The 55919-nt window shown below is 27.3% G+C and overlaps 2 protein-coding genes, 2 long non-coding RNA genes and 2 other non-coding genes across 6 annotated transcripts; 5 read left to right on the plus strand and 1 right to left on the minus strand.

The window, feature by feature from the left end:
* Positions 1 to 4654: 4654 nt before the first annotated feature.
* LOC114187040 lies at positions 4655 to 6256 on the minus strand. The gene is made up of 3 exons (XR_003605185.1): positions 6173 to 6256; positions 5995 to 6064; positions 4655 to 4876 (listed from the first exon to the last, which is right to left on the minus strand). It is a non-coding gene; the product is annotated as an uncharacterized LOC114187040 (long non-coding RNA).
* A 7217-nt stretch (positions 6257 to 13473) lies between these two features.
* LOC114189292 lies at positions 13474 to 13558 on the plus strand. Its single transcript, XR_003605598.1, has one exon. It is a non-coding gene; the product is annotated as a small nucleolar RNA SNORD25 (small nucleolar RNA).
* Positions 13559 to 13863: 305 nt separating this feature from the next.
* On the plus strand, positions 13864 to 13950 carry LOC114189329. The gene has a single exon (XR_003605633.1). It is a non-coding gene; the product is annotated as a small nucleolar RNA snoR31 (small nucleolar RNA).
* Positions 13951 to 16196: 2246 nt separating this feature from the next.
* On the plus strand, positions 16197 to 18383 carry LOC114187031. Its single transcript, XR_003605183.1, has 3 exons — positions 16197 to 16303; positions 16565 to 16673; positions 18240 to 18383. It is a non-coding gene; the product is annotated as an uncharacterized LOC114187031 (long non-coding RNA).
* Positions 18384 to 26089: 7706 nt separating this feature from the next.
* On the plus strand, positions 26090 to 28729 carry LOC114188975 (probable protein phosphatase 2C 2). The gene is made up of 4 exons (XM_028077664.1): positions 26090 to 26539; positions 27315 to 27653; positions 27855 to 28034; positions 28162 to 28729. The coding sequence occupies exons 1-4, from the start codon at positions 26174 to 26176 to the stop codon at positions 28321 to 28323; spliced, it is 1047 nt and encodes a 348-aa protein (XP_027933465.1). The 5' UTR covers positions 26090 to 26173; the 3' UTR covers positions 28324 to 28729.
* Positions 28730 to 48347: 19618 nt separating this feature from the next.
* Positions 48348 to 52477, plus strand: LOC114188511. Its single transcript, XM_028077084.1, is given in 5 exon segments — positions 48348 to 49079; positions 49171 to 49354; positions 49424 to 50524; positions 50587 to 51348; positions 51351 to 52477. Coding segments are annotated over 5 exon segments (3906 nt in total).
* The last annotated feature ends 3442 nt before the right edge of the window (positions 52478 to 55919 follow it).

Here is a 55919-nt window from a genome sequence, read left to right on the forward strand (position 1 = left end):
TATGGTAGGACACGTAAATTATTTAATATGGGAGGGTCCTACTAATTATTGAAGCTAATGAGACAAGGCAATGTTTGCCAATTAAGAGGAATTAATTATTTTAAACGAATCGCGTAATCTTCGCCTAAATAAAGTACTACATAATCGCGATATGGTCAATAAAAGAAGCTAGCACAACATATAATGAGTTCATAGTTAACAACTACTTTTTGAATACTCATAGATAATTAGTATAATATTTTTTGTTTAATGTTATATAATTTATAATTAAAACTAATTATGTAAGCACAGAAACAGAAGCAGAAGCAAAAGATACCAACGACGGCTTTGTTGGCCAAACCTCCAACAATAGAAGCTCAAAGAATCAGCACACATCATGGGAAACATGTATGTTCCTCACTAGGTGATTTTTTTCCCTTTCTTTTATTTATTTTTTTATCAATATTAATTTGTAAAATTAATATCTTAGAGCAGAATATAATAAATAGATACAGAAAGAATTTAGATTTTTTGCTGAATTTTTTTATATTGTTCCTCTATTATATTTTTATAATATATTTATTATCACTAATTTTAATATTTTAAAATATATTAAAAAAATATTTAAAATATTAAGACAATATTGTAGTTACATTCATTTAAATTTGAATTCTGCAAATGAAATTAAGATTGTAATCATATATTTATCTCCTAGATCAATCTCATTATATACTTCAATTAATTGTATAAAAGAAGTCAAGAGTGTGTGTCAGAAAAGAGATTTAAAACTCATTGTCCTTTTAATCACAATTTATCTTATATCATATATTTGTTAAAAGTCATGTCAACGATAATATTTTAGTAGTTGATATAAAACATTTTTATTATTCCTATGAAGTTATAACAACTTTTTGTTTTTCAGATAAATGATCCTTGGCTTCTAAAAAATCTGCATGAAAAATAAATGGACATGCAAAATAATCACTAAAAAAACCATTAGATGACAATTACATATAAATATAAAAAATATTAATTATTATATTAACTAAATTAGACATTATTTTATAAATTAAAAATTACTGATATTTAAAACTGTATAAAAATTATAATTTATTTGTAAATTAAAGTTTAAATTAGTTTCTAACCTTACTTTTTAAGATTTTAATGACTTACTATTATTAATTCTAAATTAGTCTTTATTTTTAAATTAAAAATTAATATAGTATTAATAAAAATAAATAGTTAAAACGACATCAAATTCTTATTTTAATTTAACTTATCATGGAAAGATATATGCTAAAAAGCAAATTAAATAGACAAATCGCAACACCTGTTTTTGTTTTCATTGAATTGGGTTGAGAAAATAAAAATGAAAAGTAAAATTGTTTTAATGTACAAAGAAATAAAATAATTGATTACTAATTATTAATTTTTATTTTAATTATTTATTTCATTGTACCTAATATATATATATATATATATATATATATATATATATATATATATTAGTTGAATCTTAAACGAATTTAAATTTTAAGTAATTTATCAGTTTTTAACATAAGAAAATTTCTTTTATTAATTTTTTCAAAACCTATTTAATAAGATTGAAATATTCTATAAAAAGATATAATTTAATAATAAATAAATAAATATATATATATATATATATATATATATATTAATTGAATCTTAAACGAATTTAAATTTTAAGTATTTTATCAGTTTTTAACATAAGAAAATTGCTTTTATTAATTTTTTTCAAAATCTATTGAATAATATTAAAATATTCTATAAAAAGATATAATTTTCTATTTCCTATTAGAGCCTAAAAAATCATTTTGCAATGGTTACAATGGATGCATAATAGGTACATTCTTAACACTTAATTCATATTAGTAAATAATAATAACAATATTGAAAATTGTTCCAATTTTTATTTACATTTTACTACATTTAAAAATAAAATTTAAATAATCAATCAATTACTTTAAAAACAAATATTTTTTTTTATTAAAAGGTTAAACTGTAATTCATTTTAAAAATAAAAAGTCAAACGAATATGCAAAAAGAATTAAAATTTCCTTATTTTATTAAAAATAATTAAAATAAATATAAGAAAAATCGTCATCTATTTTTATTATGAATAAGTAGTAAAAGTATTTTCTTACTATGAAATAGTTAAAACACACGTAACGTATGTGTATCTATTTTTTTTATGATAGTGAAAAATATAAAAATTAATAATAGTACTTTATTACTATAACTATAAAATTAATAATTATAATTATTTGTGTAGATAATTTTTTAATTAAAAAATTATTAAGTTCAAAAAAATGTTAAATGAGAAAATTTATCAAATTTTAAAAAAACATTGGAATGGTAAAATTATTAAAACAAATTTAAAAACTTTTATTTAAAATATAAACAAATATAAAAATATGGACACAAAAAACAATATCTACTTTATATATAGATTTTAGTTTAAAAAGTAAAACAAATAAAAAACTATGGACACCAAAAAAGATATATCCTCTTTATATATAAAACATATAAATAACTCGTAAAAAGTATTGTGTTATTATTTTTCTTGATAATAGAAAATAATAAAATTATACTTATAAAAATATATATAAATATTTTTTATAATTTTATTATGAATACAAATGATTTTTTATATAATAATACAAATTGTATATATATAGATATAAATATTTGAAATTTTTTATTTTTACTTTCTTTCATCCCAAAATAGATAGTTAAGTTTTTCTTTAATTCCATTGATGAACCATTGAACTAAAAAATTGAATGTTGTGTGTTACCTAAGTTATTAAAACAGTAGATGAGATGAAGTGGAAGATATTTAAGATTTGACAGGTGTATTTAGCTGAGAAGGGAAAACATTTTATCCTGATCCTTGCCAATGGATATACTCAAGTCATGAACTCTCCCTCACACCATTTTCCACACAAATGACAAAAACATGTACTTTTGCTTTGCATTTATTCCATACAAATCCCTTACTCACTCTTCAATAATGCTTCCTGCCACCCACCCTTGTCTTACTCTCTCAAGTCAGTTACCTACGTTTAAATTGTTGTACACTTGAAAGAAAAATAATCATCTATCAGGTGCCACAATACAACTTTAAATTGGAAAAGTAAAATATAGGTTAAATTATCCTTTTGGTCTCTCTATTTGTCATGAAATTTTATTTTGGTCATCGTGTTTTTTTTGTTGTCTCAATTTGGTCCTCATTTTCTTAAAAATGACTCAATTTGGTCCCCACCGTTAACTTTGACCAGACAGTGTTAAAGTCAACGCCACATGTCAATTTCTGGTCTTTTTGATTTTTTTAATATTTTTTTTTAATTTTTTAATTTTTTAATTTTTTTTATTTTTTTTTAATTTTTTTCTTTTTGACACGTGTCACTTCACAGTCGTGCCACGTGTCAAAGTGACTCAATTTGGTCCTTATATTTATTTTTAGTTTCAATTTAGTCCCAATTTTTGTAAAAATGAAGCAATATTGTCCTTTCTCAAATTGACACTAAATTTACTTTTTTATAAATCTTATGGTGATATTCTTATTAAAATTAACGTTTTTATTAAATATTTCTATAAATATTTTAAATTAACTTTAAATTCTACACAAAACATTAGACTTTGATTTTGTTTTGAACTTGAAATTTAGTTCCTAAATTTATGTGTGACAAGTTATTTGATTTTTAATCTTTACCAAGTTTGTATAATATGATACACTTGATGCCTTTATATATGATGACAAAATTGTTAATTTTTGAAATTAAGTTTGGGGTTTAACTTTGTTTAATAATAAAACTAAAAAAAAAATTATTTAAAAATATTTCTATAAATATTTAATAAAAATGTCAATTTTATTAAGAATATCATCATAAGTTGTATACAAAGATTAAATTGAGTCTCAATCTAAGGAGGGACAATATTGCTTCATTTTTACAAAAATTGGGACTAAATTGAAACTAAAAACAAATATAGGGACCAAATTGAGTCACGTTGACACGTGGCACAACGGTGAAATGACATGTGTCAAAAATAAAATAAAATTCAAAAAAAAAAATTCAAAAAATATTAAAAAAATTCAAAAAAACCAGAAATTGACACGTGGCATTGACTTTAACACTGTCTGGTCAAAGTTAACGGTGAGGACCAAATTGAGTCATTTTTAAGAAAATGAGGACCAAATTGAGACAACGAAAAACACGAGGACCAAAATGAAATTTCATGACAAATAGAGGGACCAAAAGGGTAATTTAACCTAAAATATAATTTAGAAATTGTCTGGTCTTTTTCGAAGGGATTACCGGAGAAATTCAACACTAATATGAGCTTAATCCATATATAAAAGGATTGATATCACCTATAACCCAAAATCTTAAATCGAGGAGTTTATGAATTTTCATTCTTATATAATACTTAATTTTCTCATTTTTATTTGATATGAGACTTAGACTTACGCTTGAATTTTTCAATAAAAATGAACTCCACACCCTCAAATATTACTTATCACTAAATAAATGCTCACAAATTATTTAGTATAAATATAATCATTTTTAATAGAATATTTCTAATAAATGAAGCATCACATTTATAATACAAATAGAGCACACGAAAAGAAGTTTATAGGTATCAACCATTACAATCATCCATAAATACCGGTAGGAAAGTTAAGGCACAAAACTATGTCAATAACATAATAGAATCAAAACATTTGGTAGTTGTCCAAAAGACTTGCTTACAGAGAGCAAAGAATTACAATAAAAACAATACTTCAAAAGGGCTCAACAATGAGCCTAAACCAACGTGGGCAACTAGACTGCAGCATTTCCATCTTCATTGCGATTGCCAAGGATTTTCACACCTGTCACACCAAAAAATTTGGTGATCATTGCAAAAAGGAAAGCTAAACAAGAAAACAGTCAACCAAACGGAAAGGGTAAGTTAGAGATAAAAGAAAATTTTCATCATACATATATATAAACAAGCAAAATAGACAACAAAAACAGTAAGCACCCAAAACATGTGATAGCAAACAACATGGCTCTATGACTCAATTATATAGATACATATAATGAGATCAGATTCACTTGATGTTTATACTTGTGGTGGCCTCTACTGCTCTGCAGAGTCATTGCCAATGAGTTTCATCCTACCACACACAAGGTTAGTCCATGATCATCTAAAACCATTTGAATCAGTCTATTTTATGTGAGACTAATTGATTTTTTAGAGTTTCGGGATGCAACCTTGCTTGAATCCTTACCTGATTATATACACTACAACACCACCATGAGATCTCACTGAGAGTCTGATGGAATTACATCTAACTCATACCACATTCATGTTTCTCACACCAAAACTACATGTTGTCTTGAAACATCATAATCCCATACCAATACTCAACCAACCAGCCAATTTGTGATTCATCTCATGCCAAGCACACTAATTTCAGTTCATAAAATCCATAATTAAGCATATTCACATACTCCATGCTTTAAATAAAAGTAAACCAATCAATCATGAAAACACACAAACATTCAATAATTCTACTGTCAATCTCACTTAAGCTAAAGAGCTCTCGCTCAAGCGACAAAAATCTGTCACTCAAGCTAAAAGCTCTTACCTAGGTGAGATTGCAAACAAGGAGCACTGCAAGTTTTTACGAGTTCTCGCTTAAGCGAGATCTTCTCGCCTAAATGAAATTACTTGTCGCTCAATACAGAAGCTCGTCGCCTGAGCAACAACTCCAACAGAACCAGGGGTGTGTTTCTGCTATATTCGCTCAGGTGATGGTGACTTGCTTGGACGAAAAACAGTAGGATTCTCTCCTGCTCATGCATGCAAACTAGAAAACCAACACAAATCACATCCAGGCTCATTCTTATACAATCACAAACATCAAACATGCATCTTGAACATAAAATAGAACCAAAACATACAAGATACTTCAAGAAACGTGAGAACTCTAGCTTCCCTTACTTGGACAGATACTAGTCGAACAAAACACGCTCCCACGAACGAGCATAACAGCACCAAGGACAAACCAGAGCTGAAAAACACAAATACTAGACGAAAGTGAGGTTCTAGGAAGAACCCAAGATTGAACCAGAGCAAAAGAGCTTGGAAAAGAGAAAGTAGAAGTTGGGGTTCAACTTACGTGAAAGAAAATGAGCTCAACTAGCTCAGAGAAGAATATGACTCAAGTCCTACCAGAGTTTTTGCTTTAGTAGGGGGAGAAAAGAGAGAACTACTTTTGTAAAAGGACACAAAAATGAGAGTTAGTGACTGGAAAGGGAGTCAAGAAGTAAAAGTGGGCTGCTTTTGGATATTTTACCAAACTAGTCCAACCCTCTTTAAAACAGAAAAATGGTCTTTTAATAATATTGAATAATTATTCAATTTATCCCTTTTATTTTATTTAAAAAATTATCAATAAAAATTTAGTCACTAAAAAAATCATTTAAGGAAAATTCGATTAGGACTAATGACAACGTTGTTAATGAATAAATAAAATATATGAACACTGTTTAATGTTTTTTTTCTCAACCTTAATTCCCACGGCCAACTCATCTAAATTCTTTTGAAAAAAAAAAGTATTTTGAATTCCTCATTGAAAGCAATACTCACATTAGAACTGTTTTTAATAATAAAATATTTAGTTAAAATATAAATTAAATAATTTAATGAAAAAAAATATTAAAATTAGTTGTTATCAAATAGGAGTGAAAAAAGGTTTCAATCAATATCACTCAAACATTTTCTAAATGAAAAAAAAAACACAATAATTATAATCTAATATTTATGTGTTTAACTTATGCGCCCTACAATAGTGAGGAAATTTCTTTATCTACCTGATCTTATCAATTTGTTGTCCTCAAGAAGGACATGCAGTACATTTAGATAGGGCGATGGGACACCACATTTAGATGCTGTAATTATATATATATATATATATATATATATATATATATATATATATATATATATATATATATATATATATATATATATATATATATATATATATATATATATTTATAATTATATTTAATTGTTTGTAAGATTTTTATTTAATATTTATTTATTTAATTGAGTGAAAAGAAGGAGTTAAACTTATTTAAAATGTAAAGGAAGAGAAATTATTAGATGATAAGTTAAAATGATATCACGTGGAGCCATTTGACAGCTAACAATGACATGAAGTGGTTTGTGGAGGGGACATATTTTGTTGCTTTCTTAGAACAAAGCTTGAAACAACGTGTGTGTCTGAAGGGAGTGAAAAGTAGCATGGTTGAGCAATTAATGAATAACACATGCATATACATAATTGCTTTTGCAAGAACAGCCAAAGCATGGCAAGATAAATAAACAATCATATCCCAATAACCCACAACTACATATGCTTATACCTCAATTATTTTTTTAACTTATTATCCTTCATGTCTTTGCAACTTTTTGCCATTCTAGAAGAATTATTGAATTTGTAAGTCATGAATCATGAATGAAGGTGTAATGTAAAAAGCACGTGTAAGAAAATTGTGAAATGAAAAATTTTACTTCAAGTGAAAATTGTTGGAAGTCTCACATCAACTAAGATAAGATAATTTCATAATATATAAATAGATGTAAATCTTATCTTACAAGTCAGTTTTGTGAGGTTGGACTAGACTTAAAATTTATTATTTAATATGCTATTTGAGTCATTGTTTAAAGTATATTCTAGCAAGAATTGTGTTTGTTAAACATATAGTTTCATCCTTTATCGAGCCGCTATCGGACCATCCATTAATATATAGTCTCACGCACAAGATGTATATACATCAAGGTGAGGAGATGTGTTGAAAATTCCAAATGAATTGAGATAAGACAATTTCATAATATATATATATATATATATATATATATATATATATATATATATATATATATAAAATTAAATATCTTAGAATCATTATATTATTAGCTAAAATTTTAAAATGATCTAATTAATTATATTTATAACTAAGTGTTAGAAATAATTTAAGTATAAGTCAAAGTCTCATATTAGTAGAATTTACAAAATTAAACACTATATAAGATGAAATACTTATAAATTATCTGCCTTTAAAATTTTGGGTTAAACTGGTGTCAAATTTCTCATCTGTATAATCCATATTTCTTGAGGTTCAAGATAACTGACACTATAACTAGAAGGGTTTATTAATTATTTCTTTTTTTCTTTATCTTCATTTCCGTCAAAACAGAAAAAGAAAAACTGAATATAGCTTTATAGGATATTGACAATTACTCAGGATTTATTGTTCATTGTTACTGATCTGCTTGGGTACATAATCTAACATCCTTCACCTACGAGGATATGTTTTGCATGTTAATGTTGACAAATTAAAGGTGTAATTTTTGAAGCATCAAGTGTGGCATTGTTCTTAGAATAAAGCCATGAAAGACGGTATTTGATTAGTGGAAATTAATGAGATGGTAGAAAATGGGGGAACCCAACTTGCAAAGTTTAATTGAAAACAATGTGTGGAATTTTTTGTATTATGCCAAGAAGAACTTGTCAATCTTGACATTTTCTATTCTCTTCTTTATATACCTCCTAATAGGATTGTGTCAATGATGAAACTAGTTAATATAAACAAATAGTAAAGAAGAAAGTGATTTGTATGAACACGATAAAGTTTTAACTTTCCAACTTTCTCATTGGAATCAAAGATTCTATGCCAAACCCCCAATAATGGAGCACATCAACTTCTCTTTACTTTAAACTGTTTATCACAACAAGAGACTCTCCCCATTTTCAAGGTGATATATATATATATATATATATATATATATATATATATATATATATATATATATATATATATATATATATATATATATATATATATATATATAATATTAAGAGTTTTTAAAAATAAAATAAAATAAGATGTTCATCAGTTTTAAGTTGGTCTTGGACAGTTAATTGTTTACAACCTTGTTTATCTTTTATATAAATCACAATAGTTAACGCAAAACAAGTTAATTTAAATAATCATATAATTATATTCAATATATTTTTAATGAAATTAAGATTCAATATAAATGTATATCTATTTTCATAAGGATTAAAGAATATATGAAGCATCAAATGCATATATTTAATATCCACATATAGTGCATACTTTTAAACTCCACAAAGATCGCGTACTTTGTTCTCATAAATTTAGAAAAAGAAAAAAAAACACTTTGAGAAATTAATCCTAAAATGGTAATAAGTTTATAAGACAAAGAATAAAATAATTATTTGTGTAATTTGCCAACTTAAAACTTATAAATTTAAAAGTTTAAGATTCACCATTCAAGCTATTTTTCTAAAAACTATGAAAATCCTATTCTTACGTGATGTGACAAAAGTATAATGTTTAATCATGCTAACTCGAGTTTTTTTATGGAAATTACACGACTAACACTGATACCAATTAAATATATATATATATATATATATATATATATATATATATATATATATATATATATATATATATATATATATATATATATATATATATATATATGAAGTTTTGTTTTTTAGAAAAAAAAATGAAAGTTCTTTAAGCGATTATAACATTTTAAAATAGTTTATCATCCACGTCATATAGATGTATAACTAAAATTTGTTTATTCATTTTTAAATATATTTTTAATATCATAATAGTCACTTGACAATTCATTTTCAAAGGTAAAATAGTTATCTAAAAAATTATATATAATTAAATTTGCTAGGATCGTTATATTTTATTAGTTAATTTAATAAAGTGGTCTGATTAATTATATATATATATGATTAAGAGCTTATAATTATATTATGAAAATATTAATTGTGTAAATATTCATGGTATTTTAATTTGATGACGGAGACAAATTAGAAAATATTATTTTTAAGAAAAGTAATCGTCAGAGGTTACATAAGGGGTTATGGTCTCATCTTAGAGCACATTATCTATTATTCTATTCTTTTCTTTATTTTCTATCAGAAAAAAGACCAGAAATTTAAATTTATATATTATTTTCAAATACGCTCCCGCTTTTAATTATTTAAGATATTAGGATGTATATTTATATGTAGAATTTATTACTCTTTATATTTTCATAAAATAAAAAACATTAATAAATATAAAATAACTGTAAAATTTTGTTTGAATGTCAAAAATAACATAAAACAACTATCTCACCACGTACATTGCTTGAAGAGACCGAACAACGAATACTTTAAATATCTCCTTTTAATTCCAAAAAGAAAATTCTACAAGTTTTTTTTGTGACGCAGTTTCGTCTTGACGCAATTAAATGAGTGAATTTGTTTACTAATGCATTTCGGGTAGTGGGTGAAATAATTTGGGAATTCTAATAATAGGTTAGATCATATAAAACCAAACATATAAACCATATGTTGCGTAAGAAGTTGCATTCCTTCACCATTGACAATTACATCAATTTTCAAATTAAAAAAAATTAAGTCATTGAAAACGAAATCTTTTTTTTTCTTTTTCACCTTTAATATTTTCCCTCTTTTGTCACATCTATTATTTTATTTTGTCTTTTTTAGTGTGATCATCACAAGGGGTGTCTTTACACAAATCCACTTTCAATAAAACTAAAATTAAAAAAAAGAAATTGGTTGGTTTGACAAACTCCAAAACGATCTCTCTCACATGGGTCAATAATTCCACTAGCGTGCGGCGACACGATGCAGTTGCGTGTGCAAAACCACTCACATCGACACAAAAACATTGTAAGAACTTCGATTAGATTAGAGTTTTCCCTTTCTTTGGACAATGACTTTGAACATTACAATATAACTCTATTCATGTTTATTATAAAATTATGAGATAGATAAGCCATTAGTAATATTGTGTGGTTGAACTTCAACTTCAACTTCAATTTCATCACATTTGGTCTTATGTCATTAATGAACTTTTACGCTTAAATAATTGACACTTGTGTGGATTACATTGGTTCAGTATTGTATCAATAACTTTATTAGTGAAAACGAAGCAATTACTTAGTTAATCACAATATGTCGAATCTCAATCACACTACACATCATATTTTCCCAATTAATTACTCTTTATTTGTGTTTGTGTTCTTGTTGCATGTCGTATGTCGCACCAAGATGCTAACAAAATTGTAATATGTGATTAATTATATGTATATATAACCTTAACCAATAATTGGAGACTAATGAAAAAACTCTAAAAGTAAACGCTATTCTTTTCAACATTTTTTTTCCAATTTATATAATAAAGAAAAATCAATAAATATCTCACACCTTTATTATAGCCTAGAGAAATGTGGGGATAAGAAGGTTTGAAAAGATGTTGAAACAATAATTCAACATGGGAGGTTGTGCATCAGTTCCAGAAGATACAAATTCCTGAAAAAAAGAAAAAGAAATTGTTATTTTGTAAACTTGAATTTGCACCAAGATATGGTTCACATTAATTGGTGGTGTTTTTGGAGGATAAGGTCAAAACGTTTTTTTGTTGATATTTTCGTGACAATTCACTTCAATTTCCTAATTTGAGACATTTGACCACTATTTTGGTTATGGATAATAGAGCTGAGAAGACGTTTAGAATTTTGCAAACCAAGTTAGAGAAAAAGAGATATTGGATATTCCACGTAAAATACCAAGGATACTTCTTTTGTTTTGTTCCGTTCAAACCCAACAAATTATTATTTCAAAATGTGGTTTGTGTTCTCTGCGACATCAATGGATAAACAAGAAAAGTATCTCATTCGTACTTAAACTCTAAACATAATATTTACTTAAATGATTTTAAAACAATTAGTCATCGCTTTTTTTGTTGTTGAATTTTTATCATGAATTGAAAATGCCCAATTGTTAATTTTTTATCTCCAACAATATATTTTTCCAAAAACGGGAGCTCAAATTCACGAAAAATTGGAGTTTTTTTTATCTTCAAAAAAATATAAAATATAAAACACAAAATGGATATTTGAATAAAATGGGGTTGTATGAGAAGAGTATAGGGTTGCAGAAAGTAATAGCCATTTAAGACATAACAAACTAAGTCCAATGGGAGCTTCTTCATGCACCTCCAAACATTTCTCTTCCACATGCAATGCGGTCCGAGCAAATTAATCACTACAAGTCATAAATCATAAAGTCATAAATCATAAAGAGATCAACATCTAAACTATCCTTAAACATAATACAATACAAATTAAAAATAAAAAATTACTTACATGAAAAGGAGGGGTTGCTTGTGTGGAGTGAAAGGAAACAGTGACTCAAGAGCTAGGTTAAAAATTTTGAAGATAAAAGTCCTTTAATGTGCTTTAAATAAGAGAAAAAATGTATTAATTTTTAACTAAAATGTGAGGATGGAGAAAAAATGTTGGAAGGGAGAAGTTCCCAATCCAATATATGAAGCAAACCCAACAAATACATTTTATAGAATAAAAGAAAAAGACAAAAACATTAGTTTCTTGAAAAAAAAAAACGTGGACTGAACAGAAAAGCTACGTATGTTAGACGACATTAGCCGAAGTTCACACAAGTAATACTAACTTATATTTCCTAACATTTAAATCAAGTTAATACTATTTTAGTATGAAATAAATTAGTTTAAGAGGGAAACCAATTATTGTAAAAATAAATTGTATTGGAAGTAAAATAGTTACTTTTACTTTTTATAGCTACACAAACAAACCATTAACGAGAGAAAATATGTACTAATAGCATATTTTAATATTTTTCATCTTGATTTTATTCATAGAAATTCAACACATGTAGAGATTCTATAAAAGCTCACACTTATGCTGAACTATGATGTATGATAATATTCTTATTTTTAGAAATATATTTTATTGAATATATTAACAAAAAGTTGTAATTGATTCACCACATACTTTTTATACTAATAGCACCTAACAATTGAACTGTACTTATACATACACAGAGCATTAAATAGAACAAGCACTTTAATAATAATGAATCATTATATTTAGCCTAATTTTTTTTCCACGATGGTTATACTTTTTTAAGCATAAAATTGATATTTAAATTATATTAAGAAAATAACAAAAAAATACTTGAAAAAGCAATATCAAATCCTTCATTTGGGCCGAAGTAATATTTTAGGAGTCAAAGCCCAAATTAGTTGGGCTGGTTAGACCACGTATGCGAGTTCTTTATATAAACCATAACTCGACCCTTAACCACTTCAACTCAAATTAGGGTTTTTTTCTTCTGATCCTCTGTGCTGAAATCTTTTCGTATTATTTTTGTGTATTATAAACCCTAGCTTTTGTGATTCTCTTTCTTGCCTCTCAGGAAAAACCTATTTTTTCTTCTTTGTCTGTTGTTTTGGGATCTCTGGTGCAGTTAAATTTTCAATCTTGATTTCTACATTTATTTGCAGATTGATGAAATGGGTGTTTGTTATTTTTAACTGTGACGAGTCTTACAGACCTGTAATGAGTTGCGGGTATGATCGCAACCGTTAATGAACATCTAAGGGACTGAGTTATTATGTTTGTGTTCTTTCGGAGTTTATCAATTGTTTTTGCTTGTCAACTGTGTACGATTAGGATTCTTCATGTTTAATTTGTGTGAGTTATAATGGCTTTAAATTTGATGGATGTTCTCAAAGAGTGTGGCAAGTGTTTGGAAAATTTGGAGTTGATGATTTTAGATCAATATAATTTGGCTATTGAGAATTGTGTTTTGAAAGTCTTGACATTGAATTGTTATCTATCAGAAGATCTAATTCTCTTTCTAATGTGTTCTGAATGTTACTGTGTTTGAAGTTTTGTTTGAAATATTATGTACCATGGCAGATTGTGATGAAGCAAAGTATAATCCAACACTTGATCTGAGATATCTTAGTGATTGTAAACAATTCTTTATGCTTCTGAATCTACTTGGTTTTCTACATATTTTTTCTTTTTATATTGAAAAGTTGTGTGTAGTGAATTGATTCAAGGTCTTTTTTGGGTTGGAGTGTTTAGGAGCCTAAATAAATAGAACTGAGTCTTGGTTAGAGAACCTTTGATTTATGCTTTTTTTTTCTGGTTTGCACAATTGCTTTTACATTTACTAGACCACTCTTAAAGTAGTGAATCTGATGGAGTTGTCTCTATATTTGTAGCAGCTGGATTTCCTTTCATGTTCCTTGAATCTTGAATTTTTTTTATGTCCGCACATGAAGTGAACAATTGGCAAATTAAGATTAAGTTAACATTATTTTGATTAATAACAAACTAAGGATATTTTATATATGATTTTGAATTTTTATGGTTGGAAACTAAAGTTAAAAGTAATTTGGTTTTGAAGTGATTGCAAAAAGTAAATATACATTAAAATATATTTTAATTTGAATATTTTTTTATATTTTTTAATTTTAGTGAATCTATTTTTTATATATTATTAAAACTTATAATATATTATTTAATCAAAATAACGAGAATTATTTGGAATATTAAATTAACAATAATAAAATTTTACATAAATTTAATTTTTTAAAATTTTGATATGCTGTGGATAATAATGGAAAGTTCATAATAATTACATTAATTTTAAGAGAAATGATAGGTTGACACCTACATTTGACTTGTAACTTAAGACAAATTAAATTATGAAGGTGATAAAAAAAATAGTCAAATATGGATGTCAATCAATTATTTCTCTAATTTTAATATTATAGTAAATAAAATTTGTTTATATTAGAAAATAAAAAATAATTTTATAAAATATATTAAAATAATAATTTATATGATAAAAGTAAATGATAAATAAAAATATCAAAAAATTATTACATAAATAAATAATAAATAAAAATATTACAAAATTATTATATATGTTTTATAAACATAGGCTATCGAATGGAACCAGACAATAATAATTAATCTTTAGTTAATTGTATAATAAAATGAAATATATTTTAGAGATATTAGAAAACTTTTAAAATATTAACATAATTCAATTGTTAAAAAATAATAAAATTTGTTTTAATGAAATAAAAAGTTATTTAAATAAAACAAATATAAATAATAATAAAAATGGTTAAGAAATCAGGATGAAAAAAATTTCTTTAAATAAAACAACTATTAATATAATAAATATAATTGAAAAATAATAAAAATTATTTTAACAAAATAAAAAAGATTTCTTCAAATTTTTCAAATCAAACAGACATTAATAATAGAAGAGTAAAAATTTTAAAAATGAGAATTGTTTTAGTTAAAACAAAAATTAATAATAATAAAAATAAAGTAAGGAAAAGGAAAATAAATTTTCTATAGGATTATGTTATTAAATACTTGTATTCATACTAATAAATATTTTTATGTGAAAAGAAAATATACAATAAATAAAATTATTAAAAAAGAATATAATATTCAAATGTGAAACATAAAAAATATTTAATTAATATACATCATTTGAATATAATTGCATAAAATTTATTAAATTAATTAATTGTGAATATTTTAATAATTTAAGCGGAACGAAGATATGATGTGAACGATACCATGATAAATATGAAAAAAACAGAGTATATATATATATATATATATATATATATATATATATATATATATATATATATATATATATATATATATATATATATATATATATATATATATATATATATACTCAATTGACAAAGTTAGGAATTTTCCATATTCATACTTAATTAATAACAAAATTCTCTTCAAATTACGAAGACAAATTCAAACAATACTTCTTACAAGATTTTATTTGGTATCTTTACTCACTACGTTAAATAAAATGATATTTCCAAATGAAGAATACAATTTTTTTTAATAGAAGTATTAAAATTTTTGACTTTTTTTAAATCTAAATTATATTATACAACAAAAAAATTCGTAAAAATCATAAATTTTATTTTTGACTTTTCACATTTATTAATTAATTCATTAATTAATTAATAATTATCAGTCACTTGTAAGATAATTATTTGATTTATTAAAAAAATTAAATTGTTATCGATAAACAAGGTAGTTTTGGAGACACGTACGTTAAGAGGCCAAGAGCATTAATACTGAAATTGACATTAAGTTATTTATTACACAGAAACTTCAGAAGCCCTTATTTATACCTCACAAAGTCATCACTGTAACCCTGCAGTGAATTGAATCAACAATTTCTCAGAAAAGTTAGCAATGGCTTCTTCAGGTTTCTTAGTCCTTTGTTTCATCGCTGTTTTTTGTGCTTTTGCTGTTCCTTCCTTTGGTCGTGTCATTCCCACAGGTATACATTCATATTCTATAAACCTTCTCTCTCTCTTAATGTTCTTTTTTTTTTTTTTAATAAAATGTTCATACTCTGCTAAATCAAGAGATTAAGTTCTTTCTTTCTGCGTTTAGGAAAAAGATAACATTTTTCTTAACATATATATTTTGATCGTAATCCAAAACAAAAAACAAAAACAAAAACTCAAACAGAGGGTGGTTAAACACCATTAAATTTTGTGAATTTTAATATTTTTTATTGATCCAAAAACTTATGCAGACACAGTGAAGAACATTGTATTAGTCTCAAAAATTGAGCAAACTAATCATTGGTTGGACAAGGAACCCAGAATCATGCCCCCAAGTCAACCAAGTGTCAAATTTTTCTGGTAATTCTCTACGTATTATTTTTAATCTCTTTTATTTTCTTTTCACCAAAAGTAAAATATATGTGTTAGATTTAAAAATAATTAAAAAAAAATGTTTAAAGGTAAAACTCTAAAAGGTTTATACGTAGTTTTTTTATTGAAATATTTGCTTGTTATGAAGTGACTAAATATTTAAAGGATATACTATTTATAATGTACGGATACGATACGTGTATCGGATATAATATATATGACATATATCTATACGTCGATAAATTTATTTTAAAAATAATAAGATATGATATATGATATATGCATATTGAGAAATGTAAAATAATTTTTAAAAATATAATAAATATATGATTATTATTGTGTGAATCCAAATTAAAATATGAATTAAAGTTATCAATATAAAAACTTATAAATTACTGTCATCATAAAAGTACTACTATTTCATATATTATTATGTATCTCATCAATAAATATTAGTAAAGTATTCTAAAGTGGGAGATACAGATAATATCGATATTGATATGTGATCCAAATTAAAGTACTAGTACATACTAATATTCTACTAAAAGAGAAAAAAATTTAGATATCACTTTATTCATTTCTTAACGAAAAATAATTTTTTAAATTAAATAAATACTAATATTGACTAAAATTAAAAATAGATAGTAAATAATACGTATTTTTCATCTTCTTCTCATAAGATTTTTATTTTTATTTTTATTTATGTGTGAATTTAAATGTATAAATTGGTATTTATTTTATTATTTTAATGTTTTTGTTGTTAAGTTCAATTTATTAAATATATTTTAAATTACATTGAAGAGTACGCATTAAATACCTTCTGTGTTTTTTTTATGTGATAATTGTTTGTTCAAAAAACGTTTTTTTTTTCTTCACCTATTAAGATACTCATAAACATTTAACAGTTTAAATAATCATCACAAATTTGAGAAAATAATTGAAATTTACTTCTTGTGATGATATTAATTAAATAATAGTTTCTTTAATCATTTCAAAGTTTTTAGTTGGATTTCTAAACTAAAAAATATATATATCTCAAATACGTTATTAATTTAAAAAATATATGAATTTTGTATTCAGTAACAACAGTTCTTTTAAAAAGTTTTGGTTCTTGAAATTTTTACAGATTTTAAAATCGATCTAAAAAAATTTATTTCATCTGGACTATTATGTTATTTTTTTAAATAATTTATGTTTCTTTTAGATATATATTTTATTTTATTTTTATTATTAAAGTACTAATTCTTAAAATAAAAAATGTCCGCATAAAGTTGGTTTATTCGGGCCATAGTTGCAGAGGATTGGGCTGGATAAAAGCTTAGTCCAATCCTTTTTTACCAGAAACTCTTTTCCTTCACGTAGAAATGGAAAACCAATATATTTTAAATAAAAACGTGTTTTAAAAATATAACTTCAGTGTAGACTAATTCAATTAAATATGTCTCCATTAATTCAACCCTAATTTACCAATAAAAAATATACCAGAAAAGAAGAAGAAGATTGAAAATATTATTGTGTTTTTACTTAATTTTTTTATTTGTTTTGTTTTTGCAGAAAATTCAAGGGTGATGGTAGAGGATATACATGTAGACTATTCAGGTCATCATACTCATCCATGTCCACCAGATCACTGCCGTTGAATTGTACTAAGGACAATACTGTCTTCTTATTGTCATGCAAAAAATAAGAGAATAAAATTTGGATAAGGTCTTTTTTTTTTTTTTTTATATATATTGATACATTCGTATTCCATACATAAACTAAAATATATCATTAGTCGCTCCAAACATAATCATCACATACTCATATTCATTATTTCTAAAATTTAAGACTATCCCATAAATATCTTCAACCTTCATAACTTATTTTTCAGTTATTAGAAAAATACAATTTAACGACTGAAAATTGATCGTTAAATACTTAAAATCAGTTATTAATAACCTTAATTATTAAAAAAATTAGTCATTAAATTGTATTTTTCTAATAATGTGTTCCACCTAATTGATGTATTGAATCTTCTATAGTAAAAAAAGACTTATTCTTAATGAGTAAGTTATTAAACAATTTGTAACTCCCACACAAACTTATTCCACCATTCTTCAGGACTATAATGGAAACGCAAACCCAAATAAAATAATTATTAAGCAACTCATTTACTTTAGAAATGTGAAATCATGTCATTTGACTCATTTAGTGACTCAACTTAATGAGTAACCCAACTTAATATGTGACCCAACTTAATGAGTGAAACTCGATCCATTTATTTAGTGACCCAACTTAATATGACTCATTTATTAGTAAGTCTAAAATTTTTAAATCTGGTCTAACCTACTACGGGTTGGTGGGTTAAACTCACTTAATTAAAAAAATATAATTTTTATTTTATTTTTTTTTAGTTAAAACTAAATTATAATTCTAATTAAAATCTAAATAAACTTTAATACGATACAAATACAAACCGAAATCACAAAAATACAAATTATCTGTGTGTTAGCTGAAAAAATAATCTAACCTGATCTAAATACAAAGCCAAACTTATCAAAAAAAATTTGTGTGATCCTTTATTTGCGGGTTGGTAAGCCAACCCAGCTCACCACAGTTTCAACCCGAGTGAGTCAGGTTCTTCTAGGTGAACCGAATCAAAAATCAACCCGTATAATAATTTGTAAAAAAATTTCAAACCAACCTGAACCAAACCCATGGTGGGCCGATTTGATTCGTGGGATTCTAACCTATTTTGACAGCTCTAATTTACTTTCTTTTTTTTTAACTCCATTACTTCTACAAAATTCATTATTTTTACATTATTTTTTTTACCTTTATTATATTTTAAAAATCATCTTCATTAAATCTAATGTGAGGCTTATCGTCTTTACTATGTAGATTTTTCTTATAACTTGTACGTAACTAATACAAACATTCAATTATAATTTTTTTAGATGCTTATTATATCACCTATTTATTAATACGTTACAAAAACGTAGTACTAAATTATAACAAATTATGCTACTTATTGAATTGTCTCTTATATCAATAATCATTAAAGAAATAATTGTATGGTTTGGTATTAATATGGAAATTCTTAAAAAAATAATGTTAACAAAAAAAAATATTCGTAGGTGTGTTCAAATTTTAAGATGTTACACTATAAGAAAATCATTAAACATTAACTAATTTTAAAGATAAAAAAATTATTATTCACTGTAATAACTAATTTATATATCAATTTATAAATTAATTATTTATATCTAAAATAATCTCTATTATAAATAATTATAATTGACTTGTAAATTAGAATCTAAATTGATCTCTAATATTACTATTAAAGAATTAGTCTCTAAAATGGATTAAAAATTAATATAAATATCTTGATAATTAATATTAGAAACCAATTTAGATTTTAATTCACAAATCAATTATAATTTTGTATTTATGATAAAAACTACTTCAAATATTAATAATTTATAATTTATAAATTAATATTTAAATTAGTCATTATAAATACTAATTATTATTATTTTCTCTAAAAATAGTTGATATTTAGTGATTTTCTTATAGTGTTAATTTTATATATAATGTTTGTAAGATTTTCTTATTTGAAAATGTTAATGAGAAATATAATTTTCTTTAAATTAATTTTAGTAAAATAAATTTAAAAGGTTAATAATTTTTTTTATTAACAATGTTTTATACTTACAAATCAAATTATTTATAATCTTTAATATGTTATGAAAGAAAACTGTAAAAGCTTAAAATATTTTTGCAAAATAATAATTATTAATTTTGCAGTCAAATGTCTACTTATATAAATATAAATAATAATTTTAATTTACATTATGAAATAAATTTCAAAAGTCAGAGAAATTCACATCCATGGGGCCGTGATCCCAAATATTGTTCGTTGAACTGTTCTTGCTCTAATAAACAACATGCTCGATCTGATTAAATAAATAAAAATTAGGAATCTCAATCTTTTTTATTTAATTACACGGTAAAATTTATGTGTGCGTGTGTGTTTTTGTACTGAAAACTCTAAGTAATTCATATATTAATGTCTAATTAAAAATAACTGTAAATAAAAGAAGGTATAATCATAGTAAGTTTTAGTGTGGATAAAAAGTAATTGGGAAAAAAATCATTAAAAATGATTAATCAGATTTTTTTAATGTATGTTAATTAATCATTGGTAAAGTCTTTAATGAATTTTCATAAATAGTTTTAACAAGAAATTTCTAACTTTTTAATTGATGAGAACATTTAATTACATGCTAGAAATTGTGGGTCAAGCTTTTGATTATTGTAATTTTGGTGAGAAATCCTCACATTGTGACAAATAATTTTATACATAATTTTGGTAATTTAGCTTTTGAATTTCATTGATGTGGTGGAATGGTTTTGAATGAAAGAGGGTTTATGTAAGAACAAAACTCAAGAGTAGCAATACCAACAAATTTTAGAGAATGCTTCTTCAATTATATATGCACAATCATTAAAACAATGGAGAAAATAATAAAGGAATTACTCATCTTCTTAATAGCAAGGAGCAAACTCTCATAAGAAAATATAATAGGATACTGGTTTATGATGCACAAAATGATATGTGTATTGGATACGACACATGTCCAATACGTTGATACGTTTATTTTTAAAATAATAGGATACGATACGTGATAGATACGTGATATATGAATATTGAAAAGTGTATAATAATTCTTTCTTACAAACAAATAAATATATGATTACTAATGTGTGAATCCAAATTTTCTAATTAGAGACCAATTATTTTGGTAGCCAAAACCTGATAGCTAATGTTAGTGACCAATTTAAAAACCAATTCATAATTGAAACTATTTCAATTATCAATTTAGAGACCAATTATAATTTTTTTGAACTATTTTGGTTCTCAATTTGGTCACTATACAATGACTAATTATTTTTTCACTAAAATTGGTCACTATTCAAAGATTTCATTGTATTGTACTACGACTTTATAAATTAGATATTTCATTGATAAGTATCGGTAAATAATTAAACACGATACATGTCGAACACGGATACGTGACCTAAGTTGAAGTACCGATACAACAAAGATACTGGTTAAAATCATTTAACATAAGCTATTGCAATTTTAAATTTTATTAGTCTTAAATTATTAAAAAGATTGTCATATGGAATATTAATAAACATATATATTCACGTTCAAAAAACGATTTATAATTGAAAGATAGATAAAACTAGTCATGTAAAAATTATTTTACTAAAAGTACAATTTTCTTAATGCTCAGAGTAATTGAGCCTAATGAAAATCAAAATATTTTGTTAAGAAACTGCTTTTTTGACAAAGAAGAATATCATACAGAAAAAAGAGGGTATAGATAATTAATAAGAGAGTGTGAATTGGTAAAATCAAAGTTTAAAACATAAAAACACTTCACTTTTAAATTTATAAAAAAAAAGGTGTTTTTTTGAAACAAGTTGATATAAAATTTTGAGTTTTGAAAAGAAGTTTGAAGAAAGAAGGAGTAGAAGATGAAGAACGTAGCTAAATTAATTGACCTTCTCTAGTCACATACATTAGCCCCTTCAAAACCTCTTTTCAATTCTACTAACTATTTAATTTTGATTGAGAATTCTTCTTATTCTTCATTCAAATTTAATCACAGTTCTCTATTATCTCAAATCAAATTAATTATGAGTATTTTTCATTACTGCATGATGTTATTATTACTTGTTTTTGAAGTTTTCACCAAACTATATAATATATGTGGTTCTATTTTCCACTATATGCTGCTTTCAGGTTTAGTTGTTTCATTATTTTCGCGTGCAATAATATGATATCCAAACACCACTTATTTTACTAAATTCTCACCTACCAAACAACCACTACAAATTTTAAATTACAAATGACAAAAGGAAAATTGAAGGTAAAATACTTTTTTTTTCAATTTAATTTCATAATAACTTAATTTTTTATTTAATAAATGTAATAATTAGTACACACTTCAATTGCCTAAATTATTAATAAAATTCAAAACAAAATTAATAAAATCATTTTTTTGTATTTAAACTATATAATTTTTTTATTTTACTGAAAACAAAATATTCGAATATTTATTATATTGAATTAATTATTTTCAAAAAAGACAAATAAAATTAGAAAAATAAAATAAAATAAAAGCCATACTTTACATATACAACTTCTATAAAAGTAAAAAAATAAAAATAATTTTTTTTATAGAGCACTAATTCTATAAAAAGTAGAGTTAAATCTATATTTTGAATGAGCCATGAATGAGCCAAAAAAAATTGTCTTATTGATAGACATTTGATTTGATTTGATGTGAATTCTTGATTTGAGTTGATACGATAATATTATATGTAATATGTTTTAATTTTAGTGGTTTACCTTTACATGTGTTTATGTGGTGTGTGACCTATGATCACTATACTATATACAAAAACAAATAAAAGTACAACATCATAGAATCAATGTTTAGACAAAAATATAAATTTTATTTTAAATTTTATATATATTGTGAAAGTTTATGTTGTATTTTGCTTCGATATAATCTTTGTAAAAATTCTTTTATGATTTCGTAGTATAATTGATACCATAATGTTTTAGAGTATTGCAAAAGGTTTTACTGTTAACTTACAACTTATCCATCTTAATAAATTTTCATTTAATTAAATTTAAATGAGAACTATACCAGTTTGATAAAACCATTGGAACACCACCCAATTCTTACTTTTTCTCATAACACAAATTTAAATAAAAAAAAGAGACATTTAAATATTTATGATATTCCACCTCTTACTCTAATTGAAAAGTCGCACACTGAAACAAATAAAAATAAAAAAATAAAACAATTTGTAGTTAACTAACTGTCTCATAGTATATAACAAAACATCTAATATAATTAACTTGTTAATGAAAATGATGTGAACTATGCTGAAAAGTTCGAAAATGGGTTTGGAATAACATTAAAAGCGGCTGCGTTTTTACTTACTCCACACATGCTTAAGCAAGCTCATTCCACGCAGCTATAAAGTACAAACCCCACACTTAATTCAAATATAACGATATTTTAATTACTAAATTTTAACAATTATTTTATAAATAAAATATTATTTCTTAAGTAATTTTAAAATATTAAAAAATAATAAAAAATTATTTAAAAAATATTATCTAAAATTATAAAAGAATTATCAAAATTTAGTATTAAAAAATCATTTTACTTAATATAAACACTAGTGTAAACACAGGCGCTATCGCGCCTGTGTGTACGCATTTTTTGAATTATATTAATAATTGATGATATTGTAATGTTATTAATTTAATAAACAAAATAACAAAATAAAAGTATATTTATAAAAAATAAAATAAAATGTACGGAGAAAATAAGAGAAAAATAACTGTTGATGAATAGTAAAAGAAAAAAAGAAAAAGGAGATAAGTAAATAATTTTATAAAAACTTGTAAAAGTAACCGTTAAATTTTAAAAATTTAATAAATAATTAAATTATAAAGGGTAAAGTTGGAATTATGAAATGTGGACACAAAAGAGGGAATCCCCTTTATATATAGTTATAGATGAATGACTTTTTCATAAACAATTATAACCCAGTCAAAGAAACCAACACATTAAGCAAAATCAGTGATAGAAGTGACGAATGAGTTAGCTACCTTTTAGGCTTCTCATTTCTGACGTTAACGTTCGGGAATCGATCACTGAGTTAAGAATGTTTCATACCCAAAAGCAGAATTCAAAACTTTTACGTTGGAAAATGTCCACGTCAGTGGCCGGCACAATAAAATCGGAATTGACCTTGCCAACAGGCACCAACCCCAAACAAGGCACTGCTTAAGTCAAATCTCCAATATACAAAAAATAAATAAAAAGTGCTCTATTATTAATAATAATACACATTCAACACAATTCTATAATTATGCATTCTTATCCTCTATTTTTTTATCTCGACAGAAATTGTCACTTGTTTCAGTCAACGTTTAATTGTTCACACATTTTGATGCCGGTTAATCTGCAATCATTCAGAGAGTTCTTCTTATTTTATTAACTATATTATATCTCTCGAATTTTTGACGAATTCTTGCCTTAATTTACCATCTATACTTTTTTTGGAATGTTTTTTCTTACACTGATTTTTTTTTCTTTTTAAATTTGAACAGTGACAGTTAAAATGGCAAAAGAGTTTGCTTAAATAACTCATTCCCATGAAAATAGAAAATTACTTTTGAATTATTTATTTATTTTTTAGCTGGGAAACTTTAATTAAATGGTGAATATATTATTATTATTATTATTATTTTCTTAGAAGATTAGTGTGATGGAATTAATCGCCGACTTTGACAGCAGAACATAAATAAGAAGGGGTCCATCGTAGGATGTTGTGTTGTATTGTGATGAATCAAAAAATCTAGAAAACCGGCCATACAAAATGGAACGATGGTTAAACCATTGGTGCCACCAAAAAGATGTGGTCAAAGTGTCAAACATCAAAGAACCTTTTAACATTAACATTTGACCATTCTTAATCACCATAACTCTTTTTTCTCCACAATATTTAATACATTTTATATTCAATAATTAAGATAGGGTTTAAATGTATTACCATCTTTAGCTCTTATAAAATGAGTTTTTGATTTAGGACAGTTTGTTTAAGATTAAAAAAAAGGCTTTTTTTTTTATATAGTAATTTTGTTTTAGATAATTTGAAAGTGTACTACAATATGAATTGTGCCTTTTTACAATCATGAAAATCAGTTTTTTTTCAAAGGTTGATTAGATTTCATGAAAGTATTTAGCGCAGCTTTTTGATTCTGGTCTGACAAGTTTTTTTTTTCTTTAATTTTTTATTATTTTAAAAACCTGATGCATACATCCGAAAAATTTAAAGTGATTATTCTCTAAAAATAAATTATTATTTCTTAAAGAATTTGTAATGATAAACGGGTCTAATATTTAATTATTTATTTTTCTAAAATCTAAACTTATTCATTTTCCTTAAAACTATTAGATTATTTTATATTATTTTATAGTCATTCTTCAAAAGTCTGAAGTCGTTTTTTTTATTTTTAATCTTTAATTTTATTAATTATAAGATAAATAACAAATCTCACATGGTAACAAAATAAAAAAAAAGAATTTAAAATCAAGTACTACTAAAAATATTTTTTTCTTAGTCAAACTAAAAATAAATTTAATCCTAAAAATGACCATTTAAAAGGTGTAATTACATAAGAAGAATATTAGTAATAATAGAAACAAAAGATTGAATGATGAAGAAAGTCCTCCTTTGACCCATCTTCAAGGCAGACACATACTCTTCTTTAAATACCCTCTGTCCTTTCTCTCTCTCTCTCTCCCTCATGTTAACCCAAACAAAATTCAAACACAGTTTTCTCTTAAGAACAGGAACAAGAACAAAAACAAGAATCTGCACAGTACCAACGTTGTTATCGCAACATGTCTTGTTTCGTGGCAGTTCCTAATTCCCCCGTTTTCTCTCTGTTTAACAACAACACCAACAACAATAACTCTTCTTCCATGGCAGAACCTCTCATGCTTTCTCTTCCCATTCCCTCCCCCACACCCTCTTGCTCCTCTCCACCTTCCTCTCCCCAGTTGAAGCGAAGAAGACCTGCAAAACTCGACATTCCCGTCGCTTCTCTCGCATTCACGCTCTCCACGGCGCCGGCGCCGTCTCCGGCCATGGACGCCGTCGTCGAGGTCGACGGAAGCGGGTTTTCTGTCTTCTGCAGACGAGGAAGGAGGCCCCACATGGAGGACCGTTACTCCGCTGCCGTTGATCTTCGCGGTGAACCCAAGCAGGTAACTTAGAATCAAGTTTTCTTCGATTTCTTCTAAGATTTTGGCGCGTTTGTTTGGCATTGACATTAGAATCACTTCAGAAAATCAATAACTCAGAAGAAAAATTTGGTGACGGAAATGGTTGTTTTCTCACTAAGTTTAACGTAAAAGGATTTATCGATAAAACTTTTAGAATACTATAAATGCTCAAATTAGGATGTTGGCAAATTAGTTCATAAGAATAAAAAAAAAACAATTTTTATATGTTAAAATTAATATTTTTTCATAATTAAAAATTTAAAAGTTAGAGAAAGTATATGAAATTCTTCTCTAAAATTTTTATATATAAATCAATTTTGAGCTATAAAGAAACTAATCTCAATCCTTTTTTATATATTCTTCTCTCCTAAAAGTTTTTATGATAAAAAATTCATTCAAACATAAAATATGATATTTTTTAATTAAATCGTAGGGTTCTTAAAATTGTTATATTTTATGATAACTTATAAATTATTTTCATTAATTTTTTTATAATCATGTTATAGTTATATAACAACCATCAAATTTAATAATAGTTAAGTTCTTTCAGAAAATTTGGCAATAGCAACTTCAGTTTAAAAATCTATTTGAATTGTTCAAACAGTTTAGAAAATTGTTTTAACCTAAATGTTTGTCATTAATCGTGAATTTGTTTGAAGTGAATTTTGTTTGATATATATGCTTTAATGGTCAGAATGGATGCAAGTGCAAGCAAAGAGTTCTAACATGGAGTTTTTTTTTGTTGTTGTTTGTTTAGGCTTTCTTCGGCATATTCGATGGGCATGGGGGCACAAAAGCTTCGGAATTCGCTGCACATAACTTAGAGAAGAATGTGATGGATGAGGTGGTTAGAAGAGATGAAAGTGACATTGAGGAGGCAGTGAAACATGGCTACCTCAACACAGATTCTGAATTCTTGAAGGAGGATCTTCATGGTGGCTCTTGCTGTGTGACAGCATTGATATGGAATGGCAACCTTGTCGTGTCTAACGTTGGGGATTGTCGTGCTGTGATTAGCAGAGGAGGGGTAGCAGAAGCCCTCACATCTGATCACAGGCCTTCAAGGGAAGATGAAAGGGACAGAATTGAAACTCAGGTATTTGATTAAATAACCAAGTGAATCCCTATTACAATTTGTCTTCCAAACGTGTTCCAATCATTATAAATTGAAAATTTTAACTTTTTAACATGTATTGAATGGTCTGAACTGTGAACATGCGATGGTCTAACATCGTCTGATATATAACTTACCCTCTTTTAAGTTCTTCATTTGACATGAATTTGTTGATTTAAATAGGGTGGCTATGTTGATGTGTGCCGTGGTGTGTGGAGGATCCAAGGGTCATTGGCTGTTTCTAGGGGAATTGGAGATAGGAACCTGAAACAATGGGTGATAGCAGAACCTGAGACCAAAGTTCTTAAAATTGAACCTCTGCATGACTTGTTGATCTTAGCTTCAGATGGCTTATGGGAAAAGGTATACACACACAATATAGGACTTAATTGAGTTAATGAAGTGATTTCATTTTGATAATTTTTGCATCATGCATTGCATGATACTGTACATTACTCAACTATTAACAGATTAAACTTTGTTTGATCAGGTTAGCAATCAGGAAGCAGTGGATATTGCTGGTCCTTTTTGTGTAGGTAACAACAGACAACAACCTTTGCAGGCCTGTAAGAAGCTCGTAGATTTATCTGTGTCGCGAGGTTCTGTGGATGATATAAGTGTTATGATCATCAAGTTGCAAAACTATGTTTGAAGTCTCAATGCTACAAGAAGAAGGTTTTGGGAGGGTACGAGGGACTCCACCTTAGTTAATTAGTTCTTCATTCTTAGCCTTCAACACTCAGAAGATGATGAATGTGATCATTAAGGTTACAGGGTTGAAGTTGGTAACCTCAAAGTAAGAGACTAATCTGTATATATCCGACGAATGGCAGAGTTCGTTGAAGATATTAGCACTAACTTTTAGAAATTTTTTGGTAGAATGATCTTCGAGCAATGAACGTCTTTTTGAGTGTATAAAAGGGTATAACTTGTATCCGATTCTATCTGCAAATTATGTTATGTATATCATTTATGTCACATCTTTGTACAATTCATGTTTATATACTTGAAGTTTTACTGTTCTTTCTGGGTACGTAGAATGCATAATCGAAAACAATAGTTCAGAGAGCAATTAACAGCAAAACCAAGTGATCCTATTTGTTTACCTAACTATGAATATTGAAGCTGTGTTTATAGGAGTTGATGATTTTTACACTTCTTATTAATGTAGTTTTTTTTTGTGTGTAATTTATACCTTGATTGGTTTTTAAATCACATGATTCCCCATCTCTTGTGAAAATGGTCTTGTTTATATATATAAAAGACAGTGATGAACTGTATATAATTTTTATTATTTAAATTGTTTAAAATATGGTTAAATAAAACAAAAAAAAAATCATTTTATTCAATAATTTCAATTCTCCGTTCTCTAGTTTTTTTTCCATTGTAAAAGTATTCATAAGAAAATTATTACATTATTTCTCTTAATGTCATTTAACTTTGATTATTTAGTTGTAGGGCATAACATTGACTCGATATACTTCTAGAATCGTAAAAAGTGTTGGTTAACAAAAGTAACTAGGTACATAATTTAGTATATGAAAATCATTCTAAAGCTAAATGCTACATGAAAGTGTTTTATATTTTTGGTTTTTGAAAGTTCCAAAGTCTTCCCATGTTTTTGATGATGAGATTGGAATTATGGAATTGTGAAATTTACATCACAAATGGCTTGTCATCTCATCTTTTGACTTTTATCATACTTTCCCTCTCCCACGTAGGAGTTGACTTCGTAAAGCGTTGAAAATATGAAACAATGCGATACACACATATACAGTTATTGTTTTGTTTGGGTACGTTAAAAATGCAAAGAAAATGATGAGAAAAGAATAGTTGTAAAAAGTGATTCGAAGTGGTGGGAACGCGATTGTTTAGAACCATTTATAAATCATCACCGTTTTGTAAAGGAATTGACCAAGTTTGGTGGCGTTTAGAAGCATAGAAAATGTCCACACCGAATAAAGAATATTGCGTATGGGTTGCTCACCATGCACTCACTTTTGTATACGACAACCACTCATTCATATTTGAATAAGAAGTGATAAAATATGATAAAAGGGAATCTGTGAGCTATTTCTATTTGATTCCGTATTCTATCGTACTTAAGCAAGTTGCGCAAATGTGAGTTATATTTTTATCCAACTTATCTTTTAGAAAAATAAATTATTTTACTTTTACTGTTAAACAATAATATATATATATATATATATATATATATATATATATATATATAATTCACTAGGGATGTTAAAAGAACAGTAGAATACGAGGTAATAACTCTCTTGTACCCTATTTATCTGTTCTCATATCTTGTGGTTATTTATTACATGAATATCTGTAAACAAATTTTAATATCAACGGATATTTATGAATATTTAAAAATAATTAAAATATTTAGTAACATAATTTTTAAATACATGACTAGTAATCATTTATATTTATATCGAATGAACTCAAGTTTTTAAGTACAATTTCAATATTTTAAGAAATTAGTTTAGAACTTTGAATAAGAGATATAAGTAAGTTATTTTTTTAAATGTATTTTTAGTCCCTCAACTTGGACAATAAATTGGAATCCGTTTTTATTATAAATTTTGATATATTTTTATCTCAAACATTTAAAATGAATAGATATTATCATTTTAACCTAACAATGTTATTTTTTCTTTTACGTGTTAAACGATGTTCTAGGTTAACATTTGAGATTAAATGTAATAAATTTTGTAAACAATTTAAATGTCAGGCTGAAATATCAGTTAACACTTAACAAAAGTTAATATTGTTTTGGGTTAAAAAGAAAATATTCATTCATTTTTAAAGTTTGGGACCAAAATATATCAAAGTTTGATATATGAATTTTAATTTTATGTCTAAATTTAGAGACCAAAATATATTTATATTTATTTTTGAAATAAAAAAGTAGTGGACAATGATGAAGTGATGATGAGAATATGATATTTGGTATGGTTTGACTTGAGGTTGATAGGAGAAGGAAGTGGTAGAAAAAAGTTAGGGTTTGAATAAGTTTGCACATGTTATCTATCTATCACTTTTTTCTACCACTTTTCTTTTGGGTGCAATGCAACTTGTGTTATAAAGCTGAAAACAAAATTTTGTGTGGTGATGAGTTGATTCTTGAGCAAATGATATTTTTAAAGAGACGAATGTACATGCAACAAACACAAACTCTCCAATCACAACCAACATTTGTTGTGATAATCTTAGTGCATGTAGTCTTGTACTATATTGTTTCTGTCTAATCTAAGCGTGCCCCATCAACTTGGTTTAATTTTACACATCGTCTTATGAATAGGTTTCTCACATTTCCTTTGTTCTTTAGTAAAAGAATACACAAGGGTTGAATTAAATTCTTAATTTAGCTTTTTCACCAAAAACTTGTTAAATTAATTATCTGATAAACCTTATCAACTTTGAGTATGGCAAAACATAGTTGTTTAATTGAATATTATTTTTTTATTTTGTATATATTATAGTAATATCGAGTATTGTTATTTTGCTAACGAAGTTTAGATTGAAAAGGTGAAATCAGTTTTCTATTCTGAAAATGTTTTTATAATAGCTTTTTTGTGTGTGGATTTGTTAAATATTATCTTCAAATAATTATTATATACTTGATTAATAATAATAAGTTATTTATAATTGAATGAAGATATGTAGATAAATTATTAATTTAGCAAAATAAACTATCCATATAATGTATTCACAATAGGTTATTATTGATCTCAATGAAAGCGATTAAAATTGATAGAATACAAGATAAGATAAGAACAGTTTGAAAAAAATCATATTTGAAAAGATTATATAGTTAGTTTTCAGTCATTATACTCTTCTGTAATCCTGCTTATTTTTTTTACAATATTAGTGTAATTTTAATTAAAATTTATTAAAATGGGTAGATTTTAAATAATTACACAAATAAGTAAGTTATATATCAAAAACATGATTTTAAAGAGAAATCATGTTTTAAAAACACAACTTGAAAGAGAAGTCACGCCTTAAAAAATGACTTCAATTTTTATTATTTTCAAACAAGTTTATTTTTATTTTTAACTATTAAGGAAGTCGCACTTTACATGTATGATTTTTATTTTCCTAAAAAATATTAGTTTTAAATTCATTATTTTTTGATAAATATTTTTAGTAATTTCATTAACTAAATAAAATTTAAATATTAAATGTTATTATATATTTTAAATATTCATATATATATATATATATATATACAATAAATAAAATTTACATTTATAGTTTTAAAAACCAAATTACTAAAAAAAATATTTAAATAAAAAAATAATTTTCATATAAAACAAAAAGACATAATGAGTTTTGAAAAATAAAAAAAATAATTAATTTAATTGTTGAAAAACATATAAAAATAATTTTTTTTGATTATATATAGAGATTTAAAAAATCTATTAGCCAAAAACGTTTATATAAATATTTTTTAAAAATTAGACATTTAAAAAAATTAAACTGAGAATGAGATGAAAAATATTAAATCCTTGTACATTCAAAAAGTTAGTATTTAAGCTTTTCTAAAAAAATATTAAATCCTTTCACATTCAACAAGAAAACTATTTTCAAACTAAGGATCTAGGTAATAAATATTCTTAGTGAGTTACATCATATATAATTCATTTCAAATCTTGATTCAAAAAATGTTTTTCCATCAATATCTAAATCCCAAATCATATTAAAGTGATGAATATGTAACAACATTAAGGACAAAAATCAATAACATATAAGATATAAAATCTTACATTAAAATTCCAAAAAAAAAATTGAAATTTTCTAAGTTATGAAATTGCTCATTGATTAGAATAAAAGTCTATAAGTCCAAAAATTTGAGTCGAGTTGGATTTGGGTCAAAGGTTGAGTTAGGTCGGTTCGAGTCGAAAGTTGAACTAAACTAGCCTGATTCAAAGATTGAGCTGGATAGCTCAGTTTGGATCCAAAGATGAACCCGTTCGAACCGGGTCAAAGATTAACTTGAACCAAAAAATAAAACAAGTTTTATTAAATTGAAAGTCAAACTAGATTAAGTTAAACTCAAAAATAGAGTTGACTTTGATGTAAAATATAAATTAAATTGTTTTATAAAAAAATTAAAATTTAATATATTTTAATTATTTGATCCAAATAAATTATTTAAAAATTAAAACAATTGAATTACAAGTAATTCAATTACTAGTATTTCAATTTTTTGGAATTGTGGAAATCTTTTATCAAAGACAAAAACATGATTTCAACCTTTTGACGTAGTTTTTTTTTAATATACGCACGGGTCGTTCTTTTGTTGTTGTTTTTTTATATTGATTAAATTTTTTAATAATTATTGTTATATTTAAATAATTATTTATTTATATAATTAATATATTTATTTTTATATTAATAATAATAATAGATTATCATAATAATAATGATAAGATTAAAAAATAGTAATTAGATATGAATTTGTTTGTTTTAAATCATAATACTAACACTAATCAATTAGTAATATGTAATAAAATAATATTGTTACATGGTTAAAATTTACAACTATAGTTTTGAGTTATATATTATATTAAAATAAAATATGCATGCAAGTCGTTGTTAAAATAAGATGAAAGTATATTGTGTAATATGGTATTGTACAAAATAAGTACAACATGACATTTGTTAATTTTTTTTAAATAAAAACATAACTAGAAATAAATACATGTATATTATATTAAAATTAAATGTATGTGCACTGGTTATTGTTAAAGTAAAATATAGGCATATTTTGTAATCTGGTACTATACAAAATAAATACATCATGAGATTGACGTTAAAAAAGTAACTGCCACATACAAAGTTTAAGTTAAAAGTTGAACTCTCATCTCAATTCAAAGTGACGACTTATAAAAATGCTTAAACTAATAATAATAATAATAATAGTAAATTTAATATCAATGTTAATCCTAATAATAATAATGTTAATGTCAATGCTAAGGTTAATAATAATAATAGTACTAACATTACTACTACCAATAATAATAATTTCAATAATAATAATGTTACTAATACTATTACTACTATTAATTTAAATAATATATAATCATTAAAAAAATATGCACATAATTAAAATATGGTCCCGTAGAAAATAAAAACAACATGAGATTGTGTTAAAATTTTTAAATAGAAACATATGTAAATATCAACAAATGTAATATCTGCATTATTATATTAATTAAAAAATGACATCGCGCTCACTACAAGTTACCCGTCATAATAGTAAAATCGATTGATTTGGATAAACTAAAAATCTATTTTACATTGAAAAGAAAATTTGAAAATATCAAATATTTGTCAATTATATTGATAATCACATAAAATACACAATATTATCAATATCTTTTAAAAACCATATATATCAGACTTGATTTTAGATTTCCTTGCGTATCATGTTGTTAGGAGTAGATCATTTCCTTTTCTATAAATTTTTGCTTCACTTTTCATTAAAAGTTAAAGGTCATTAAATAAAAAAAATGCATATCAAACACTCAGGGTTACAAATACCATCACGCATTAACCTCTTTTACGATCCACCCTTCAAAGTATGTAGAACATTAAAATTTTACTCCATTGCATCAGCCGAATTTTCAGCAGCAGGAACATCACACTTTTCTTTGTTCTTACTGTACAATGTTATCACAAATATTAAAGTAAAAACACATATGTTTTATTAAAAACAATTTTAAGGTTAATTCTTAAAATATCCACAAAGTATATACAATACTGTTGTATACTTACATTAATTGATAAGTTTTGTTGTGTTTGAAAAATTCTCTCCTAAAAGCTAGCAGTTAAAAGATCAAGCCACTTATGTAGTCAACTGAGTATCTAATATTATTCAATATGACGCTTATGTATCCAATAATACCCTAACATTTATCAAGCTCATATCTAATAATACTTCTATCTGAAAATGATGTTGGTTTTAATCTGTGATACGATTTCACTAATAAGTTAGGAATTGGTACCATAAATTAAGAATCCATTTATTATGCAAAGACTTCCATAAATTAACTACTTTGACATCAAGCTTATACTTTTATACAACCTTATTAGAATTAGCATCATGCTTCCGATGAGCTTTCCACATACTACCAAACCATGATTTTGCAACCATTGGTTTTATCGAAAAATAAAATTGCCCTCTTTGAGATAAATCTAGCTTCATAACTCTGCAATGCCTAACAAATAAAATATAAAATGAAATAGTTAAAAAAGCATTAATAATCTTTTACTCATTTCAGAGAAAGTTTATAAAAAATGTTCAAAGCTCAAATAATTGTCTCTAAATAATACCAAGGAAACTATTAACACCATAATGTATATTGCGTTGCTACTTGACAATACAAAAATTCAATAAAAAACTCTTGACATGATAATGTGCATCCACCATAGAAGATACCACATTCAACAACTCACTTGACAAAACTTTTGCATTATCTCATCACTAACATAGTAGATAACAAACTAAAATATCCATATAAATTACTTTAAGAGCACAAATTACACATTTTTTGGTCAGTTGTTCTCACATTACTTCATACAGCCATGTTTTTAATTTGAATTCAAAAATATTGTTAGGTGGCTTGAGTAGTTAAGTTGAAACCATCACAAGAAAATAAACCCAAGACAAAAATAAAGTCACACAATAGTTGTAGAGTCCAATAATGTACTAACTTATGAAAACCATGAAAATAAAAGCAATACACAAAGCTATTCATATATGAGCCTTAAAATCGTGAAAATAAGCAGATTGAACATTGGTCTTTTAAAGAAAAATGTCTTATACTCACCTCTAAAGCCTTTTTCCTCATCATATAAAAACTTTGGCAAGTTTCTCACCAATCCCTTCGTGGCAGTGCTAATTATGGTCGTTCCCCATCATATATAAATACTGATCTGTGAAATAATAAAATAATAATATACTAAAGCAATAAAAAATATATTTCGTTCCCCATCATATAAAGTTTGAAGAAAAACTTACAATGCACTTCTTGATATCTTTAAATTTTTAAATATGTGCAAAACCAACTATTTATATTTATGTTATATAACTGCTTACCCCAACAGCTTCAGATTCAACAAAACACGAAAATTGGGACTCACCATGTAATAAAACCTGAAATGTTGGTATAAGGGAAGGATCACGAACCTGGAATATTGACTAAAATTAGAACTTGAGTTACTTCCAGTTTCAGTTTCAATAGTGTTAATAGTATGAAAGAACAAATTAAACCACAAAAATAAATATAATAAATAAATGATTAAAAAATAGTATTGTTTGTTTAATTGGGGTTGGAAACCATTGAATACCAACACCAATATTTTCTGCATTCAGTCTTGAACCATAAAAACTCCTCATCAAAAGAATAGAATGTTGGCTAAAATTAGATCTTGAATTACTTCCAGTATTAGTTTCAATAGTGTCAATATTATGAAAGAACAAATTAAACCACAAAAATAAATATCATAAATAAAAGATTAAACAATAGTACTGTTTGTTTAATCGGGGTCAGCAACCATTGAATACCAACATCAAAAGTTTTTGCATTCAGTCCTGCACCATAAAAACTCATTAGAAAAATAAAAAAATTGTAAAAGCATAACTTTGAAAAAGCCCAAAAAAATGGAAAACAACATAATAAAGCATAAATAAATAAACTATACAGAAAAAACTAAACAAAAATGTTACCTTTTGTTCAATCACAATAATAATCTGTAAAATTAAACTTTCAAGAACATCATATTTGTAGATCATTGTATGAACCAATTTGTAGTAGGCAGATGGCATTTTCAACACAGAAACATGAAATGAAGGGAAATTAGAGAAGTAATAAAAAAGGTAACCAATAAAAAAGGGAAAATAGAAGAACCTATCGTGGTTAGAGAGATGTAGAAAAACTTGAAGAACGAAATAATGAAGGCATTGTATCCGCATAAATTACTTTAAGAGCACAAACTACACATTTTTTTGGTAGTTGTTCTCACATTACTTCATACAACCATGTTTTTCTAATTTGAATTCATAAATGTTGTTAAGTTCAAACAATCAAAAGACAATAAACCCAAGACAAAAATAATTTCTGCATTCAGTCTTGAACCATAAAAACTCCTCATCAAAAGAATAGAATATTGGCTAAAATTAGAACTTGAATTACTTACAGTATCAGTTTCAATAGTGTCAATATTATGAAAGAACAAATTAAAACACAAAAGTAAATATCAAAAATAAAATATTAAACAATAGTACTGTTTGTTTAATCGGGGTCAACAACCATTGAATACCAACATCAAAAGTTTTTGCATTTAGTCCTGCACCATAAAAACTCATCAGAAAAAAAAAAAAACTGTAAAGGCATAACTTTGAAAAAACCCAAAAAATTGAAAAACAACATAATAAAGCATCAATAAATAAACTGTACAAAAAAATAAAAAAAGTTACCTTTTTTTCAATCACAATAATAATCTGTAAAACTAAACTTTCAAGAACGTCATATTTGTAGATCATTGTATGAACCAATTTATAGTAGGCAGATGGCATTTTCAATAAATAAACATGAAATGAAGGGAAATTAGAGAAGAAAGGAAAAAGGTAACCAATAGAAAAGAGAAAGTAGAAGAACCTACCGTGGTTGGAGAGTCGTAGAAAAAACTTGAAGAACGAAATGATGAAGGCATTGTATTTGCATAAATTACTTTAAGAGCACAAACTACACATTTTTTGTTAGTTGTTCTCACATTACTTCATACAACAATATTTTTTAATTTGAATTCATAAGTTCAAACAATCAAAAGACAATAAACCCAAGACAAAAATAAAGTCTGCATTCAGTCTTGAATCATAAAAACTCCTCATCAAAAGAATAGAATGTTGACTAAAATTAGAACTTGAATTACTTCCGGTATCAATTTCAATAGTGTCAATATTATGAAAGAACAAATTAAACAACAAAAATAAATATCATAAATAAAAGATTAAACAATAGTACTGTTTGTTTAATCGGGGTCAGCAACCATTGAATACTAATATCAAAAGATTTTGCATTCAGTCTTGCACCATAAAAACTCATCAGAAAAATTAAAAAAAAAAAACTGTAAAAGCATAACTTGGAAAAAGCCCAAAAAATTGAAAAACAACAAAGTAAAGCACAAATAAATAAACTGTACAAAAAAAATGTTTCCTTTTGTTTAATCACAATAATAACCTGTAAAATTAAACTTTCAAAAACATCACATTTGTAGATCATTGTATGAACCAATTTGTAGTAGGCAGATGGCATTTTCAACACAAACACGAAATGAAGGGAAATTAGAAAAGAAAGGAAAAAAGGTAACCAATAGAAAAGGAAAAGTAGAAGAACCTACTGTGGTTGGAGAGTCGTAGAAAAAAATGTCATAACCACAGTAAACGAAGATGGGATAAATCACTCCCACAATATGTCCATGGGATGAAAAAATTATTTCTTCAAATAAAATAATTGAAAATGGGACATGTTCTTTCACAGAGTGTAAAGAAAGTAATAGAAGAATATATATTGCCTAGAAACATGCCCTAACAGATTCCTGCATCAAGATCACAATCCTCACAAACAGAAAAGGAAACAGAATCCCGAGCATCATTAAGATTGGAGCCAACGTCTGTTATTGTCTTCGTCCTCGATATCACAACTTTCTTGGTATGTAGAAATTCTTCAAAAAAAACCCAATGAACCATGAAATAAAATCAAATAAGAAAACAATACCTAGAAAACCTAAAAATAAAATCAAGCTTACCAAGAAGAGCAAAACCAATCTATGCAGGTGTTTATTTGAATTGCTGCAAAATTTCACTTGAAATCACCAACAACATTTTACCAAAAAGGAAATCACCTTACAAAAATTCCCATCAACAGAAAAAAAAAAATTACTTCAACAATCCCCTCTGTGAACAGTGACTACAGGTGACTATGAAAGTTTAAAAAAAGGAGAAGATGAGAAGCATTTGAAGCATAAAAATAAAACAAAAAGACTAAAAATCGAATATTTTTTAATTTCCTTTTACAAATCACCTTAAATCCTTACCTCGAAGCCTTGGTTCTCTAAACCTGAAAAATTCAAAACCAAAAGTTCCCAAACAATTAACAGAAAAATTTCGGTTGAATCTCGAAAAAAACAAAAGCCCCAAACTTGAAAAATACTTCAACAATCTCCTCTGTCAATAGTAACCTACAAAAGTTTAAAAAAAGGAAAAAATTAGAAGCATTTGAAGCATTAAAAGAAGAAAAAGACTAAAAATCGAATCTTTTTTAACTCCTTTTTACAAACCACCTTAAATCCTTACCTCCAAGTCTTGTTTCTCCAAACCTGCAAAATTTGAAACCAAAAGTTCGCAAAAAATTAACACAAAAATTTTAATGGTTGAATCTGGGAAAAATCAAAAGTACCAAACCTGAAGAACTCAAAACCAAAAGTTCCCAAAAAATAATCCAAAAATTTCAACAGTTGAATCTGGGAAAAAACAAAAGTTGAATCTTAGAACCAAAAAAAGAGGAGCAAGAAGGGGGTTTAGGAGGAAAGAGACCCAGAATCCCAAAAGATGGATCTTTAACTGAGCGAGAAGAGTTAAAAGGGTCAAAAGAGAATAATGACCGAAAACCTCATTTTTTTTCTTGGAATCGAAAAAATGGAGAAGCAGAAAGGGTTTTTAAGAGGGAGGAGGAGCAGAAAGGGTGTTTATGAGGGAGAGAAGACGAAAGGGTGCGTAGGAGGGAGAAAGATGAACGGGAAGGGAAGAGGAAAGGTTAAAGAAGTTAAAAGAGGAGAATGACAAACAGGCGGGAAAGCGGAAATGACCTAAATACCTATACAATCACAGATAACCTAGGATGCTGAAAATGGTGTTTTCCGTAAAATACCAAACTCTATCAGTGCACATCACGGACCATATTCAGAAGAAGTTAAAGTGACAAAAAAGCCATAAAAATGGACACGTGTCAGCGAAACAAATAGGGATATTTGGGTATTTTCCAGAGGTGTTTGTTTTCATATGTTTTAGATATGTTCATGTATTTTATTGTCTTTTCTATACGATTTTGACGAGTTTGTCATTTTTGAGTTGTAATATTTTTTTATGTTAGGTTCTATAAATTCATGCGTTCATCATGCTTTTTTTGCATGTCTTCTGTACGAGCTTTGAGGTTATTAACAATTGATAAACCATCCTTTTCACTTGTTAAATTGAAAATATTTTAACTTCTTGTTCAAACTTTGAACTTGTGTTTTTGGGAAATTTTCACAAAGACTATCCACAATTAGAGTCAAATATTCTTTCTAAAATTTAAATGCGTTTGAATTATATCTTAATGACGTGAGATATATTTAATTTCTTGAATTATATTAAATCCTTACCTTCAAGTCTTGTTTCTCCAAACCTGCAAAATTTAAAACCAAAAGTTCACAAAAAATTGACACAAAAATTTTAACGGTTGAATATGGGAAAAATCAAAAGTCCCAAACCTGAAGAACTCAAAACCAAAAGTTCCCAAAAAATAATCCAAAAATTTCAACAGTTGAATCTGGGAAAAAACAAAAGTTGAATCTCGGAACCAAAAAAAGAGGAGCGAGAAGGGGGTTTAGGAGGAAAGAGACCCAGAATCCCAAAAGATGAATCTTTAACTGAGCGAGAAGAGTTAAAAGGGTCAAAAGAGAATAATGACAAAAAACCTCATTTTTTTTCTTGAATCGAAAAAATGGAGAAGCATAAAGGGTTTTTAAGAGGGAGGAGGAGCAGAAAGGGTGTTTATGAGGGAGAGAAGACGAAAGGGTGCGTAGGAGGGAGAGAAGACGAAAGGGTGCGTAGGAGGGAGAAAGATGAACGAGAAGGGAAGAGGAAAGGTTAAAGAAGTTAAAAGAGGAGAATGACAAACAGGCGGGAAAGCGGAAATGACCTAAATACCTATACAATCACAGATAACCCAGGATGCTGAAAATGGTGTTTTCCGTAAAATACCAAACTCTATCAGTGCACATCACGGACCATATTCAGAAGAAGTTAAAGTGACAAAAAAACCATAAAAATGGACACGTGTCAACGAAACAAATAGGGATATTTGGGTATTTTCCAAAGGTGTTTGTTTTCATATGTTTTAGATATGTTCATGTATTTTATTGTCTTTTCTATACGATTTTGACGAGTTTGTCATTTTTGAGTTGTAATATTTTTTTATGTTAGGTTCTATAAATTCATGCGTTCATCATGCTTTTTTTGCATGTCTTTTGTACGAGCTTTGAGGTTATTAACAATTGATAAACCATCCTTTTCACTTGTTAAATTGAAAATATTTTAACTTCTTGTTCAAACTTTGAACTTGTGTTTTTGGGAAATTTTCACAAAGACTATCCACAATTAGAGTCAAATATTCTTTCTAAAATTTAAATGCGTTTGAATTATATCTTAATGACGTGAGATATATTTAATTTCTTGAATTATATATTTAATTCTCAAAATTATTATTTCTAATATTTAAACAATAGTAAAGAATGAGTATAATACATATAATTTTTTTTAATACAACACATAATGAAGATCACATGCTAACAACACTAAAATTATACGTGAATAAGAAAGTAAGTATAAATATTATTAAAATAATAATTGTTAATTAAATATATGTTTATATACATTTTTTTCTAACCTAATATTTTAATTAAATGATATAAACATGTTGAGTCTTTATACGACAAAATATTATAATCAATTAATATACAACGTATAAGTGTAACGTCCCATTTAATTAATATGCGTAATTAAAAGAAACGCCACACGTAAATAGTATAACAACGCAGTCCTGTAGTCCTTAACGCCATCCCTACAAACTAGGCACACCACGATACCAACAGAAACAGTTGAAAAGTCTAACAAACGAAGTACAGTAATAAAACATAGAGCAATACATGGGACAAATCCCTAAAGAAACTAAGATCCAGTCCATGCAGATTATGTAGCGGAACCATCACCTCCCTGTTGCCCGCGGGTGTTCCTCGCATCTGCTCACACCAACAAGTTGATGATCATCGCAAAAGAGAGTACCACACAGCAGAACATACAACAAAGAAAGTAGGGTAAGCTAAAGCACAAAAGAATTCATCCATACAATCCAATATATATTCACCATATCATACCCACATATCAACCAAGCATGTTATGACTTCTCAAATAGTACACTAAGACACGACTCGACTCATACAGATACATATAACTTGGTCGAATTCAGCGGATGCTCACACTTGTGGTGGATACCTCTGCTCACCCCCGAGCTATGTGTTACAAGTGTTACAATGAATCAATTTCCCTCACCACAAGGTTAGCCCTTAATGAATTTCAGGCCTCCTGCTACTCTCACCACATGAGTCAGTCCGCTCTAGGTGAGACTAACTAACTCCTTAGTGCGTCAGGATGCAACCTTATCTTGAATCCTTACCTAGTTATACAGATGGGGCACCACCATAGACACCCACTAACAGGGGCCATGGGATTACGTCCCAACCACTGAAGCGCGACCCCGAAAGTCTCACCTAGAGACTCCAAGGATTTACGCACTGACACAGACTAAACATGCTCAACCAATCAAGAAAGATTCATCATACAGATTTATACATACACATCGCATACTAGTTCTTCATAATCCATCCCTTTTAATTTTCCAGTGAATCCATTCCAGTTCATCATTCTCAACCAACATAGTGGAATTTCATCTCATGCCAATACCATGTCAATTTAATACCAACCACCTCATTCCTTTCACATGCGAAGGTTCAAGCCCAAAACCATCATTTAAAATTCATGGATCACATCACTCATGCATATTGATTTGTCTCACGCATTTAATAGAATAATCAACACCCAAACAAGCATAAACCAATTTTGAATTTCAGAAATAACCACACAAACGCAATGTCTCACCCAACTCCTCGCTCAGGCTGAAGGGTCTCGCTCAGGCGAGCCCCCTTCGCCTGGGCGAGGGCTAAAAAAGAAGCAGGGGCTCACGCGGGATCTCGCTTAGGCGAGACCCCTCTCACTTGAGCGAGATGCTCGCTCGCTCAAAAGTTTAGCTGGTCGCCTGAGTGACCTTTCGCGTAAAAAGGTTTGGGCGAGTCCCTGTTCATCTCGCCTAGGCGAGACTGGCTCGCTTGGGCGAGATTATCAGGTCTCGCCACTATTTTCCTGCAACAGCCACCCACACCAAACCAACACAACATATTCATGCGTCCACAGTTAACATAATATCACACCAACCACATAAACTCAAAATACAACCAAACAACATCGAAAAATGGAATATATGATTAAGCCATAGCTTCCCTACCTGGAAATGGCTAGCACGAGACCTCGACCCTAAACAGCGGAAAGCGGCAACTCAAGGAGCCCTTAAGGTGCTGGAAAGAAATGAGAAACAGCGGAAATGAGTTACCCAGCGTAACAGTAGCAGAACTATGAGCATCCATGAAAGGATACTTACGTAGAGGAAGAGAGCTGGTTCGAACTTGCGTGCCTGCGGTGGTACCAAACCCTAGCAGAGATTGAGAGGCGGCTGCGGCTCTAGGACAAGGAACAAATTTTCTGAAAAGTGAGAGCGAGAGTTAGGGTTAGGGCAATCTTAGGGTCTGAATTCGTTTTGGGCCAGTCCTTGGGCCCATTGGATTTGGGGTAGTCCTTACAAAACCAAGGCAGCAGAAAACTGGGCCTTACAATAAGAATGTTTTTTTTATTAGTAACTAGAGATAAAAAACAATTAGTTTTTTAATTACCAATTTATAAACTAAAAATTATAGGTAACTAAGATAGTTTTTAAATTGGTCTCTAAATTAGTAATTATAGTGAATTTGTTTCTATATTGGTCTAGTCACTAACATTAGCTATCAAACAAATCAGTTTCTAAATTTGTTCTATGAGTGATCAATTTAGATACAAATTTAAAGACCAATTTTTTTAGTAACTAAAACCTTGGTAGATAATATTAGTGACCAATTTAGAGACCATTCACTATAGTGACAAATTTAAAAACTAATTTAAAAATTATTTTAGTTATCAACAATTTTTTGTTTATAAATTAATATATAAATTAATCGTTATAGTGACTAATTATTTTTTGTTACTAAAATTGATTCCTACTAAGATATTTTTTGTTACTAAGATAATTAAGTTATCACTAAGGTTGTGCTCTTTTTTGTGGATGGATTTGAGGGAGAGTTGAAGATGAATTTGTGTGGATTTGAGTAGATGAATATGTGTGTTTTTTTAGTGGATTTAGGGGGTAAAGTGAGTGAATTTGGAGATAAATTTTATGAAAGTTAGTGAGTGATTTGAGTTATGTGATAAATTAAGAAAATTATTTTAATAGATAAAATTTGAAGATTACCAAAACACCCTTGATGATAAAAATAAAATAAAATAATTATTAAATGAGATAAAACATTAAAATTTAACAATATTTTAATTATTATCTATAACAATATATAAAGGGGATTCCTCTTTCTGTGTCCACTTTCTTTAATTCCTATTTTACCCTTTTTAATAATATAATAAATTATTTATTATTTTTAAAATTGTTTCAAAAGTAACCGTTATTTTACAGTTTGTTTTTCTCTGCAACCACATCATTTCTATTCCTTTCGTGAAGTTGTTTTGCGTTGCTTATTGTCTTTGTTTTCACACTCACTTTGTCGATGTTATTTATTTTCATTGGACTTCATTGGAGAAAACAATAACGGTATTTTCCATTGTTCCTTTTCATTTATGATTATTCGCTTTGGGTAATTGTCCAATTTCCTTTTTTCATTTATGTTATAGATGTTGGCGACATCTTCTTCGTTGGTGATGGAAATCAGGGTCTCCAAGTCTCCCTTGGGTAATTGACACTTCAAGATCACGAACGAACCGCAAAACTCAGTAAGTTTGACTATCACTTCTGCACAACGACGCATCAAAACGTTAAATTAAATTCATGAAACAAAGTAACGAACCTGAAAAGGAGATGAATGAACAAAGGAACAACAAAAACACTTACTTTCGGAACCTCCAAAACATGCCAGATTCAAAGCCAACTTAAGGATACTTCATATCTGGAACATTGTAATATATTTCATATCTGTTTTCAAATTAAATTAACGCAATGTATTCTAATTTATTTTAAAAAGTACCGTGGCCACTATAAGATAATTTTCTAAACAAAAGCTGTAGTTTATATATAGATTAAATTATTTTAACTTTGAAATTTGAAGGTTAATTAATTCTTAAATTATCAAGCACTGTGCAAAGGAACAGTGTAAAGTTTTTCGTTATGGAGATGGAAGATGAGCGAAAACTGTAAAATAACAGAAAATTGCAAAATGTATATAAAATGTAGGCTGAATTAAAAAGTTCAAAATACACACAGGCGCATAATTCAGCCTGTGTTTTAAAGTTCAATTTTGTGACAGAGAATACCGAAGAGTATAGTATTCATCAGTTTTTAAGTTTGATTATTTATAGAAATCAATTAAACTTAATATTTTTAAAAATAGATGCTTGAACAATTTTAATACGGTTGGAAACAAAAAAACTTAAGGCACTAATGTTAGATTTATTTATATTTAGCCAGTATACATCTTAATGTTCTAATTAAAACATATTTTATAAACTTTTTAATTCAGCCTACATTTTATATCCATTAGTTCAGCCTACATTTTAATTCAGCCTACATTTTATAACAATTGCAAAATCTTTAAATCTATTCAATGCATAATAATGTTTAGGCATGTGAATTTAAATAGTTATGATGAGATGCAAATCGATGTTCGTGGTTCTTTATTGTGGATTTTCCATTATTAAATATTTGTTCCTTCGGTTAAAATTCTCACCTTTATGTATATTTAAACCATATCCAACAAACTATTTACTCTATCAAGAAGATGCTACTATAAGTAACAGTAGAGTTTTTTCAACCATTGGACTGATTCGACTTATCTGAATTTGATTCATAAAAAAAAAAAGAAGATGAAATTTAGATTTAACCTGATTCATTTATAATTTAGATGTGACCAAATCCAGTTAAAAGTATAATCCATTAATAATGATTTTTTTAATATTTTTATTATAATTATTTGCCGTTTGTAATTATATTAATTGATAATTTAATATTTAAGAATTATTATGATATTAATAATATTTATTTAAATATTTAATTTATCTGTTGGTCCATATATATAAACTAACGGTTTAATTTTTAACAATTATTTTTACAATAATATATTTTATAAAATAAATATTTTTTATTATATTATTATAAATAAGTGAGTTATATTATAATATAATAAATATATAACATAAATATTATAATAAGATTAGTGTTAAAGTAATAAATTATAACAGTATAATCATGTATTAATATGAAATTTAAGATGTAATTTTCTTCTTATTATTGTACAAATCTCTATGTCCCTAGCCTTATGTCCAAACAAAACATAAAATATACTAATACTAAGCAATTTTTTTTAGAAATTAGCAACTTTTTTACATTCTGTGTTATTTTAAAACTGACAAATTACTTTTTTTAATTATGAATTTTTTTTTTCTTCAGTAACTTGCTAACTAGCCTGTCATCATTTGCATTGCTGCTCTTTATTGTTACATCAAATCAAATTTTGTAGTCTTTCTACTCACACATTTTGTAGTCTTCATTGTCCTTCTTTTCATTCATTACTTTCTTCCAAGTAATACATTTTTAAATTTATATTAATTTTGGATTTATTATTTATTATTTTTTGTTTAAATAGACAACATACCTAAATGGAAAATATTCCTTCTAACAAATCAACATCAGAACAACAAAGACAAAGATGGAGAATAAATGCTGCAAATAGAAGACGTAGAATGACCCCCCAACAAAGACTTATTGAACAGTCTAAAAGAAGGAAAAATAATCCTGAAAACACAACCAACATTGTCCAAATGCCAAACAGAGCTCCCCGATTGAGAATGACATCTATTCGACAAATGGCTCGGTCCGTAACTAATGCAGGTAACATCACATTTTTCCTCATCACTATTGTATGTAAACTATATATTCGATTTAAATAAAATTTAACTTAGCTTCTAAATATTAGGTTATGGTTTGGTCCCACAAAGGTTTGCAGGACGTAATGATAATGACGAAGAACCAAGTAATACACATATTACTGAAACCCTACATGGTCAGTCAATTTTATTCATCAATATTTAATCCATGTTATTTACTTACCATTTTATGAAATATTTACATATTTATATTTATTATGCTTCATGCTTTCACATAACAGGTTCTCCTCATGCACCGCAAAGGTTTGAAGAATATAATGTATATGAAGCATTGTCAAGTACTTCACCTGTCAGTAACATAGATTGTGGTTAGTACACTATATTTGTATTATGTACAACAGTAAAAAACATATATAAACAATAATGTATTCTAACAATCTTAAAAATACTTCATAGATAATTACATTTACTTACGCTTAAATGTAAAATTATATCTAACCCTATACAAAAAAGTATAATACAACTTCTTTGTTTAGGTTTAAACCCACCTCATCACTACTGTATGTCATTAGCCGAGAAAATCCTTCCGAATATGCTTACATTCTTTTTAGTTCTTTCCTGTAAAGTATATATTTGCTTCAAATACAATTTATCTTATTTTTTAAATATTAGGTTATGGTTTTGCCCCACAAAGGTTTCCAGGACGTAATCATAGTGAAGCAGGACCAAGTAATACGCACATTACTGACAGGTTTCCAAGACGTAATGATAATGAAGCAGGACCAAGTAATACGCACATTACTGACAGGTTTCCAGGTCGTAATGATAATGAAGCAGGGCCAAGTAATACACACATTACTGGCACTGAACATGGTTAGTCAACTTTATTCATCAATAGTTAATTTATGTTGTTTACATACCATTTCAAAAAATATTTTCATTCTATTTATTTACTATTATAGGATTTGTAATTATGATTTTGATATAATTTATTACGATGTTGAAAAATAAAACACCTTTAAGTATCGTTAATTTTCGCAATTACTTCCTTTTTTTTCTCTATGTATCAAGATATGATTATACTTTATTACCAACTATCATGGTTTTTAATTTTCTCTTTATTTATTACAGTGATATTGGTTTTTTATTATGCACTTTTTTTCATTGATTTAATACCACACAGGTTATGGTTTTCCTACACAAAGATTGGAAGGATGTAATCATAACGAAGCAGGACAAAGTAATACACACGTCAATGCCCTTCAACATGGTTAGTAAATTATTTCCATCAATAGTTAATACTAATTTTGGTACCATTGAACCTTATTTGTATCTTTTTCCTACCATAATTAATACATGTTGTGCTTTAAGAATGCACTTTTCATACTTTTGGAATTTATAATACTACATTATTTACTATTCCTCCAATTTATCACAATAATGTAGATATGCTACATGGATTCCCCCGAACACATAATAGTGCTAGAAATTTTTTAAATACGGTTCCGATGCTCAAATTTCAATTGTCTACACCAACTACATGTCCACATTGTCATGCACGATTATTTTATCATGAATCGCGCGATATGTGTTGCTCTGGTGGGAAAGTCTTACTTCCACGTGTTCCTCCTCCACATGAGCTTCTTCAAATATTTTCAGATCAAACATCTGAAAGTAGACATTTTAGACAACATATAAGAAGTTACAATCATGTCTTCTCATTCACTTCTCTTGGTGTTCATATGGATGAAACTATAGTAGCAAATGGTCGTGGTATATATAGTTTTCGTGCTCAAGGTGCAATCTATCATAGGATAGGAGGATTTTATCCAAATGATGGGTCCAGACCCCGGTTTTTGCAGTTGTACATTTATGACACTGAACATGAATTACAAAATAGGATGTTGGAAAACCCTCAACTTCATCAAACTATTGTTCATAAATTGCAACAAATATTACACCGGTGCAATCCTTTTGTGCATGTATTTCGACAACTTGCTCAAGAACCAAATATTCAGATATGTTCTTTACTCATTAAAGAGCGTCCTGCGAATCAACCACAGTATAATCTTCCAACTGCATCTCAAGTAGCAGCTATTATTGTTACTGCAGACATAGAATCAATGGCACGTGGCCGAGATATTAAAGTTGTAGGTCATGATGGAAATTTAATAAACATACAAGAAACCGTAGGATATTATGATCCTTTACAATATCCTTTATTATTTCCATTTGGAACATATGGCTGGGACACCAACACAAAAAATCATAATGGCCAAAGTATCTCTTGCCGAGAATATTATAGTTTCATGCTTCAGGTAACTTCTATCATAATTATCCCAGTTTCATTAAATTATGTAATATTAAGAAGGCTAACATATTTTAGAAACACGTGATTATTTAATGTAGATTCGTCCAAATGATCAGTCTGTAATATTACAAGCGGGACGACTTTTACAACAATATGTTGTAGATAACTACGTTAAGATTGAGACCGGAAGGTTACGATGGATTCGTAATCATCAAAACAACATTCGTGCTGAAGTGTACCAAGGTTTGCAGGATGCTTTGCATGAAGGACAAACTCACGCAGGTAAATATATTTAAAACAACATTTATTACATCTAATTATATTATCATTCACTCTTTCATTTCTTTGAAGATACTGTTGGAAAGAGGACAATATTACCATCGTCATTTATTGGTAGTCGTCGAGACTTGACACAACGATATCAAGATGGTATGGCAATTGTTGCTCACAATGGAAAACCTGATATTTTTCTTACAATGACATGCAATCCATCTTGGAGTGAAATTTCTTCTGAACTACAAAATCAACAAACTCCACAAGATCGCCCTGACTTGCTCACAAGAATCTTTCGAGCAAAATTTGAGCAATTGAAGGAAGATGTTGTTAATAAAGGAGTCCTCGGAAAAGTTAATAGTTATATGTATGTTACTGAATTTCAAAAACGTGGGTTGCCGCATGTACATATGCTATTGATCTTAGATAATAATGATAAGTTACGTGATCCACAAGATTATGATAGCATTGTGAGGGCAGAAATACCAAATAAGGCAGAAGAACCACAATTGCATGAAGCTGTGTTGAAACACATGATACATGGTCCTTGCGGAACTCTCAATCCTAGATCACCATGTATGAAGCGCAATCAATGCCAAAAGAGATTTCCCAAGGATTTCTTGGAAGAAACACGACAAGGTAATGATTCATATCCACAATATAGAAGACGTTTTGATGAACCAATTTCCATAAATAGAAATGTGACTGTTGACAATAGATGGGTGGTTCCTTATAATCCTTGGTTACTCTTAAAATACGACTGTCATATAAATGTTGAGGTCTGCAGCAGCATCAAAAGTATTAAATATTTGTATAAGTATGTTTACAAAGGACCGGATCGAGTAGCAATGGAGATTCATAGAGGACCAATTATAGATGAAGTCCAGCAATATCTCGATGCTAGATGGATTTGTGCTCCCGAGGCTTTATGGAAAATCTTCAGATTTACAATCTATCGAATGAATCCAGCTGTTGAAAGATTGCAAATTCATTTACCAAATCGACAACAAGTGCGATTTTATAAGCACCAAAACATCAATGACGTGTTGAATGATGATAACAACTCCAAAACCATGCTCACACAATTTTTTGCACTCAATCAAAGAGATCCCCAATCTAGAACATTTTGTATCGGGAAATTCCAGAGCATTATTGTTGGAATAATAGACATAAGGAATGGTATCCAAGAAGGTCAAACAAGAAAGTTATCGGCCGAATGTATACTGTATCTCCTTCTGAAGGAGATAAGTTCTTCTTGCGGGTTTTGCTTTCTCACATAAGAGGACCAACCAGTTGGGAATATCTATTATCACCAAATGAAACATATTGTCACACATTCAAAAAGGCGGCTGAGAAATGGGGCTTTTTAGAAAGTGACAATAGTATTCATGAATGCTTAGTTGAAGCATCAACTTTACAAATGCCATATGCTTTACGAAGACTATTTGTGACCATATTACTTTTTTGTGAACCAACTGATGTTAGAAGCCTTTGGAATCACTTCCATACCTATATGCTAGAAGATTATACTTCAACCAACACTTCTGTCAATGAGAACTTGATTCCTATGTTATTGAGGGATTTAAATGACCTTTTAATTCAGCATGGTAAAACAATCAAGGATTTTGATTTGCCACCTTTATCTTATGATGCATTGGCAACTACTTCAGTACCAAGAATTATACAAGAAGAATTATCAATACAGATACCTACTGAAGATGTTGACAATGTACACAGATTGAATCATGACCAACTCATTGCCTTCAATACCATTTTAGATGTAATCAACCGTAATCAAAGTCAAGTCTTTTTTGTGGATGGACCAGGCGGAACCGGTAAAACATTTCTTTATCGTACTTTAATTGCACATTGTAGGAGCAACGGTCAAATTATTTTAGCTACAGCCTCCTCTGGTATAGCAGCAACATTATTACCGGGTGGTAGAACTGCACATTCTCGATTTAAAATACCTATCAATGTCGAGGCCGGTTCGTTTTGTTCTATAGTAAACAATCAGATCTTGCAAAACTAATAAAAATAGCAAAGGCAATTATTTGGGATGAAGCACCCATGATTAACAAATATGTTTTGGAGGCACTAGATCGAACATTAAAGGACATTCTAGATTCTGATGCTCCATTTGGGGGGAAAGTGATCATATTAGGAGGTGATTTTCGTCAGGTACTGCCAGTTGTTCAAAAAGGTACAAAAGCACAAATGATTTCTGCCTGTATTATTAACTCTCATTTATGGAGTAACACAAAGATATTACATTTACAACAAAACATGAGATCATTACAAGATCACAATTTTGCTGAATATCTCATGCGCATTGGAGATGGTATTGAACCAACACAAGTTGATGACATGGTTAAAATACCCCAACAACTAGCAATATCATGGGAAGGAGAAACCTCAATACAACACCTCATACACCAAACTTTTCCTCAGTTACAATTTCATACATGGGATGCATCTTATATGGCTGAACGAGCCATACTAACTCCAAAAAATGAAGATGTAGAAAAACTTAATGACATAATTATCGATCTATTTCCAGGAGAAGATCGTAATTTGTTGTCATTTGATGAGGTTGAAGGAGACACATATCATTTATACCAACATGAGTACTTACACACTATTTGTCCAGGAGGTTTGCCACCACATAACTTAAAGGTTAAAAAAGGATCACCGTTAATGTTGTTGCGAAACATAGACCCTAAATCTGGGTTATGTAATGGGACAAGATTATTATGTCGTGGGTTCTATATGAACATGCTGGATGTTGAAATATTGACAGGTCACCATGCAGGAAAAAGAGCTTTCTTACCAAGAATTAAACATAAAACAACAGAGAGTGCAGGTCTTCCTTTTGTGCTTATTAGGAAACAATTCCCTGTGAGATTGAGTTTTGCAATTACCATAAATAAATCACAAGGACAAACTATACCTACCGTTGGAATTTACCTTCCACGACATGTTTTTAGCCATGGTCAATTATATGTTGCTTTATCAAGAGGTGTTTCTCAAACTTCCACAAAAATCCTTATTAAAGAAGGACACCTTGAAGGACAAGAAGGCATTTTTACCAAGAATGTTGTTTATAAGGAAATTTTGTTATCTCAAAACTAGGTATTGTTCGTTTTTTACTTCATTTATGTCATTAAAATGACTATATTTTCATATTCTACCCAATTATACTTATATTTACAACTACGAAAATAAAATTCATCATATTTATTTTATACCTGGCAGGTACGATAATAACTAAGGACAACTTACACCTCAATGAAGAATTACATGTAAGTCATTTCCACACATTTATACCACAAGAGGTGATATGCGATAAGTGTAGTTTTAAAAGTTTAGTTCCCAATCTTGCAATAGTTGACATTTTCTTTGTAGAATGCAAAATTTATGAACCAATGGAACACTTGGAAGGATGAATATTCACTTTCATTGGTTAAGCCAATAGACAACAAGGTAATCAAATTAATTCATTTCAATTATAATATGTCATGTTTACATATATCAATACAACTCTATTGTGCATCGTGTTTACATATATTGTTCTTCAATTGTAGATTCATCATTTGAAAATTTATTCTATTGGTTGGGGATCCACTGTGATAACTGATAAAACACAACTTTCAAATCTAATCAAACGAGAATTACTTTCTCAAAAGACATGCAGGTATTATGCACATTTAAAATTATTTACTTTCTTCCATTATACTTTCTTCCATTATTCTTCTATAATACCACAAAAAATCTTTATTCTTTTTTATTTAACTTCTTTCCATTACCAGGAAACAACAAAAATCATTACCAATCCATACTCACTACAACAACAATCTTTGTGTTTATCAAAATATATGCATCAATGAGGTTATTACTATTTCTTCAATATTTGTATACCATTACATATACATTTAATGACTCATAAGTAAATAACATTATTCAATGATATTTTTTAGTTCTTTAAAACTCAACAACTTATGGACCATGTCTTCTACAAAGAATTAAGAAGACTGCTCCAAAGGTAAATAAAGTTTTTTTTATTATCTATACATAATTCAATTGCTACATAATATTTCTGTTATTTGCATATATATTAGCAATAATATTTACTTTTTTTACAATGCAGGGAAGCTGAAACACATCCTAGACATCAATCTTTATTTGGCCTCCCAATTAAAGAAATGTTTAAGGATGTCGATATATGATACTTTCATTTACTATTTTTTTCTGCATCATGTATGTATGAAATATATATTTCATTCTTTTAATGAATGTATATTTATAAACACCTACTAAAATAGTTTGTATATTTATAAACACCTACCATTGACTCCATCACATATAACTCATTAACTCCAAATCTTGATCAAATGTATTAAATATTAGTTGATATATAATTTTATGAATTAGTAATTTACTGTTTTCTTTTTCAACCAATCTACTTATACCCATCATAAATTGTAATCGATTATTCTTAATATTATACGTATAAATACGTAAAAAAAAGCGAACACACAGGCGCGACAGCGCCTGTGTTTTCGCTAGTACATATTTATATATATATATATATTTATTATTAATTATTATTATATATATATATATAAATAATAATTATTATTATATACATATATATATATATATACATATATATATATATATATAAATAATAATAATTATTATATACATATACATATATATATATATATATATATATATTATATTTTAACAATATTTCAGTTATTATTAATTATTATAAACATATTAATTATTAATAACATTTATTTTATATTCATAATTAATTATTATAATTCAATATATTAATTATTATACTTTAAATAATATTTTAATTATTATATATATTATTTAATATTATAATTTATTATATATATAATAAACTATAATAATAAATAATATATATATATATAATAATGTAATAATATTTATTTTTATGTATAATAATAATAATTATTATTAATAATATTTATATATAATAATTAATAATGAGAAAAATATTTTAAAAGGGTATGGTAATTTGAAAAATGTGATAAGGATAATATGTTAAAATGTTATCAATTCACTACAAATCTTCTTATGAGAGGTGAGATAGTATTATTTAACCGTCTGGTAACTCCATCCGCCCTTATCTTTGCAAATCGTTTTAAAAGAATATCAATTTTTTTTATATCCATCTCACCAAATCCACCCTACAGTACAATCTTATCAAAAGAACACGATATAAGTAATTATTAACTCACGAATAAATAAGATATTCAAATTTCAATTGGATACTCTCAGTATAATTTCAATCAAACAATAATATTACTAGAGCAAGTTTTTAACTTAGCTCATCTATGCTAATTTCTCTTATTTAATAGTCACGTTACGATTTTTCAAAAGTAACATTTAAAATGCTTTTCTTATTTAAAATATAATGTTGAGTTTCATACGAAACCATGCCAAAGAACGTACTCTTATCATATTTTTAGTATTTAATTTTGAGCTACACGATTCGATATGACATTTCACAACTAGTTAAATTGTAAATCACCTCAAAACCTTCATTTATTAATTCAATGTTCAAAACGCAACCATGATATCTTTTTCCTAGCTGGTGAAAAAAAAAAATATTCGGGCGTTATTCTTTAAACTATAATTTGAATTCTTAATCCACAACTTCACAACTTGAATACCTTTGTTTTATTCCTCACAGTTTATTGCGTCACACAATATGCAAGTCAAAGTCATGAAGCACTTTGCTTTAACACTCCAAACAACACCTCATCCAAACCAATTATGCATATTCCCAACATATTCCATCTCATTTGCTTCTCCTCCGCGCAATCATATGTCAAACCCAAAATCAACGATAATCCAAATTGTTATCAAATGGTTACTTACACAAATCATTTATTGCGAAAGAGAATCTAATGAAAAGTGTTTTTTTTTTTTTTTTTCTAAATGGTCTGAGTTTTACGTCGATTAAAGATATCACCAATAAATTTTATTTTACAAATTAATTTTTATGAAATTGAGATAGACTTAAAATTTATTTCATTATATGATATTAAAGTCATGAAATAGAGTTTATCATACAAAATTTATTGTTTGTTGGACATATTTTTTCACTCGCTATCATATTACTATTAGTCCACTTATTAATATCTAGTCTTATGCATTAGACATAGGGATGTGAAAACGGACCAGGCCCGTCAAGAAAAGGGCGGGCCAAGTTTTAATTTTTAACCCATCAATCCGTTCTAACCTGGTTTGCCTAGCCTGCTAATTTAGCATGCCAAAACGGGCCAGTCCGCCTTGGCCCGCCAACTCGTTCTTTTATATTTTTTTATGTTTAAAATTAAAAAAAATTTAAAAAATAATATTTTTTATATTATATAAATAAATTTATATATATAAAATAGATTTATAAAATAGATTTAAAAAAAATCAAAAAAATTAAGGGAAAAAATAAGCGGGCCAACTTGTCCTATGACATGATATGTTGCAATATCTAACCCATTTATTGGTGGTGGACCAGTCTGACCCGACCTGCTTT

The sequence above is a fragment of the Vigna unguiculata genome, chromosome 6 (genome assembly GCF_004118075.2).
Source record: "Vigna unguiculata cultivar IT97K-499-35 chromosome 6, ASM411807v1, whole genome shotgun sequence".
Lineage (NCBI taxonomy): Eukaryota > Viridiplantae > Streptophyta > Magnoliopsida > Fabales > Fabaceae > Vigna > Vigna unguiculata.

What these genes read in the sequence shown, in the direction of transcription:
- LOC114188975 (XM_028077664.1), top strand. Translation starts at nt 26,174, where the DNA reads ATGTCTTGTTTCGTGGCAGTTCCTAATTCCCCCGTTTTCTCTCTGTTT. An exon ending in TTCGCGGTGAACCCAAGCAG is followed by an intron (nt 26,540 to 27,314) that starts GTAACTTAGAAT and finishes TTGTTTGTTTAG; the next exon opens with GCTTTCTTCGGCATATTCGA. An exon ending in GGGACAGAATTGAAACTCAG is followed by an intron (nt 27,654 to 27,854) that starts GTATTTGATTAA and finishes TGATTTAAATAG; the next exon opens with GGTGGCTATGTTGATGTGTG.